Source organism: Phascolarctos cinereus, unplaced genomic scaffold (genome assembly GCF_003287225.1).
Source record: "Phascolarctos cinereus isolate Bilbo 61053 unplaced genomic scaffold, phaCin_HiC Scaffold_4;HRSCAF=312, whole genome shotgun sequence".
Classification (NCBI taxonomy): domain Eukaryota; kingdom Metazoa; phylum Chordata; class Mammalia; order Diprotodontia; family Phascolarctidae; genus Phascolarctos; species Phascolarctos cinereus.
Genome location: NW_027555847.1, coordinates 361,846,883 through 361,918,971, shown reverse-complemented (window position 1 = coordinate 361,918,971; position 72,089 = coordinate 361,846,883). Strand labels below are relative to the sequence as shown.

General features: G+C 40.3%; 1 protein-coding gene across 1 annotated transcript; it reads left to right on the top strand.

Annotated features, from left to right (window-relative positions):
- Positions 1–32,131: 32,131 nt before the first annotated feature.
- Positions 32,132–51,134, top strand: GRP (gastrin releasing peptide). Its single transcript, XM_020993742.2, has 3 exons — positions 32,132–32,452; positions 44,337–44,581; positions 50,751–51,134. Exons 1-3 carry the CDS (start codon positions 32,311–32,313, stop codon positions 50,802–50,804), a joined length of 441 nt encoding a protein of 146 aa, XP_020849401.1. The 5' UTR covers positions 32,132–32,310; the 3' UTR covers positions 50,805–51,134.
- Positions 51,135–72,089: the final 20,955 nt, after the last annotated feature.

The window sequence follows — 72,089 nt, the reverse complement described above, 5'->3', positions numbered from 1 at the left end:
TATATAGGTGAATTATTCTATTCTATTTATTCATGCTTTTGTCTTCTATTTAGTAAATGCGATATCATTATTATTGCTTTAGGTTCTTGTTTAGTAAGTGTTTTGTGTTGAAGAGGTTTTTGTTTGTTGTTTTGGAGGGCACTAAGCATAGAGCTGGGGCTCAAGCTTTAATTCCCGGTTGTGATGCTCATTACTCCATGACTTTGGGGCTGTCCCATCCTAGTCCTGGGCTGTTCTTTCTTTCTCCATTCTATCAAGGGGTTGGACTACAGGATTGTCAAGGACTAAAAAAATCTATGATTTTCTTTTCCAATGTCTATGATTTTTTTTTGCAATGGGGAAAGTTATTTATTTTACATCTAGACATGGGAAAAAAGTTTTAAAAAGCAAATGTCTAGTAGATATAGCACTTTGGTGTAAAAGAATTTCAGGCAAAAGGCAATCAACCAATTAGATCCTTCCCTGTTTTGGGAGAGGATTTATGTGTTGGGGTGGGGGTGGAGGAGGTGGAGAAGCTGAGCTGGAACAGCAACGAACCCATCTGGGGAAGAAGGAAAGAGGGGAAAGATGCCAACAGAGAAAGCTGGACACTAGAAACAAAGCAAGAAGGCTGTACAACAATGTCTCGGCTCTTTCTGTGTGTATAGCAAACAGGAATTCTACCCCTGCCCTCTAGTTCCATTCCTAGTAATGGAGGGTATTTGTTTCTAGCTTTGTCCCTCTTCCTTTCCCTCACCCTCCAATGTCACTAAGTGCTACCCTGAGGCTTTCTGAAGCTTCTAGCCAATTGGTGCCTTGGCAGGGCACCATTATAACATAAGGAAGGAGAATAGTGGCAGAGAGCATGATGGGAGTTCAAAAGGCAAAGGAAAGGAAGGATCTGTGTTTATTCCTGGCCTCTGAAAGATGCATTGGCAAATATGGAATTTTTATCATAACCTAGCTAGGATTGAGGATTGGAGATGTTTTGCTGAGGGTGAGAGTAAGTAGGGAAGGCCTTGACAATCTTTTGCCAGCTACTTTTTTGTATATATTGAGTTAAAGTTGCATATGGGACATCTAGAGGCAGCTAGGTGGTGTAGTGTAGGATGCTGGGCCTGGAATCAGTAAGATCTGAGTTCAAATGTGGTCTCAGACATTTATTAACTGTGTGACCCTGGGCAAGTCACTTAGCCTTGTTTGCCTCAGTTTCCTCATTTGTAAAATGAGCAGGAGAAGGAAATGGCAAACCACTCCAGTACCTTTGCTAAGAAAACCCCAAATGGGGTCATGAAGAGTTGGAATGACTTAAGTGACTGAATCCCTACAATGGGACATCTAGGATAAGATCTACGGCAGGTACTGGATGATATGGGATGGAGTTCAGGAAAGAGAATAGCATTGGATGCAGATTTTGTAGTATCTTTCATAGAAATGATACTTAAGCCCCTTGGAGCTGATGTGATCATCAAGAGAAAGCGTATGGAGAGAGAAGACTGGGACACTTTTATAACACATCCGGGCTAAAGAGGCAGGAGAGGGATGATAATCTGGCAAAGGAACCTGAGAAGGGACATTCAAGGTGGTAGGGAGAAAACCAGGAGAGGACAGTGTAACAGAAGCCAAGGGAAGAGAAAATAGCCCGGAGGAGATGGTGGTTAACTGTGTCAAAAACTGCAATGAGGGGGCAGCTAGGTGGCTCAGTGGATAGAGCACCAGGCCTGGAGTGAGGAGGCCCCAAGTTCAAATCCAGCCTCAGACCAGGCACTTGATACTTACTTAGCTGTGTGGCTCTGGGCAAGTCACTTAACCCCATTTGCCTCACCTCCCCCCAAAATAATTGGAAACTAAATAATCTAATCCTAAAAAATAAGTGACTAAAAGAACAAATCATAGAAACAATCAATAATTTCATTAAAAAGAATAACAACAATGAAACAACATACCAGAATTTATGGGATGCAGCCAAAAAGCAGTACTTAGGGGAAAACTTATATTTCTAATTGTTTACGTAAATAAAATAGAGAAAGAGTAGATCAATGAAGTGTCATGCAACTAAAAAAACAACACCCCAAAAAAGAACTAATTAAAAATCCCCAATCAAATACCAGATTAGAAATCCTGAAAATCAAAGAGAGATTAATAAAATTGAAAGCAAGAAAACCATTGAACTCTTTCTAATCTGTCTTCCAGGTGACAGCCGTCATTGTTGTGACCTCTCCTCTAAGTCTTTTCTTCTCCAAATCAAACCTCTCAAGTTCTTCTATTAGATTCTTCTAGGCCATGTTCTTGAAGCCCTTCTCCAGCTCTCTTCTGGCTACTCTCTAGTTTCTAAATATCCTTATTGAAATGCATTACCCAGAACCGAACGCAGTAGTCCGGATGTGGGCTAGCCAAGGTAAAATTCAATAGAACTATACCACCTAGTCATCAACATCATACTTCTTTTAGTGTAGCTGAAGATTGGACCCAGCTAGCATGGTTGCACAACTTCCTCCCACATCAATCAGCAGCACAGGAGCAGGAGCAAAGAAGGTCTTTGGTAGGGGTGGATCTAGGGCCAAAGATAGGTAAGGCATAAACCAGGGGTGGGGAGCCTGTGGCCTCAAGGCCACATGTGGCCCTCCAGGTCCACAAGTACAGCCTTTTGACTGAATAGGATTTGTTCTATGAAGTTTGGATTCAGTCAAAGGGCTGCACTTCAGGACTTAGAGGACCACATGTGGCCTCGAAGTTGCAAGTTCCCCACTCCTGGTATAAACCATGAGACAAAGGGAGTGAGGTAGTTAAGGGGTGGAGAACAATGCACACTATAGACAGAGGTATGTTCATAAATATTTAACAACAAGCTTTCCCCAAAATGTATGCATACACTTTTAAGTTTAATCTGCACTATTAGCAATATTTCCATCACTTTCTTAAGTCTAGACCATCAACAAAATAATAGATTAAGCCTTAATTTGCAGCATTTGCTGATTTATAAGGTGAACATTTAACAATCAGCTTCAGCATACCCCTGAATAGGGTCAAGATTATGAAGGATGGAAAGTGAGGCCAGAGCATAGATGATAGTCTGGAAGCACAGGGAGGGATGGAAGGACTGGGAGTTTCATTGAGGATGAAGAAAAGGTTTAGGAGGAATGAGGAAAATAGAGGGATGGAAGCATAGGAGCTTGTTATGATCAAACATGGGAATTTCAGGGTTTGAGGTCATGGAGGTGGGTGACATAGTTGTAACTAATGGTGCAATCTTGGGTTATGAGCACAACTATGCACAGAGTGTAGACTGGGTGCGCCCTTACACTTTAGAAGGAGTATTCCCACTGATTCTCCTTCTTCTGCTAAGAGCTAGGGCTAAGGCTAATGGGAATGTTCCTTCAAGTTGGTTTGGAATGCAGCACGTGCTATATGCATGACTATGGGTGTGACCAATTATAAGCTATTTTCCTTCATTCTCTATTGCACTTGGCATGTGTAGACATGGCCAGAATGTCATTTTGTAATTTCTAACATATTCAAACCTTATCAACCCTGTGTTTTTGAAACAGATATAGCTACCATGTCAAGATCCAGTCATAAGCTGAATGATGACAGACACAGAACATTTTAAATCTTTTGTTCTTGTCATTTTCATATATACTACTTTAATGACAAAACAATAAGATTACAGAAATTAAAACCTTTAATGTCTTCCTGCTCCTAGACTCATTCTTGATTCATTTTGCCTGAGGCTGGAGATAAAGAGTAAGAAGTATTATATCTCAAATGAATCAAAATATGTTTGAAAAAAAAAGATTTGTTTTACCTGAACTTTTCAAGACAAAGAAGATTTCTAAAGTAATGATATTTCAGCAATGTTCCTTTGGATAAGTTGAATGAATAATATAACATGATTGGTGTTGGGTTTGTTTGTTTCTTTTTAAGTCACTGACTTCAAATCAGAGCTGGAGTGACCCGGAGTTTGCCTCAGGATACCAAAATTTAGAGGGCACTGACAACACTTGGAGTTTTTCAGCAGCCTAGAAATAATTGACCTAAAAATAATTAGTTAAAATAGGAAATTTCCAAATTACAACTTATTCTTCTACTGTCTTTAGCCCCAAAGAACTCTTCCTCAGTTAACCTTGTCTAGTATTGGCCTCATAGAATCTGTTCCCTTTTCCATCTCACTGTCCTGCTCAGTTGAATTTAATGTTAACATTTGATTGGAGGACATGTTTACACCAGGCACAAAAATTGTTAATCGTGGCTCTGCTACCAACTACCAAACCTTAGAAAATGAATAAATATCTATGCCCAAGGGTGGTTTATGGGGTTAAAATCAAGTTTATAATTGTGCCTCAGCTTTTAAAATATGGAACTTTCCTTAATGGGAATGAGTCTATATTCAAACTCAGTTCAGTCAGATTAGGATCACAGATTTGAAAAAGACCTTAGAGGTCATCCAGTCTAACCTCTTCATTTTACGGAGGCTTATAAAGGTTAAGCAACTTGCCCAAGGTCATACAGGTAGCAAGCTGGATTTTGAACCTAAGTTCTCCGTCTAAAAATCCAACACTCTTCACTGACTAATGCTGTAGTATTACCTTAATGCCAAGATAATGTGAAACAGAGACAATCTGGACTAATCTATGCACAATACTGTTTTTATCCATTGGACTCAATTGATCAGTTGCTAACCAATTCTTTTCTTTATATGACAAGTTGTTGACTGGTGAATGATTAGTTAGTTTGGTCAAAAATCAGACGGTTTAGATTTCCATTTCCAGAGACCCATTATAAAGTGTGTCTTTTGAACCAAAGCCATCCGCTAATTTCTTTTTTTGTTTGGACCTATTATTTCATGAGTACAAGTAATGCTCAGGCTGGAAATTCCTTCCACCATACAGATCAGCAGCTCCTCGGTCACCTACAATCTAAGAGGCTTGCCTTGGGACACAGAAAGGTTAATAGACTTGACCAGGGCCTTGAGGTCACATGTGGCCCTCTAGGTCCTCAAGTGCGGCCCTTTGGCAAATCCAAACTTCATAGAACAAGGGGATTTGTTTTGTGAAGTTTGGATTCAACCAAAAGGCCACACTCAAGGACCTAGAAGGCCACATGTGGCCTTGAGGCTGAAGGTTCCCCATCTCATAGACACAGAATGTTAAAGCTGGAATGGATTGTAGATCCCATTAGATTTACGACTGGAAGAGACCTTAAACATATTTTTAGTCTCATTCTTTAATTGTAAAATTAAAGCATCTGTAAAGATGCTGAAATCGAGGCCCAGAGAGGTTTAAGTGACTTATTCAAGATGACTTGGCTGGTTAGTGGCAGGGTCCATGGTTTTTTTACCTCCTTGACTGGTGTTCTATTACATCAATTGGCCTTTACTATTTTCTTTGAGGGTCTGGAGGTGGGAATAGTTGTAGGAAGTAATACCCTTGCAAATGATAAATGATAAATGGAGTCCAGCAAGATGAAGTCAAATGCAGTATGCTGGCTTTGGAATCTGAGCACCTGGGTTGGAATCTTAGCTTTGCTCCCTTACCACCTGTATCACCCTGGATAAGTCATATACCTCTCTTTAATTTCCTTATCTGTAAAAAGAGGGGCATGTATTAGATGATCTCTAAGGTTCCTTCAAGTTCTGAATCTTTGATCCTATTGGATGACATTTAAAAAACAGTATTTCAAGCCCAATCCTTAAGCCAAAGTGGAACACATTTGGGGCTTTTCTGCGAAATCAGAAGGATGAAATGGATAAATCTTTGGAATCTTGGAAGTTGGCAGACTCCCAAATTTCAGAAGCGGAGGAATATTCATCAAGCTGATGATTCAGGAAATGAATGTTCTGTTGGTCTGACTGTCATTCCAGGTAAGAGTCTAAGAATTTTAATAAGAAAATTGATCTCTGTGCCCATGGTGTAGGAGAATCTAATGAACACCAAGCAGCCTAGGTTTACAAAGCACAAATTATGCTTCCTAATCCCAGATGAAACATTTTTGAGCACAATTATGGACTAGAGGTCCACAGGAGAATTTAAGGAAAAGAATGTATATATTGATGTGATGTGAAATCTCTGACCTAAGTAATTCATGGGACAATTAGGAAAGTATGGTCTGTGTGATATGATGGGGGAATGTATTTGGACTTTGCTGACAAATGGCCAAGACAGGTAATAATTAATGTTATTTTAAATTAAATCTGGATGAAGAGGAGATTCAAATGGAATCCCATAGGGCTCAATACAGGAAACTGAATTATTCAATATACAGAATTCATTAATGACCTGGAGGATAAAGTAAATTTGACACAGATTCAATTTATGGATGATACAAAATGAGTAGGAAATGGCAAATGTCGAAGATAGATTAAAATGAAAATTACCAAAGGATCTGGACATTTGAGAATCCTGGTCAGAACCAAATAAGTCGAAAAGGGAAATGTTAACATAGTTAGAGACAAAGACAGACACAAATGAAGAAAGACACTGCTCTTCAGCTAGCTCAGACAAAGAAGAGTTGACAAAGTGAAATTGAGCTTCCTTTACAGCACTGTGGGACAAAAGATGTCTTTGGCTGCAGGGTCCACACAAGGCTACCCTGGCAGGTTGGCCTGTCAACCTGTCAGCTATATGAGAGTATAGGATGCTTTGCATCAGGGGGCAGAGGTTGGGCTGTGTATGGCTGCTCTGCTCACATACAGACAGAAGAGGGGGTATCACATTTTCTCCCAAGACACCAGCATTCAGAAGGAAGTGCAGAACTCAGTGCAAAGGTGTTGTGTTGGCAAGAGCTGTGCTGATGGTCACACCTTAGCATCTTATGAAAAAAAATACACAAAGTAAACTCAGTCTGGGAGTAGGGAAGCTTTCAAAGAATCCAGGAGAATCCTAGAAAAGCTGAAGAGGTTGGTGGGCGAGTCTTTTTGTAGACCATACAACAACACCAATAGCAACAATAGCTGATATTTATCTAGTGCTTTAAGATTTACAAAGTTAACCACAGCTTCTCTTACAAAATTCAATTTTTTTTCAACTCTCCTTTCTATGGCCAGAATCCCCACCAACTTCATTATGTTTCAATCTTCTGTATGGCCTTACTCTTAGCATCCATGATTCTGAGGAACCAGCAATTAAGAGCTCAAGGTATTAGCCCTCTCGGTCCCTTGATTTTTCATGGCTAACTCATGAAGAGCCTAAACCCTTCATAATCCACAGAATCAATTGCTAATGGCAGAACTTCAGGCATCATTGCACAGCATCATTGGGCTAAGGGAACTCTGTTCCAGCATCCTTCAGCTGTTGCCATCCTTCACTTAGATGCTATGATGTTCCTTGACACTGAGCTGATTAGATATTATTCTGAACCTAGTTTAAGAAGTTATTTTCATCAAGCTGAGAGAAAAAAGACAATTGGTTAGACAATGAATTTAATGAAGACCTCTGAGAACACGTATCAGATAGCTCCGTCTGGCTTCTGGCCGTTTCCTCAAACTCAACACATCTAAAACCAGATTGAGGAAGCCAGGTGGAGCAGGGGGCCCTGAGACACAAATGCTGGAAGCCAAATCTAGCTGCAGGAAATCTACTCACTAGCTGGGTGACCCTGAGCAAATCACTTAACCTCTATTTTCCTCAGTTTCCTCAACTGCAAAATGTGAATGATAATAGTACCTACCTCCCAGGGTTGTTGTGAGGATCAAATGAGACAATATTTGTAAAATACTTAGCATAGTGGCTGGCACATGAATGCTAGTTACTACTATTACTATTACTGCTGCTGCTTCAGCCACCACCACCACCACCACTACTACTGGTACTACTACTACTACTGCTGCTGCTGCTACGACGACAACTACTAATCTGGCCTCCAAAGTCCTTCTTCCTAAATACCCAATTTTGTTAATAGCACCACCATTCTTCCTATATAGCAGCCTTATAACCTCACAATCATCTCTGATTCTTCCTTTTCCCTCTCTTCCAGCCACCCTCCTCTCCCTCCATGGTAGGAGGAACTTCTACTTATCTGGTTGTTGTCCATGGCAGTAAGACTGGAAGGTTCTTGCCTCATAGTCTAGTTTTTCCCTGAAAAGGCAAAGAATTGACCTCAAGACTTAAGTGGTCCAGGGAACTAAGACTTGAACCAATGAACTTTCCAGCAGCCTAAGGCATGAAAGCCCAGGGCCTGAGTAGTCTTTGCTCCTCCAGCTTTGTGGAGGTCCCTCTGGGCAGTGAGTCAGCACACTCTTCTGACCAAGCAGATGAAGTGAGTGAAGCTACTCCCAACTGAACAGATATTGAATCTTTGATACTGATCCTTTCATTCTATTGTTAAAACTTTTTTGTTAAATATTAGATGACCCATGAATGTTTCATTTCATTCTAATCCTGAGCCAAGAGTCTAACCTGCCTGAGTCAGGCCTGATGCAGGACACACTCCATCCCTTGGATGTGCTAAATATCGTTGTTGCCCCTGCAGGATCTCTCACATCTGGCCCTATTTATCCTCTCAATCCCACCATTCCAACTGCAGCCAAAATAATCTTTCTAATACACCTCTATGGCATATAGAATAGGAGAGAAGGAACATATAACTCCTCTCCTCAAAAATCTTCTGTGGCTCCCAATCACCTGGGGTGGAACTGGACTTAGATATTCATTGATATATGGAACTCCCAGATTGGGAACCTTCCTTTACCCAATGCAGATCAGCACCTGCTAACAATAACAACAACAACCTCAGCACCTGCTATGTGACATAACAATCTTAGAGAGTTACTTAGAGTGCTGAGAAGGTAAGTGACTTGCCCAGACTCACACAGCCAGTATGCCAAAGGTAGGACTTGAATCCAGGTCTTCCTGACTTGAGGCTGATCATCTATCCACTACATCACACTCCCCCATCACCTCCTGATTAATAGACTAGCTCCTGCTCCCTGCATTCATGGCATTCTACTACAATCTGGCTCCACCCAGTCTACTTGTCCACCCTTAGTGCATACTACATGCCTTTCCGAATCCTATATTTTAGTCAAAGTGAACTATTATTCATTAACTCTTCTTGTCCTATCCTCTACCAGCTTCATCTATATCTAACTGTTAAGGTCCCTTCTTTGAAGGCCCAATTTAGGTGCCACCTTTTCCAACAAATTTTCCTTAACCCCTTCCTTACACCACAAGTAATAGTGTATATGCTTTTAATTTATTCATCCATCCATCCATCCATCCATCCATCCATCCATCCATTCATTCACTTTGCCTAGACTTCCTTGGTAATCTTCATACTCTTCTTTGTATCATGGTCATTTCTGTATATATCTTTTCCCCCCTTTTTAGAAGATAAATTCCTTGAGGTCAAGGTTGACTCTTTCTTTGTATCCTCAGAACCTAATACAATGCCTTGTAGGTAGCAGGCTATTAATAAGATTTTAATGAATTTTTTTCTTTTTATTAAAATGAAAATGGCATTAGCAATCTGGATGTTTTTCCCCAATGGGCAATTTAAATTTTAATCTTTCTTTAACAAATACAATATTATTTCTTCAAAGATTTTATGCAGCTTGTCTAAATAGTTTGCCACTTTCTACTAATTAATGGGAGGGTTAGAAGACAACCTAGCGGCAACTTGACAGTACAAACAGAAGATCCAGGCTACAGTCCAAGTTCTGACAATAAATAGCTGTGTGACCTTGATCAAGTCATTTAACTTCTCTCGGCCAGTTTTTTCATCTGCAAAATTATGGTATTAGATTGTATCATCATTTCCGAAAATGTCTGTGGAATTCTGGCGTTCTGTGCCTTGCCAATAGGGAAATCTATAGAAAATTTCAACATCGGTGGTATTTTCTTCTCTAAAATACTAAATATGAAGTTATAAATGTATCAAAATCACCTATTACATATAGCAATATTTTGGTATGAAAATAGACTTTATTTCTTTCATTTCCTCTAAAATTTTCTTAACTCCAGGGCTATCCCATATCTGTAGACCATGGAACCAGCAATATATTTCAAGCCCAGTTATGTTATTTGGCCTAGCTAGTATGAGGCACAGTGTCCTGAATAATCTTTGCTCAATCAAACAATAAACCAACCAACAAGTTATTTATTAAGCATCTACTACATCCAGGTGCTGTCTGAGGTACCTAGGAAGGTGAGCTCCTCGGGACTAGTGACTGAGTATTTGCCTTTTTTCTTTTGTACCTTCAGCACTTAGCACAATGCTTAGCACATTTGTTGTTCAGTCTTTTTCAGTGTGTCTGATTCTTTGTGATCCCTTTTGGACTTTTCTTGGCAAAGATACTGGAGTGGTTTGCCATTTCCTTCTCCAGCTCATTTTGCAGATGAAGAAACTGAGGCAAACAGAGTTAAGTGACTTGTCTAGGATCACACAGCTAGTAAGTATCTGAGGTCAGATTTGAACTCAGGTCTTTCTGACTGCAGGCCAAGCAGGCACTTAAGAGATACAAGGACAAAACCAAAACAGTTCCTGTCCTCCAGGGCCTTTCATTTTAAAATTCATTTTTTAAATTCATTTTTTTAATGAGCAAGTTAATTCATTAACAAGTTCATCCTTGAGCTCCTTGCTTGTACACTCTACATATCCAATCAGCTGACAAATCTCGTAACTATCTCCACATCTCTCCATTAAAGGGCTCTCTGCTTCAGGCCCTCTTCACCTGTCACCTAGACTGCTGAAATAGCCTTCTAACTGGTCTCTCTGGGTCAAATCTCTCCCCATTCTAATCCATCCCATACTTAGCTGCCAAAGTGATTTTTCTACAGCATAGGTCTGACCATCTCCTCCCTCCCTTGCTCAGTGATCTCCAGTGACTCCCTATTACTTTAAAGATTTTTTAAAATTTATTTTATTTTCAATTGATGGAATAAAACAAGCATTTCCATATCATGGTATAATTTTTAAAAAATGATTGCATAGGAAACTGCGAATCTATTATATGCAACTTGCTATTCCTTTTAAATATATAATAAAATTATTGTGTAAATTTCTTTTTTTTTTTCCTCCTTACCCCCCAACCCTAGACATGGCTACTTTTTAAATTTTTTTTTTTTTAGTGAGGCAATTGGGGTTAAGTGACTTGCCCAGAGTCACACAGCTAGGAAGTATTATGTGTCTGAGGTCACATTTGAACTCAGGTCCTCCTGACTCCAGGGCTGATGCTCTGTCCACTGCACCACCTAGCTGCCCCAACATGGCTACTTTGGAACACAAATATATATGTATATACATTATATTAAATACATATGTATATGTAAAACCATTCTATACTTTCATTTATCAGTTCTTTCTCTGGATGCAGATAGCATTTTCCTTCATATGTCCTTTGTGGTTTATTTGGGAACTTATAATAGTCAAAATGTCTTATTTGCTCAGAGCTGTCCTTAAAACAATATTGCTGTTACTGTATACGACATTCTCTTGATTCTGGTCATTTTGCTCTTATTTTCGAGATCAAATATACACTCTTCTGTGGAACAATGAAAGCTCTTTATAACTTTGCCTCTTCCTAATTTCCTCTTCGTACACCTTGCTGCCCTCCACACACTCTGTGGTCCAGTAGCAGTGGCCTGATTGCAGTTCCTCAAACATGACATTCCATCTCTGAATACCTTGGCACTGGTTCTCCTCCATGACTGGAACGCTCTTCCCCTTCACCTCTGCCTCCTGGCTTCCCTGACTTTCTTTAAGACTCTATTAGTCCCACCTTTTACAGAAGACATTACCTGGTCCCCAGTTGCTAATGCCTTTCCTTTTGTGATTACTTCCGATGATGTATTTATATACGTGTTGTATATAAATAAGTCCATAGAATTAAGCCTCATTTGAATGTAACCTCCTTGAGGACAGGCACTGTTTTTGGCTCTTTGTGTGTGCCTGACACACATAGCAAGACCTTAGTAAATGCCTTTTGATTGATTTATTGGAAATGCCATATACGATATAGTTATTGTTATTGTTATCATTATTATGATTTTCCTTTTCCCCTGTTGCCACTACCATTGTTAGATCCCTACTAATTGGACTGGGAATTAAGTACTATTAAGTAGTTGGCACTAAAGAGACTTCTCAACAGGGTAAATGGACTTTATTGCACTTGTCAGTGTGGGGTCAATAGACAATGATAAACTCTTAGTGAAGAGACAAATAGCCTTACCTTGCCATTGCCCCCACAGACAGAATACAACTGTATCTCTCTGTCTGTCTCTGTCTAGATCTCTGTTTCTCTCTCCCTTCTTATCTCTCTCTCCTCTCTGTTTTTGTCTCTGTCTCTCCTTCCTTTCTCTCTCTCCCTCCTTCCTTCTGTCTCTCCCCTTTTCTGTCTCTCTTCCCCCTGCCTCTTTCTCTGTCTCTTCCATATCTTCCTGGGGTCTTAGAGGAAGACTCCACCTCTACCTGACCTTCCCAGATACCTCTCTTTTCCCCTCTAATTGAATATACTGGTCTGAATGCTGAGGTGCTACAGTGATAGGCGCCATTAAAATGAGTAGAGAGAGATGGAGAGATGTATCTTTATTTGATAAGTCAAATCAGATTAAGCTAATGACATTCAGAGATTTTCTGAATATATATTTTTTTTCTCTCGAGGACTTTTATAATAAGATTGATTGCCACTTGCCGGGCTAGAATAAGGAGACTCTGGCCAACAGAGCCTACTGTGTGGAAAAAATCCAGGGGGTGATATTACTGTTGTTGTTATCATTAGTACTAATAATAATTATGATATTTTTACTTTAATAAATTTATATAATATATAATATAAAAAGCAGTGGTTCTGGAAGCAGAGAATCTGGGTTCAAATTCTGACTCTGACACATAGTACATACATGACCTTGAGGAATGTCAGTCAGACAATCAACAAGCATTTATTAAGCGTATTACTTAACCTTCCCGGGTGCTGGTTTCTTTATCTGTAAAATGATGGGCTTGGACTAGAGGATTTCTGAGAGCCCTTTCAAATCAAGAGCTATGATCTCAGGAAAAAAGAACAAAGGAAGGAAAGAAGCCAGCAAGGAAGAAAGGAAGGTAAGGAAGAAGGGAGGAAGGAGGGAAGAACAGAAAGCTGGATGAAAGGAAGGATGGATGCAAGGAAGGGAGCAAGGAAGGAAAGAAGGAAGAGAAGAAAGGAGGAAATAAGGAAGGAAATGAGCTTTTATTAAGCACCTACTATGTGTCAGACACTGTGTTAAGCACTTCACAAATATTATCTCACTTTTTCCTCACACCAACCCTGGGAAGTAGGTGACTTTATTATTCCCATTTTATATATGAGGAAATTGAGTCAGAAAGAAGAGACTTATCCAGAATCACACAATTAGTAAGTGTCTGAGACTAGACTTGAGCTCAGGTCTTCTTGACTCAAGGCCCAAGGCTCTATTTATGTCAGATGTTAACAGGGTTTTTGTTTTGTTTTGTTTAGCACGTGTGACATAACCACACTGAAGCATTTGGAGGCATGGCCCCAGTAGGAAGATAATAATATTTTTATATGTACCACAACCATTTCTGGGCTCTTCCCATCACTAGTCCTGAATTCGGTCCTGGTTTTCACATCCATTCTCTCATCTGATCCTTACAACAATATTCTGTGTACCCTCAGTAAGGTGGAATGGAATCCGTTCTCTGGGACCCTTGTTAACCTGGGGATAGGGTAGGAAGGGCCCAGGCTATGAAGGGCTTAAAATGACAATCAAGCCTTTATATTTGCTCTTGGAGGTCATAGGAAGCCACTGGAGTTCACTGGGAAGTGAGGGAAGAAGGGGATTCCGTTACACCACTTCTATTGAGTAGAGAGGCAATATGGTCAGACGTGTGCTTTAGCAAAATCACTCTGGCAGATAAGTGAAAGATGGATGGAACTGGGAAGAGACAAAACAGGAAGAACAAATAACAAACTGCAAATTACTGCTGAAGGTTTACACATAGTATGATAGGAGACGGAGTTGGCTCCAATTCATTCTAGGAGACTTCTTGTGGCAAAAACAAAACAACCTAAAAAACCCTAACCAAAAGAAATCCTTTTCAAATATTACTGTGGTTTAATAGGAGAACCTAGGGTAGCAGAGGCAAAACATAAATGTGTTTTTCTTTTTAAGGAAGTTTATGTTAGAAAGGAACATAGCAGGGAAAGATGTGAATTAGAAAAAAAAGGTTTTCAGAAATTGGAGGAATGAAAGGGAAGAAGAAGTGATTGAGAAAAAAGGGAGAAAATGGAATCATAAATGAGCCTGGTAATCTTTTTTTGCTTATTTGTTCATTTATTTCTTTCTCCCTTGTTAAATGCTAAAGGTTTTATGTGGGATTTTATTTCCTATTTTTTGTTTTTTTTTTTAATTTGTTATTAAGCATATATATATATATACATACATACATACATATATATATATATACATACATACACACACATATATATATACACACACACACACACATATACACATTCTATATGTGTATGTGTGTATGGAACTCTGACCTTTAAAAGAAGACAATGTAGAATGAGAGAGACCTTAGCATAGGTGATTGACATTGGAGGAATACTTCAGGGTTGCTATGTGCCCAGAGCAGATGGAGGCTAATTCAGGGAATTTTTGTAGGCTGAGTACCAGAAGACTCCACTGAATTGTGGTTAAAGTGCCTGGCAGAAGAACAGTTTTGAAATAAAATTGAAAGTTGAACAAGAAATACATAAAAAGGACATTACTTCCTGAAAGACCAATGAAGCTGAAAAAAAAATAACTGTGGTCTTGGGTTAGAGAGAGGAAGCAGGGTGAGCTTGCTCCCAGAACAGTGACCTGCCTGCTGTGGGTTAGGGCTGGAGTAGAAGCCATCTAATTGGAAAGAGAGTGAGACAGAGAGACTGGAAGTGATAAATCAATGCTTTAAACCTGTGCTGAGCTATGTGAGTAATGGGCGACTATCTTATCTATCTATCTATCTATCTATCTATCTATCTATCTATCTATCTATCTGTCTGTCTAATAAGATATTATATACAATATATATAGTCATCCATTATTCATATATATATATATATATGTATGTATTTATTAACATTCTAATCTGAGTACAGCTTGTTTACCCAAATTCTCTTGAACTAGGCACTTTAAAAGAACTTACAGCATGGGCTGTGCCACATTGGACATTGTCAGGCGAAAGATATGAGAGGGAAGAGGGAAAAGCCAAGAATCCCAAATCTTTGGAGGAGAAATTCCATTCCTTTTGGTAATGATAACCCAAAGAGAACACAAGACAAGCAATGACAGCTATCCATTCCCAACTGGAAATATCTTTGTCTAGGATAAGAGGTCACCTTTAACAATACCTGTTCACTAATGCCGTTCTTATCAATTCACTTCTCAGTTTTGGACTCTGGAAATGCCCTCCTCCTCTGTGATTTTCCTAGACCTGGTCTCTTGACTGCTCAGACCTATAAGACCTGCAAGACGTGATCTGGATGGCCTTGTTTTGACGCTCATCAGCTACATGACACCAAAGCAAAGACTAAATTCTTTAAACAGCTGTCTAAATATCATCAGGTATTTTGGCATTATGTAGCTAATGGTCAGATAGCTAGGTGTCATAGTGGATAGAGCACTGGGCTTGGAATTAGGAAGACTCATCTTCCTGAGTTCAAATCCAGCCTCAGACACTTAACTAGCTGTATGACCCTGGGCAAGTCACTTAAGCCTATTTGCCTTAGTTGTTTCATCTGTAAAATGAGCTGGAGAAGGAAATGACAAACCAATCCGTCTTTGCCAAGAAAACCCCAAATGAGGTCACAAAGGGTTGGACACGACCGAATGATGACCACAACAATAACAACAACAAAGGTAATGGTCTTCATGCAATCAGTCAACTACTTTTAAATACAAACATATGAGTGTGTGCACACGCTTATACATACCACTTCAAGTATCTTAGAATCTTTCTCTGAAGATTCTGTTTAACAGTTACCTATATGTAGGTTATCTATATGTACATAGTTATCTATACATCTGGTGAAATGTATAACATAGGACTAGATGGTCCGAGTAAAACAGAGATTATATTATAGATAGATCTGAAATGCCCCACTCCATCTTACAGGGAGACTTTTGTGGGGACTGTGACTGAGTGATCCTTTCTTCCTTCTTCTTCCTTTTAGGTGGTAGCTGTGTAATTGGGGGTAGAATTATACTGATATATCAGATATTAAATTTTCAAGGTCTAAGTATGTGATTCTTTTGGGGATTCCAGAGGAAAAAAACCCAGGAGAGTAATTCCCCTCAGATCTGGAAAGTAACGTATTAATCTCAGGCAATTTAATCTTCCCTCTCCTTATAATACAAAATATAATCACAGACAAGAAATAAAATATTTATCAAACAAAATAGTAAAAGAGTAATTAGAGAAACCACACAGATAAGCTCAGGCAATAGAATATACTAGAGTAAAGGTAGCTCTGTGACCCAGGAATGAGATGAAATCTCAACTCAACTGGGGAAAGAATGATTTTACCTGGCTAGTCCATTATTAGCTATCTCTGGAGGTGTAGGTGCTGGGAATCAGTGGGAAATGTTGGGGTCCTGACTTTCTCTTCCATCCTTGTGGCTCTGAGAAAAGTCAAATTCGAGTCCATTCGAAGTCCATACCTTCCTTCTTCTTCTTGTCCATTATCTCTTAGCCAATCTCTTCACACACATGCACAGCATCCCAGGGCTGCCAGGGAACTGCCAAGTCTGCCTTGAGTGTGGAGAAAACCACAGTGGTGGTTTTCTGAATATTAGGGTCCATGTCACTCTTTAGAAGTGTCTCCCTTGACCCAATGAGTGTCATGAGTGGCAGGCTCAGGTTGAGTTTGTGGGCCAAGGTGAAACTTTGAACTGCAGCATTGGGTAATATGTTATGAATATGAATGGAATGGGAGGTTATGGTCACAGTAAGAAGTAATGAATATGAAGTTTAAAGAAGTGTAGATAGATTGGTATGAACTGATGTAGAGCAAAATAAGCAGAACCAAGAGAACTATATGAACAGTAACTACAATGACATAAAAGAAAAGAGTGTCAAAATGAAGTTGGATTCTGAGCAATAGAAAAATCAGTGAAAAGTCCTGGAGAAGAGAAATGAGCAAATCATATCTCCTACCTCAGGACAGACAGGGTAGAGTGGAGTGGGAAGTACGAGGGTGATGCCAGGACAGAATATCACCAATGTTGGCAAGGTTTCTGTACCAGATATTTTTGCTTACTTGACTTTCTTTGTCATAAAGGAAGGTTCTGTTTAGCAGGAAAGGATTGGGAGTGGGAAATTACTATGTTAAAACAAAAAACTGATAAAAGGAGAATTTTACAAAATACATTTGAACATGCACAAAGCAGAGTAGACAAGTCCTCATGGCCACAAGCTGACAGGCAACTCCCAAAGACTCAGTCCTCAATTCCTCCTCCCCCATACCTTGAAAAATCCAAAAAGTACAGGTTAGCTCATAGGTCACTTAGACAAATGGCCTGCTGTCCCCTGGGGGGTAACCCAGCCAAGTGTGGTCCCTTCTGTACAATCACTGACCTTTTGTCTGGTCTGCCTCAAATCTGTTTCTATGAAGAATGTTGCTCTGCATGAGAAAAAAATGCTCTGAATGTCTTACTCTAACAGGACCTATATGTGACCATGGGCCTTGTTATGAGACTGTGGTCATCCCTGCTGCAGACCAAACTATGAATCATTTATTCTCTAGAGAGGCAAATTTAGATGTTCCCACCACTTCCACCCACTTGCATGCACTGGCTGAGGCTACATGTATGAATTTGGAGTGGGAGTTTGGTGGGGGCTGAGAGGATGGAGGCCAGATATGCTGAAAACAAGCAAACATGCCCAGACTACAGTATACACAGGAAGGGAGCTTTGTTCCATCTCTGATACTAGACGCTTCCTTCTATTGGTTCTCTAGGTTGGTTGGCTTATTTAAGAGTCAGAAAAGACTTGAATCTCTATAGCTATAAAAAAAATCAAATCATTTTCACCAGATTTCTGTCTCAGGTCTATATTACCACTATCTTCATTACTGTTATACATTTAAGATCATAGCATGTTACCATGATGCCATGAGCCATCTAGGTGTCACAGTGGACAGAGATCTGGGCGTGAAGTTAAGAAGGCTTAAAATAATATCCCACCTCAGATCCTTATCAGATGTGTGACCTTGGGCAAGTCATTTAACCTCCCATCATATATAGCTATGTAGGTGCTACAGCACCTATCTCCCAGGGTTGTTGGAAGGATCAAATGAGATATTTGTAAAGCACTTAACACAGTGCCTAGCACAGAGTAGGTACTGAATAAATGCTTGTTCTTTATCCCTTCCCATTCACAGACAACCCAATGGAGGAGTGGTGTGGGACCTAAATGTTGGAACCTGAGTTTGAATCCTACCTCAGGCTTGCTGGGTCACCCTAGGTAAGTCACATAACTGCTCTGATCCACAGATTCTTAGTCTGTAAAATGAGAAGGTTGGATTTAATGGACTGAGAGGTCCTTTCCGGGTCTAAATTAATGATTCTGTGCATTTTTCTTACTGAGAGTTGCCAGGTGCAGCAGGGAAGGGCAGAACTTTCTTCTCTGAGCCTCCTTCCTCCTTGGTCTGATCCCCAGAGCGGCTCTGAACTCTTGTCCTTCACTCCTCACCCCAACCTGCCCCAACTTGGCCCCAGGCACCAATGATGCCTCTGAAGACCAGGACCAGTTCAAGGATGGCAGTGGTGGAGTGCCAAATCTAGGCCCCAGGAATATATGGAATCAGAGCATCTATGGTTAAGGCCAAATGTATGAATCTAAGCAAGTTATTTCTCCTTTCTGGGCCTCAGTTTCTACCTCTTTAAAATGGAGAGATTGGATTAGAAGATTTCTGAGGTCTCTTGTAACTTTAACATTCTACAATATGTAACCCCCTGTCCCAAAGTCCCCGGGTTTCTTCAGTGGTGGAGATGAAGGCCTTGACCTGTGTGAGAAGCAGGGCAGAGTTGATGGAAAGCTTCAGTTCTCAGCCAGTCCCTCTTTGGGACTCTCCAATCAGAGTCCCCTTCAAGTCCTTTTCAGGACTCCTCAAGCTCAGCTTCCAGCATCAAGAGAAAACATGGAAGAAACCCTAGAGACTTTGTGGAGTTTCCCCTTGGGTGAGACCCAGGACACTTTATCTTGACTGAGTTATCTCTTTCCCAGTGGGAAAGCTTCTTCATTCTGTATTATCTGGTATATATTCTCCTATATATCTCTCATTTATATGCTATGTTTTGGATAAATGAGCTTCTTTGCTATTCACTAGGTATGTTCATTATGCAACAGGTATTAGGTGGGAGAGAGTTCAAGTCTTGGATACACAGCCTGGTGTCCCTCTTCCCCTAAGAAATGACAAAGTGGTTCAAAGTTAGATGGGACTCCTAGACTAACGACATTTAAAGGAGCAGATAGATATACTTCTATCCCAGTAACTCCTCTTTCTAAGGAGTTACTCTAAGAGTGGTGGCTTCAGGTCCCAACTTCCTGTTTCCCCTCCTGCCACAAATGAAATCTTTCCCTGAAGAAGGGTGGGGGACAAAGAGACTAGGGGTGTCTATTCTGCCTCCCCTTGTGCCACAAACTACAACAGCCCTAGCCACACCTGAGACCCCTTCCCTTATACATGTGGGACACACACTTTCTTTACCACTACAGATGCTAAGGTAAATTGTGAAATAAGCAAAACTGGTGCCCTATTACTTTGTTCCTGAAGTCTTTTCTTGCTCCCAATGGGTACCCTAAGCAAGCTTTTTCTCCTTCTACCCATAAAAGCCTACTCAAAGACAATCTCATAGACACGGAGGTATAAAGGACTGATAACAGCTTGCCCAGGAAATTTCATCTTAGCAGGAAACGAGACTGAAGCTACAGTTAAAGGGAGGCTCTAGGGTAAAATGACAAAGTGCCAGTCAAAAGAGAGCAAAAGAGGTTAGAGAGATGGAAACCACGATGTGGAGTTTACCAGGACTGATTGTACCTGCTCTGTTACTGTTTGTGTGGTCTCAGGCAGATCACTTCATCCTCTAGATGGCACTGTGCTCTTCGCAACAGCTAAAGAGGCATAACAGATGAGCCAACTCAAGGTTTTTTCTGCCCTCCTATGATAGTAATATTCCCTACCAAGGCCAACGTTGAGAAGAAGAAATTAGAGAAAAAATAAATCTTACTGACTTACACTATACAAAACTGTACAGTATAGTATTTCATAACGCATTTTCTTTGCCTCCAACCCTTAATTTCATCAGGGTAAGGAACTCTCAACCAGTGCCTGGCATATAGTGGATGCTTATTTCCTTCCTCTCTTCCTCCCTTCCTTCTCTCTTTTCTCTGCTTTCCTTCTCTTCCTTCTTTCCTTTTCTCTCCTTTCTTCCTTTCCCCCCTCTATTCCTTCTTTCTTTTCTCCCTTCCTCCTTTTCTTTCTTTCTTCTCTTTTTTCTTTCATTTTCCTTCCTCCTTTTTCTTTTCTTCCTTCCTCCTTCCCTTCTTTCTTTCCTTCCTTTCTTCCCTCTTCTTTTCTTCCCTTCCTTCCTCCCTCCTTTCCCTTTCTTCCCTCTCTTCTTTCCTCCTTCCCTACTTCCTTCCTTGCTCCCTCCCTCTACCAGTATAAATTGCAAATATCCTGGAGCTTATAATTTTAGAGAATTGATATGCTTGCAGTAATTTGTCCCAGGTCACATAATCACTAGGTGTAAGGGGTAGGACTTGAATTCATCCTGTCAATTCTATCTCCATAAGAATAATAAGCGTTTATTTAGCACCTTAAGGCTTACAAAGCACTTTACAAATATTATCTCATTTTATTTTTACAGCTCTGAGGAAAAGGTTCTATTATTATCTCCATTTTATAGTTGGGGAAACTGAGGCAGACAGAGTTTTTTTTTTTTAAGTGACTTGCCTAAAGTCATATAGCTAAGAAATGTCTAAGGCCAGATCTGAGCTCAGATCTTCCTCCCTTTGGCCCAACATTCTATCCCCTCTGTCTTCTAGCTCCACAATATATTTATTGCTTCCAGGGCCAACACCCTACTGAACATTTCAAAGTGGACGTCCCCTAGTCATCTCAAACTCACCGGGTGCACATGTAATATAGTGCCTGGCACATATTAAGTGCTAATTAAGTAATCTGTCTGTCTCTCTGTCTGTCTATCTGTCTGTCTGTCTGTCTATCTATCTATCTATCTATCTATCTACAAAACAAAGCTCATCATCTTTTCCCCAAAATCCTCCTTTCTTCCCAACTTTCCTGTTACTGTTGAGGGCACAATCATATTTCTAGTCACTGAGATTAACAATTTAGGCTGTGCTTTTCACTCTCCTTTCCCCTCTATCTCCCTCTATATCCATTTAGCTGGCAAATATTATTGTTTCAATACCCACATCTCTTGCTTAAGCACCCTTCTCTCTGCTCACATGAACATCACCCTGGTTGAGACTCTTACCCTCTTTCACCTGGACTATTGTGATAACCTTCTAAATTGGTTTCCCTGACTCAAATCTCACCCATTCCACCCTCCACATAGGTGTTAAAGTAATTTTCCTAAAGCACAGATCTGACCACATCATCTTCCTATTCAATAAACACCAGTGGCTCCCTATTACCTCTAGGGTCCATTATAAACTCCTATGTTTGCTATTAATAAGTCTGCTAATCCCAGCCGCTTCCTATCTTTCTAGTGTTTTGTGGTTGTTGTTTGTTTTTTTTTTACATTACTGACCTCTAAGATTCAGCCATGCTGGTCTACTTGCTATTCTCTACACATGATGCTCCCATTTCCCATCTCTGTGTCTTTGTACTGCCTGGTTCCTCCTCACCTGTACCTCTTAGAATCCTGAGCTTCCTTCAAGACTCATCTCAGTTGCCACTTTCTGTAGGTGGCCTTTTCCTGGTTCCTCTATTAGTGCCTTCGCCTCTAAGGTTACCTTGTATCTATACTTTATGTATCATGCATATATTTGTACATATACATGTTGTCTCCCCACTGGAATATAAGCTTCTATTGAGCAGGGACTGCTTTGTTTTTGTCTTTGTATCTCGGTGCTTAGAGCAGTGCCTGACACATTGTAAGTACTTAATAAATGCCTTAATTAGGGTCTATCCTAGATATGACTATTAATAATATATTAATATATAATAATATATGACTAATAATGACTGTTGACTATTATATTATAGTATATGACTATTAACAATATGGTGACTATTACATATAATATTATCATAATGACTATTAATAATATTGTGATTATTATATAATATATACTATGTGGCTATTAATAGTATATTGACTATTATAATAATATATAATAATATGTTAATATAACACATGGACCATTATATAATATATGTTGGCTATTACATAATATATAAACACGATATGTCATAAATTTTATATAAACATTGTATATAATATATACAATAACATATAATATTGTTGTATGTTCTATAATAAATATAATATATAATGTATGATTATTAAGAATATATTGACTATTATGTGCTATGCATGTTATATAATATATTCAGTAATATATAATATGTTACATATTATATAATATTATGATGTATTATATAATAATATATAATATATGGCTAACTGACTAGTTTTATATATAATAATATATGGCTGTTAATAATATATTAGTATGTTATATGATTATTAATACTATACTGCCTATTATATATAATATATAACTATTAATAATATGCTGGCTATTATATAATATGTATGACTGTTGTTCAGTTGTTTCAGTTGTGTCCAACTCTTCATGACCCCATTTGGGGTTTTCTTGGCAAAGGTATTAGACTGGTTTGCCATTTCCTTCTCTAGGCTCATTTTGCAGATGAGGAAACTGAGTCAGCCAGGGCTAAGTGACTTGCCGAGGGTCACATAGCCAGTAAGTGTTTGAGGCCAGATTTGAACTTAGAAAGATTGAGTCTTCCTGATTCCAAGTCCAGTGCTCTATTCACTGTGCCACCTAGCTGCCATATGTGACTATTAACAATAAAATAATAATGACTAATAATAATAAATAACTATTCTAACACCTTTCTCATTAGTCTCCCTTCATCCAGGCTCTTCTTTCTCCCATCCTTCTTCCACACAGCTACTAAACTGATACCAATTACATCCAGGATAAAATATAAACTCTTCTGTTTAAAGCCCTTGCAGTCAGGCTCCAGCCTCTCTTCCCAGGCTGATCACACACCTTATGTTCTGGCCAAATCAGCCGGCTTGCTGTTAATCATATGCTCCATTTCCCCACCGCCTTGCCTTTGCGTAGGTTGCTCCCCCTGCCTGAAATGCTCTCCTTCCTCATTTCCTCTGGGAACGCCCAGTTCCCTTCCAGGCTAAGTTCTCATGCTGTCTCCTACAAGAGGCCTTTCCCCAATTGTTAGTACTTCCTCTCTCCCTCAATCAGATTAATTTGTATCGATCCTATATATAGTGTGTATTTACTTAATTATGAACATGCTCTCTCCTTATTAGAATGTAAGCTCCTTGAGGGAAGCGACTTCAATTTTTGTCTTTTAATCCCCAGTGCCTTGGCAGAGTGCCTGGCACGTAGGGGGCACTCAGTAACTGCTTCCTGTAAGTGGAATAATAGTCTTCTGTGTGGTATGATTTGACCGACCCGAGGAAAAGCCTCTTACAACCAATCTCCTTCATCCACATACTATGGTGTCTGAAATTCCACTATTTAACTAGCCATTTCCTTAGCCCTTTTTTCCCACTCCTCATGATTAGAAAGCAAATTCCCCTGGAAGCAGTTAACATATTGTGTCCTCCCTGTGAATTATTTTGTTAGATGACTTTTGGCAGTGACTGCATTGGGAAAAGCATGAGCACAAGAGGTGTGTGTGTGTGTGTGTGTGTGTGTGTGTGTGTGTGTGTGTGTGTTATAATAGAAGCTACCAGAGGGGTGGGGAGGGGGTATAACTGTAAGGAAGGGGAGCATGAACAACAAACCAGGCCTTCTTCATAATTTTGCTTAGATTTTTCCTGAATGTATACATAGATAAGGAACATTTTGATCAAATTCATAATTTAGTTTAGCATTTTCCCATTCAATTCAACAAACACTGATTAAACAGTCTACTAATGCCATGACTCATCTAGGTTTTCAAAACCTTTCCTATGAGCAAGCCTATTTGTGAATACCATTTGGACTTTAAATGACAGACAGTGGAGTTTGTGTGTGTGTGTGTGTGTGTGTGTGTGTGTGTGTGCTTGTTTCTTCTCCAGTGTCACTTGGCTAGCTATATTTGAGTTTTAGGAGAATCCTTGGGTCCTCAGGAGCACCTGGCTATGATTACTACTCATTTTTCTCTCTTTTCATTGCAGGCCTTCCAATGAGATCTAAATGATCCCCCAACACTGCCTGCATCTGTGCTGAGCACACAGCCAGGCTGGAGACTGGGAAGTGCAAGATGCACTGGAGCGGATGCCTGAGCAATGCTTCCTTCCTCTCTCCTCCTGGTCCTCCCACTCCAGATTCAGGAGCGCCTTGGGACCTCTAAATTAGATAGCAAAAAGTAAAAATGATGATGATGGAGGATGGAGGGGGAAGGAAGAATAATCAGCGGAGCAAGGTCCTGATTAAGGTTAGCATTAAAAGTAGAGGGTATTTACCTTATGTCTAAGACTGAGATTACCCACCCCCAACCTTGCACTGATCCTAAAGGGAAGGAAGAGAGTGTCAGTAAAGATAGAGAGAAATCCTGAGGTTTTGAGGAAGGGAAGTTGAAGGTAGGGATGTCCTTCTTACCTGTCAAATGCAGATCACAGGTCTGGAGCTTGAATGTGCCTCAGAAGCCCGTCTAGTCTAACCCCTTCATTTTATAGGGAGATTTCATGATGTTTCCAAGGTCACAGAGTAGCAAGCAGGATTTGAACACAGGTCCTTGGATTCTACCGTACCATGATGGCCATGATGCTATTACCCAACTTTACAGGATTGTTATAAAGACAAGAAAAGAGAAATCCCTTCAAGAAGCTGTAAGTCTTCTTTAAAATATTGAGAAAGCAATGAGACAAACTGCCATTATGAACATCATTCTGACCCATAAAGAGAATTAGGTTGCTGAAGTGGAAATGATGGAGAGGAAGTGACCATGCCATCACAGAGTTCATTTTAGTCAAAGCAGGAAAAGCTGAATATGGTCTGACATGAAGCCTAGATTTGAGGAAAGCAGATTTCATAAAATGTAGAGAAAGGAGAGACAGGATGCCATGTCCAAAATTCTACTGGAGATAGGTAGCTCTTGAGAATGAAATTCTGATGCACAAAAGTCAAGTCAACAAGTATTTATTAAGTATTTACTATGTGTCCGATACTGTGCTAAGCTCTGACAATGTAAAGGAAAAAAAACCCCAAGGTCCCTGGCCTCAAGGAGCTCACATTCTAATAAGGAAAATGATATATAAATAATTAAGTTCATATGGACACAGTAGATTGAAGGTAACAGAAGGGAAAGGTATTAGTAGCCGGAGGAATGAGGAAAAAATTAGTAGCCTGTAGAATGTGGGAAGGAATGGAACATGCATTTTTTTTGGTACAATGTTTATTTTTATTTTTCTTAGTTACATGCAAATAATTTTTAATTTCCATTTTAAAAAATTTTGAGTTCTAAATTCTCTCCCTCCTCCCAATTCTCCCCCTCCTTGAGAAGGCAAGCAATCTGATATAGATTATACGTGTGCAGTCTTGCAAAACATTTCCACATTAGCCTTGTTGCAAAAGAGAACACAAACAAACAAAAAAAAACCTCCAAGGAAAATAAAGTGAAAAATAGTATGCTTTGATCTGCATTCAGATTTCATCAGTTTTTCTTTTTTTCTGGAGGTAGATAGTACTTTTCATTATAAGTCCTTCAGAATTGTCTTGGACCACTGTATTGCTGAGAATAGTCAATAGACACTAGCATTATGGAAGAACAGAAAAGGTTTCTTGTAAAAAGTTAGATTTTAGCTGGAACTTGAAGGAATTTGGGAAATGGAGGAAGGGAATAAGCATTTGCATAGCGCCTATTTTGTTCCAGGCTCTGTGCTAGGTGATTTATAAGTATTATCTCATTTAATCCTCACCACAACCCTGGAGGGTAGGTGCTGTTATTATTCATAGCTAATCATCATACGGTATTACTGTTACTGTATATATGGTTCACCTGATTCTGCTTATTTCACTTTGTTCACGTAGGTCTTTCCAGGTTTTTCTGAAACTATTCTGTTCCTTATTTTTTATAGCACAATAGTATTCCATCATGTACCACAACTTGGAAACAACATTTATTCAGCATTTACTATGTGCCAGGCATTGTGCTAAGTACTTTACAAATATTATCTCATTTGATCTTCATACGTGAGGTAGGTACTATTATTATCTCCATTAAGCTGAGAAAACTGAGGCAAAGTTTAAGTGACTTGTCCAGGATCACACAGTTAAGATCTGAGGTCAGATTTGAACTCAAGTCTTTCTGACACCAGGCACAGCGCTCTATCTATGGCACTACCTAGCTGAGATGTGAGCCAAATCTTGAAACAAGCTAGGGAAACTAAGAATTAGAGATGCAGAGGGGAGAATATTCCAGGGAAAGTGAGAGAATATGCAAAGGCATGAATATGGAAAATGGAATGTCATGAACAAGGAGGCCACTATGACTGGATAGCAATTTGTGGAAGGATCTAAAGTACAAGAAGACTGGAAAGATAGCACAGGGTCAGGTTTTAAAGAGCTATAAATGCCAAATAGAGTTGAAATCCAAGAAAAGTAGGATATTTTAAGAGAGCACCTAATCGTCTTCTCAATAAGCTTAAGACACCAAGACGAGTCTGTACAGAGAATACAGATCACTGGTATCCCAGAGCACTAAAAGAACTAGAGGTTATGATTGTTGAACCATTGTTGGTGATGTCTAAAAAATCGTGGTGAATGAGAAAAACATTGTAGGATTAAGTGAATGTTGTCACATTGGAGGAAAAAAGGAAAGTTTTAGAGTCTTCTAATGATAGGTAAAGAGCAGCTAAGGGTCACAGTGGATGGAGTGCCAGGCCTGGAGTCAAGAATAATCATCTTCCTGAGTTCAAATGTGGTCTCAGACACTTGACACTAGCTGTGTGACCCTGGGCAAGTCACTTCACTCCATTGCCGTGCCAAAAAAAAAAAAAAGGCAAACACTCCAGTATCTTTGCCAAGAAAATCTCTAATGGGGTCAGGAAGAGTCAAACATGACTGAAACAACTAAACAGTCTCAGGGAGCTCAAAGTCTAACAGGGGAAACAACATACAAACAACTACATCCAAACAATTTATCTTGTATGCAAGATAAATTGGAAATAATCAGAGAGAAGACACTAGCATTATGGAAGAACAGAAAAGGTTTCTTGTAAAAGATTAGATTTTAGCTGGAACTTGAAGGAATTTGGGAAATGGAGGAAGGGAATAAGCATTTGCATAGCGCCTATTTTGTTCCAGGCTCTGTGCTAGGTGATTTATAAGTATTATCTCATTTAATCCTCACCACAATCCTGGAGGGTAGGTGCTGTTATTATCCCCATCTTACAGTTAAGGAAACTGAGGCAAACAGAGGGTAGGTGACTTGTCCAGGATCACACAGCTATTAAGCATCTGAGGCCTGATCTGAATTCAGATCTTCCTGACTTCAGGGGCAGTGCTTTATCCATTGTACCACCAGCTGCCGGTAGGAAGCCAGGAGAAGGAAATTGAGGAGGAAAACTGAGGGAGTTCCAGGTATGGGGGACAGACGGTGCAAATGCCTGGAGATGGGACATGGAGTGTTGTGTGTGAGGAACAAGGAGGCTAGTGTTACTGAACAGGAGAGTACATGGAGTGAGTAAAGTGTGAGTAAGTTGGAAAACTAGGAAGGGACCAGGTTATGAAGGGCTTTAAAAACAAACAAAAAAAAAGAGCAGTATACAATGTAAGGAAAGTGCTGTAGGTAAGACCAAGAGTGGTGAGGGGCTGTCCTTGTGTGGCTGGAAGGAAAGCAGAGTAGACTTTGACTCTTCTTCCCCCACCCTTCTCCAAGTGGAAGCAGGAGGTTGGGGCCAGAGGCCACTACTCTGTTCTCCTCAGAGAAAGGGGCTAGTGGGCTAGAGGTATATCGAAGTGTTCCTTTAAATATTGTTCTTCTAGGGGGTATGATTGGCTTCCATCTAACTTCTGATTGTTTTGTTATTTTGGGGTGAAGGAGGACCCCAGGCTTGATCACTTCCTCACCTAATAACAGTTCCACAGTAAATACACATACAGAATAGCAAAAATAATAATAATAATAATCCAAATCATAGCAAAACAGAGATCAGAGAAGGTACACATAAGATAATATATGTGAGGCAATGCAGAGGGAAGGAGCTGTCCCATGGGGAACAAGATAATTCAACTCAACCAAGACAGTGATCTGGATCTCACCCAAGGGGAAACTCCCCAAAGTCTCCAGGGAAGCAGACTGGGAACAAGAGACCACCCACTCCTTTCATGTCTTCCCAGGGACTTTTCCTTCAACAACATGGAGTCAGTCTCTTCCATCTTCTCTTTTGAAGCAAGAAACTGACAACATTCAAAGAAAACCTGAAGCTTGATCACCCCCAAAGGGGGGGACTGTTGAGAACTGAAGCTCTCTATCTCTCTCCCACACTACCCTGCCCTTCATATAAGGCAGGGCCTTCATCTCCACCAAAAGAGAGAGTCACCTATCAATGGGCTTTGGGTCAGGGTTACTATAATAACTGCTGTCAGAGGTTCCTATGATAACTGTTAACTCATGGAAATCAGAACTTGAAGCAATGTGTTCTAACTGTAGAGATGCAAATTTTAGCTTGATTTAACAAAAATTTCTTAGTAATTAAATATGTCCAAATGTGGCATAGATTTGCTTCAGGAAGTAATGATTTTCCCATCATGGAGGTCTTCAAGAGGATGCTGGGTAAATGCTTATTACAGACATAGGAGGGGATTGCGTGGGTTGGACTAGATGTCCACCAGGTCACATGTGAGATTTTGTGCTTCTATTTGAATGTTGTTCTGTGTGGGTAATAGTCCTTCTCCTCTCTTTCATAAAAGGAATAACGCTCCCAGTTAAGCGTTTAGGGACCCAAAAGATCTGGCCAGGGGGTGTTGCTTTCACATGGCCAAGTATGTTGTGGATTTTTATTTTTCCTCTGGTGCTTAACAGACTATTGTCTTATTGTGTTAGGGGCTATTGCCAAGGGTTTCCATTCAAACCTTTCCAGGGAAGGAAGGGAGACCACAAGGAAAACTTGGGAGGAATAAATACCTAAGATCTAAAATTAAAACTTTGGGCCAGGGTTCCCTAAGAAAGACTGAATCAAAAAAAAGAAATGGGAGGCCAAGTGCTCCCTAAGCCATGTCAGTCTATCTAAACTGTATAATTTAGAATTGGCTCAGGATCCTGGGCTCTCTTTGTATTTTTCAAAATATTTGTTTCTTAATAAAGTATATTTAAAAAACACACACACACAATTCTCCCACTCTTCTCTCAGGTAAACTTAGAAGAAAAGACATATCCTACATTTCTGCTAGGGTTAGGTAAGGGAACACATGTTCCTCAGGCCTGGGCCAAGGGATAATGGGTAGGGAGGTGTTAGCTAGATTTGCCCTAGAACCTGAGGAGGGCCTTTACAAATTTAAAACAACAATAACAACAAAAGTTAGAAAACAGGAAAAGAAAATCAGACCCCCCCTCCCTTTGGTTTGAAAAGGAGTGTGACATATGTAAAAAAGATTTGAAGGAGCCAGGTTCAAATACCAGTTCTGCCATTTACAAGATGTATGACCTTGGGCAAGTCACTTCATTTCTCTTGGGCCTCAATTTCCTCATCTGTAAAATGAGGTAGTTGGATTTAGGGGAAACCTGAGGTTTTTTTTTCAGCATTTCAGTTTTTTCAGCATAAGGTCACCTATGACCTTATGACATTAGCTGTTTCTTTTCTAGAACAGTTTCTTGGGAGGATGAGGATGATCAGAGAATCGTAGATGTAGAACTGGAAGGAAGCCTAAATACTACACAGTTCAAGTCCTTCATTTTACAGATGAGAAGACTGAGGTTCATAGAGATGACATGACTTCCCCAAGGTCACAATCTAGTAAATGGTAGAGAAAAAGAGCAGGCCTTTGAAATCAGGTCCTCTCATCACAAAATTAGGGCTCTTTCCACTTTCTCCAAATGTTGATGATGAGGCTAAGTGATTGTTTTTCCCTTTCGTACCAATTCCCATATGCTAAAATATGCTGTCAAATAGGTGGTGCAGTGGATAGGATGGTGGGCCTATAGTCAGGAAGATCTGAGTTCAAATTCTGCCTCAGATACTAGCTGGGCAAGTCACTTAACCCCTATATGCAGTTTCCTCAACTGCAAAATGAGGATAACAGCTCCTGGGGTTGTGGTGAGGATCAAATGAAATATTTATAAAATGCCTGGCACATAGTAGGCACTTAACAGATATTTGTTCCCTCCCTTCTCTGCCGAAGAATACTCAGACATTCAGAAGATTTACCTGTCCCAGAATGGAATGCCCATCCTCAAAATGCTAGATAAATACAAAGAAACATATCAGATAGCAACTTATTCTGAAGAATCACAACACAACATCTCTTTAATTTATCAAGAGATCCAACACAGGTAACTTCCAGAGAAAACAGATCCACCGTGAGCAACATGCCCCTCTAACTATTCAACCACAATTACCCGTTCTTTCAGCCAACACGTAGACAATAGCAGCCTACCCATGTCTATTTACTGATGCATTTCTATGGTGCCTGTCACCATAGTGCCTATGGCACTTAGACCCTCAGGACTTAGGCAGGTGACCAGTCTGATTACCCATGGTTTACAGATTTAAAAAAGTATGAGAATGAGGCTAAGTGGCAACCTAGATAACACGTGAGTAGCAGGGCTGGGATCCTGCCCTCATGCTCTCAGCTTTTTTGTCTGTGTGCTTTCTGTTTGATCACAGCTCTATTAGATAAAGTTTAGGATAATAGAGAGATGTAAACTCATACCCTCTAACTAAATGCCTTTTCATAAAAACAGCCTGTTCGTGTATTGTCTAGAAGCTATACGTGTATGAAGAGGACAGCATGTACAATGACACTCTTATTAGCAGCTGTATTATCAGAGCACAGTGCTCCCTTCCTATTCAGTATTGCATTATTTATCCATACAGACATACAGGGCCACACCTGAGAATCAGAAAGGGGTGTGTGTGTGTGTGTGTGTGTGTGTGTGTGTGTGTGTGTGTGTGTGTGTGTGTTTTCAGTATCTAGGAGCTGAGAATAGAGCAGCAGGATGATTCTAAAACTGTGGTTGGGATTTACCAAGCAAATGGACTATATTTAATTCAATGCAACAAGCACTTATTAGGCACCTACTATATGCCCAAGTCTTACTGAGTTAGGAACAAAGGATGCAACAATCAAAATGAATGCAGTCCTTACTTATCTGTGAATTGTGACCATGGGAAGCGCTGGCTGGATTTGCTGCTGGGTCATATCCCTCTTTGGCTTAAGGGGATGGGGGCCAGTCCAACGGAAATTGGGAAGAAAGGTGGGACAGTGTAGGGAAAGGTTTTGGAGAGTTAGGAACAGTTGCTCAGAGCTAGACAGGTCCAGTTGCCAAACCCCACTAACAAAGCCTCTAGATTTCGCCTCCCAGGAGGTGTCGTGCTGGGTAATCTTGGGGGTGGGGGTGGAAATGGAGAGACAGAGAGGGTTCTTTTGGGAGCTGCCCTGTGAGTTGCTGGGGAGTGAGGAATTTGTTTTGTGAAGGGCCAAGAAGAGGGGTGGGGAGAACAGAAATGAAGATGGAGGGTCTGAGTACCCAGTCAAACCCAACCTGGAGGAGAGTGGGATGGGGAGAAGAGGATGTGGGGGGGGGTGCGACGTGGGTAATGACACGCATACACAGTCTCATCATCGAAAGACTGGGAAGATGGATAGTTTTCCGAGATGATAGCGGTAGCCCCCGCCTACTCTTTCGAGAGACGTCAGTCTGCTGAAGTTGGTAGTTTAACAGCACCCCCCCTTCCCATTCCCCCCCCCCCGGATTTCCATATAAATTAGAGTTACTAGCAGAGGCAGCAACTAGCGGCAGAGGCAGTGGCAGCAGCTTCTCCTCCTCTAGTCACCCTCCTCTTCCCCTACCCCCAGCCTCTGGAGGTAACCGAGCGCAGGACTCGAACTTGCCACCCGGACTCACCTCAGAGAACAGGAGATTACAGCTCTCTATCCCCGGGACCAGGCAGCGGCGCTACCATGCGGGGCTGCGAGATCTCCCTGATCCTCTTGACCCTAGTCCTCTGCGAAGCGCCCTGGGGGACCGCGGCTCCCTTGCCGCCAGTTGGCGTGGAGAACCTGATGGCCAAGATATACCCGAGGGGGAGCCACTGGGCGGTAGGTAAGTGTCCCAGGGCTGCACCCGCTTTTTTTTTTTTTTAATCCGCGGGGCCGTTGTATTTAGCCTGCCTGGTGAGTCCTCTCCCGCTTACTCCTCGTTTACTGTTGGACCAAGGCTGGGATCTGGACTCAGTCCACGCACCTCTCCAGCTCTACACGTGCTAGCCCTCCCCTCATTATAGACACTTGCCCCTATTCATCCCAAGCCTCTGTAGCATCCCTACCTGACTGTCCCTCCAAGCTTCTCTGGGATACCAGTCGGTTCCTAGCCGGCCACACACGTGCCTACTCCAAGGTACCGTTCTCCGAGACCACTTACCCGCCCCCGCTCACCACATGCCAGTCACTCAGTGCTACCAACCTCTGAGCCTCGATCTGCACCTACGCCACGGGAGCGGATAAACCAAGTAAAGCCCCCTCGGGGTCTTCCCCCGAAATGGCTCTCCGCTTATCGATCCACTTTTAGACTTTTGTATACATGCTCCACTCCCCATCCCGCAGTACAACTTTAAGAGCTGGGCTCCGTCTGTCGGGGGCTCGGGATGCCAGCCCCCAGCCCCACTGTCGCCGGCGACTCGGGCTTCGCTCTGGGCTCCTAGAGAGAGGCGGCTCTTTAGCCGTGAGCCAAACCATTGGTAGGAAGCAAGAACGAACGTACAGAGGGCTCTGGAGCCAGGGCTGAGGTGTTTGCTATCCGTGGTTCGGTTTCTGAGTTTGGCTCTTTGCTAGTTGCTGTTCCGCGACATTACCCATTTTCCCTCCTTCTCCCCCCAGTTTACAAAGAGTTCCTTTCTCAGGAAGATGTGGTCCAGCTTTTCCGTGTCCAACGGGAGCTGGGAATGGGGAGGGGGGCGCTGCTTCTTCTGCTTTCAGAGGACTCCTGACTAGTCTTCACCTTCTTCTCTCCCCTCCTAGCCTTTCCTCTCTTCTCATTCGAGGCTTCCTTTCTCTTCCTCCTTTCCTGCCTCGCAAACAGGTACGGGGAGCTGGGATTCTTGTCTCTCTTGGCGTTGGGGTACCCGAGGGAAGAGGGGGGGCTTGAGGAATCCTCGAGAGGGGGGCCGCAGGCTTTGGGGGCTTTGTCTGCTAAGTTCGCTCACTTTCCGCCCCAGCCGGAGGCCAGGCAACGCCCTTCCCCCCAGTGTTACCCCCACTCGGTCTCCTGGGTCCCCTGGAAGGATGCAGTTTCTTCAGACGTAGCATGCCCATTGTGCTCAGCTACCGAGTCTCCTCTGCCTGTGGACCTGACCTCTACAAACTTAGCAGGCAAACGAGAAAGAAGTGGTAAAGCAGACCCTTCTGCTTAAATGCTACAGAGCTGAAGGCATCTGTGTTTCTTCCTGCTTCGAAACAGTTACTGAGAAGATAGGAAATGCTGTTGTTTTATTCGACTGCTCCCGGTGAGTTCTAGCTGAACCAAAGCAACCAAATTCCCCAGCTGCAGGTGGTTCAAGAACATCATCCCCCTGCTCCTGGCCAGCCCTATCGCTATCGCCTAATTGGATCATAAGATCTTACATTTAGACCGGCAAGGGACCTTAGAGATGATAGGTCCGAGAACAGTCAGTCAACAAACGTTAAGTATCTATTATGTGCCCCGCACTGTGCTAAGCGCTGGGGATACAAGGAAAGATAAAAGTCCCTGCTTTCGAGAAATTCACCATCTAACGGGGAAGACAATATGCAATAACTGTACAAACGAGCTATAAATAAAGTGGAAAGAATCAACAGAGGGAAGACACTAGTATTAAAGGGGATCAAGAAAGGCTTCCAGTAGAAGGTGGGGTTTTAATTGACATTTGAAGGAAGCCAAGAGGCAGAGATGAGGAGGAAGAGAATTTCATGCATGGGGGACAGCCAGTGAAAGTGACCAGCTGGGAGACAGAGTGTCTTGTTTGAGGGGCAGCAAGAAGAGTAAGGGTGTAAGAGTAAGAGTAAGGGTAATGTAAGGTATAAGAAGCCTGGAAAGGAGGTAAGAGTTGGGCAGGTTATATATGGCTTTGAACTAGAGTCTTGAGGATTTTATATTTGATCCCTGGAGGTGACGGGGAACTGATGGAGTTCATGGAGTAGTACCAAGGCATTTTAGGATGATCCCTCTGGCAGCTCAGCTTAGGATGGACTGGAGTGGGGAGAGACTTATGGTGGGGAGACCCAACAGCAGGCTATTGCAATAGATCAGGTGTGAGGTCATGAGGACCTGTGCTAGGGTGGTGGCAGTGTCAGAGGAGAATGGGAATCTATAAGAGGGAGACATTGGGGTAGTAGAGAAAGAAGGGAGTTCTTGAGAAAGTTTTGTCAACAGCAGGTAGCTGTGTAAGGCTTTTTGGAGTAGTTTGGAGAATACATTCATTTGCATTTGTCTGGGTAGATGTTGACCTTTTGCTGTAAAATTCCTTCTCCGCAACAAGGCTATAGTGATTTTGGGACTCAGCAGGAAAAACATTTTTGGTAAACCTGTGATTTTATCAGTTCAGAGAACTCCTGGGAAAAGCTTAAAAGTTTTCAAGTTGCTTGGGAACATTGAATGGTTAAGTGTCGTGGCCACACAGGTTTGTGTGTCAGAGGTAGGACTGCACCCATGTCTTCCTAGGGTTGACGCTTTCCATCACATTGCCTCTGGACAATAGTAATGGGTCACATTTAGGCAGCACTTTACAGTTGTACAAAGCATTTTCCTCACAAGGTCCTTGTGAAGTAGGTAGGCTATGAATTCAGGTTCTGACTCTAAAACCAGTGAGGTTTCTGTTCCCCTGGAGTGGGAAACCTGCCACCTGGAGACCACATGTGGCCTTGAGACTCCTAACTACACTATATAACTAATTCTTGTAGCTGCTACTTCAGTGGATTGTAGTGAAGATCAAATGAGGATAATGCATCAAAAGTGATTTGTAAACCTTAAAATACTATGTAAATATCAACTACTGCTATTATAATATATGTCTCTATTCTATGGAAAAGAAGAATATGAGCCTCAGTCTCCTTTGGGATGGTGTTTCCAGCTATTCCTCTCCATTCAGAAACCAGGGAATGTTTGCTTAGAAGGAAAAATCGACATAGAGGGAAGGAATAGAGGTTAGAGGTTTCTTCAAATGATTTTTGACTCCTCAGGTAGAGGAAAGCACAAGAGTCAACATGATATGGTGGAACGAGGCAGCTGGGTCTGTGATGGCTAGAGACCGGAATTCAAATCCTGCCTCAGACACTGAGTGACTCAGAGCCTCTTATTTTACAGAAGAGGAAATTGAAGCCCCAAAAGGCAAAGTGACAGCTCAAGATCACACAACTAGTAAGTAGCACAGGTGACTTTATCCCAGGTCTTCTAGTTCCAAATGCAATGCAGTTTTCAACAACAATAATAATAGTAATAATTGTGTGGTTCTGGACAAACCACTTAACTTCTCAGCCTTAGTTTCTCAACATGAAAAACGGGAACAATAATAGAAATAAAAAACAAAAATAATAATAGGAACTACCTCACAGGGTTGTTGTGAGGACCATATGAAATAACATATGTCATTCAGTCAACTACCTTTTATTAAGCACCTACTATGTTCCAGGCACTGTGCTAAATGCTGGGGATACACAGAAAAGCAAAAAACAAAAACAGAAACAAACCAGTCCCTGCTCCTGATGAGCTCACAGTCTAATGGGGGACACAACACGCAAACTATGTACAGATATGTACAGGATGGGAAGGTATGGAGGAGAGCCTTCAGGAGTTAGAAGTGATAGATTTGAGGAACCTCAAGGCCATTGTTACCTATCCCAGCGAATGGATGGAAACACCCCCCAAAGAGAGGGATGCTTATAATGCCTCTTTTCCAAAGAATAGAGACATGCATTATAATGACAGGGGTTGGTATTTCCATAGAATTTTAACGTTTGCAAAGTACTTTACATACATTTTCTTGGAGTACTTGGAAGGCAGTAAAGTATTAGAAGACTGGAAAGGTAGGAATGCCCCATGTTATGGAGGGCTTTAAAAGCCAAACAGTAAAGTTTCTATTTGATCCTGGAGGCAATAGGGAATTTAAGCACTTTTCAAGCCTTAAAGTGCTATATGTATAAATGCCTGGTATTATTATTGTTGTTGTTATTGTTATTATTATTATAATTGAAAAATGCGTTGGGCTTGGAATTAGAAGGCCTGGGACGAGTCCCTTGTGCTGCTACATATCAGCTTTGTAACTTTGGGCAGTCACTTCCCCTCTTTGGGCCTTGGTTTCCCCATCTGTAAAATAGGAGGCTCTGACTAGATAAGCCAGCTCTAAAATTCTACACATTAAATTTGTTCTGTGTGGCCCTCAGAGGGCCAAAGTAAGACTAATCGGTAGAAAGTATAAGAGTCAGATTTGTCTCAATAGAAGGAAAATCTTTTTATAATTTAAAGCTACCAAACAAAATGGAATGGTCTGCCTCCAAGGGTGGTGTGTCCTCTGTCACTAGAGGTGTTAAATAGAAGTCAACTTGATTACCCAAGGTTAATGTTCTAAGGCAGGGGAGAGGAACTTCTGGCCTTGAGGCCACATGTGGCCTTTTAGGTCCTTGGGTGTGGCCCTTTGACTGAGTCCAAGTTTTACAGAACAAATCTTTTTATTAAGGGGATTTGTTCTGTGAAATTTAGATTCAGTCAAAGGGCCACACTAGAGGACCTAGAGGGCCACATGTGGCCTAGAGGCCACAGGTTCCCCTCCCTTGTCTAAGGTTTCACGTGATTCTATGGCCAGCTGCTGAGAATGGAGTTAATTCACAGCTACAGGGAATGCCAACCTCCTAATTAATTTGCTTGTGTCAGACCTACAGTTCAAAGTTTATTTGGGCTTGAAAAGATTCATTCCTAGGGTCTCTCAAGACTTAGATTCCTTCAAATCCATACCTAGAATCTCTAAAATAATACCAAAAAGGCTTTCGTGGGCTTGCCCATGGAGGAACTCTTTAAAATGTAGATCTCAAGGGCATTGCTGAAGGCTGTTATAATATTTGGTGCTTCTCTGTTTTTCCTTTCCTGGTACATACAGACAAAGGAGGTTGAGCATAAAACTAGGAGAGGAGAAACACTTTTCTAACCCAACGGTAGGGTTGGAAAAAGCATGGTTTGTGTAGACCAGGCCTATGCTGAATTATCTGAGGACACCGATGAGGAAAGAGAATGGCGGCAGGATTTTAAATTTAGGCCACCAGATACAACAAGCAAATGCCACATCCTCCTTTATAATTTAGTTTTAATTACATAAAACTGTAGCTATATATTGGTGTCCAGGAGGAAGTTGTCAGCACATATTTGCAGATTTGTAAGTGAATTACTCCTTCAATCTGAAAGAAGCATGATAGAGCAATCTAAACTGTTAATGGAGAACAAGTTTCCAGATTGAAAACTTAATATGGCCTCATTTGGCTTGATATTTATAGAAGTGTTTTGCTTCAGAATTGAAAAATGTACATCTGAGCCTGCAATTGGAGAAATACACCAGAGATTCCTTTTGATGCTCCTTGTCGATAGAATCTAGCATGGGACAAAAAAGCCTTGGAGCCAGTCCAGAAAGACTTGTTTCCAAAGAACCCAAAGGATTTTGTTTTGGTAGTGTTTTTATCAGTAATATAGACCTTGCAGGCCAGGCTTGAGCCTAGTCCTGGGACTGGTGATGGCCTTTATCAAGTTGTTAATTGAAGGAATGCTCATCCTCCAGCAGTTCCTCCATTCCACATAATGAATAAAAAAAAAATCTATTAAGTGCTTACTACCTACAAAGAACTAGAAATCCAAAGAGAGGCAAAGATAAGCCCCTGCTTTTGAGGAGCTAAAGTTCTAATAGAGAGAGACAACATCTTCGGAAGGTTTCGGCTGCAAGTGCAATGGAAAAAGCCCCATGATCCTTGGGGTACAGCACATGGTAATGTATCATCTTAATGCTATTTCTACTAACACATATTCCATATAACACATTCATTTCTGATATTGAACTATTTAATGATGCCAAGGACTTCTGTGAATGATTCCTTCCCCACCCCAGTAGTTGTGGCTACAGAAGGGGCAGGATCTGCAGCCCCTGAAGGGATGGCTACCACATTACATCACACCAAGGGTTGCTTTCGTGGACGATGGCTGTGGGACAGGGCTGGTGGCCTCGGGAGAGGAAAGTCACTGCTATTCACAGACTCCTGAGATCAGGATTCTGAGCTGCCTCAACCTTAGTTGGAAGGGAAGTGATGGTTAAGATGGTGGCAGTAATTGGATTAGCTTGGCACATGCCACTTCTTGTCTCTTCTTCAAGGGGAGTTGCTGCTTGATCTAGCTAAGCTACATGCCCTGTGAGTGGCAGGCAGTTGGTGAATATAGTGGGTCCCTTCTCCAGTGGGATTGCCCCCCTTGATGATGGCAATGATGGTTGATCCAGAAGCAGAGCCAGTGATCTATGTAGCACTGCTATTCCTAGGGCTCTTGGTCATACCAACTCTCTTGTCTGACATCTTTCTGTGATACAAAGTGAAGATGGCAAACTAAAGCTTTGTTGGAAATAAGGTTTCTTTTCTAATGCTGAGTTCTTTATACAGATAAGGTGGAATCATCTAACAAACGGCTTTTGGTGGAGAAACAAAGCAGATGTTATTGATACTATGGAGACAATTGGATTTCTTGACAGTAATGAAACCCAAAGGCACAAAAATAAGAAACCACAGTGAATTGTATTCAAGAAGGGTTTATTATATACTCTACAATGTAAACAAAGCTGGGAAAAATCCAGAAGGGATACAAGTGTTTGTGCATACCTATCAGGAACTAAGATGATAGGATTTTTCATCTAGAGTGCTTTGTAAACTATCAGATTTATGGATAGAAGAATTTATGAATAAATGAGACAGAGAGCATTGCGAGATATAAAATGGATCATTTTATTACATTAAATTAAAAAAAAAATTTCCAAATAAAACCAATGTAGCAAGATTAGAAGGAAAGCAGAAAACTGGGGGGAAATTTTTATAGACAGTTTCCCAAATAAAGGTTGTGTATCTCAAATATATAGAGAACATTGTCAAGTTTATAAGGATATGAATCATTCTCCAATTGATAGTCAAAGAATATGAACAGGCAGTTTTTTGGATAAATAAATCAAAGCTATATATAGATATAAGGCAAAATGCTCTAAATCATTATTGATAAAGAAATTTAAATTAAAACAACTTTGAGATATCTTACACCTATCAGATTGACTAAAATGGTAGAAGGGGGAAATGGCAAATGTTGGAGGGCACATGGAAAAATTGGGACACTCATACACTGTTGGTGGTACCTTTACCTGATCCAACCATTTTGGAGAGCAATCTGAAATTATGCCCAAAGAATTATTAAACTGCTTATACCCTTTGACCCAGCAATATCACTAATATGTCTGTTTCCCAAGATGATCAGGGGAAAAAAAGAACCTATATGTTCTAAAATATTTATAGCAACCGTCTTTGTAGTGGCAAAGAACTGGAAATTGAGAGGATGTTGGGGAATGGCTGAGCAAGTTGTGGTATATGATTGTGATGGAATAATGCTGTGCTGTAAGAAATGATGAACTGGTTGATTTTAGGAAAACATGGAAAGATTTGCATGAAATAATGAAGTGTGAAATGAGCAGAACCGAGAGAATGTTGTATACAATAGCAGCAATATTGTTCAAAGAATAGTTGTGAATGACTAAGCTAGTATTATGAAGTTATTAAGCTAAGCTAAGTATTATGAACATTCAGATCAACTACAAAGGACCTGTGAAGAAAGATGCTATAATTCTCCAAAGAAAGAACTGATAAATAGAAGTATGCATAGTATGATTTTACATATCTATCTATCTATCTATCTATCTATCTATCTATCTATCTATCATCTATCTATCCTATCTATCATGTCAAATGGTGCTTTCTCAAATGGTGGGGAGGGAAGGAGGGAGGGAAATAGTTCTGAATTTAAAATGTAACAAAAATAAACAAATAAAAATAATTTTTAAAAAGGGTGCTTTGTAAATCTGAAGGCACTATATAAATACGAGCTGTTATTTACTTTTAGACTGGTTTTGCAGATTTGTAAGTGAATTATTGCTTCAAACTGGAAAAAAAAACACAATAGAGCAATCTATACTGTTATTTTCCTGTTATATTTCTTTCATTGGCATAGAGAACTGACCAGCAAGGAGGCTTCCTTTAGTAATGCAGATTTACAACTTTTCTGCAATTTATTGTCCTAGAGATTTGCTTGGGGCATTGAGAAGAAGGAAAATAACTTGCCCAGGCTCAGAGAACCTGACCATGTCAGAAGCAAGTCATGAACCCAGGCCTTCCCAGTTCTGGTGCTTACTCTTTATCCCCTATGTGACACCACTGCTGATATTTGTTGCTGATAGCAATTGTTATTATCATTATTAAAACCACCTAATCAGCACCAGCCCTGGATTTAGGAGAACCTGAGCTCAAATCCGATCTCGGACACTTAACAGTTACTAGCTGTGTGACCCTGGGCAAGTCACTTAATCCCATTGCCTAGCCCTTCCCCCCAAAAAAAACCATCTAATTTATTATACTTCTGGAAATGATCCAACTTTAATATATTTCAGGCTCCTTTAGCTTTCACTGTTATGAGGTCTTTCTAGTAAATACTACACTTATGTTGACCAAGCTTGTTTCTGAAGAAGAGATGACAAAATAAACCTCCCTTCTTTCTGATGTCAGGTAGGCAAAGATTCAGGAAAAGATTTGGGCCTGCTACCTGCATCCTGCCTGGATAGCATTGGATTCTAGAAAGTAAGAATACTCAAAAAATTTATTGGAATCCACCTTCCCTACCCGCCTCAACCCAGAGCTGGAAGCTCTAGTATAGCTTTGGTGGCCCCATCTCCTCAGCTCCTCATAAAGTAGCATTTAGCTACTCTGCCTTCTGCAAAGTCATGTGGATTAATCCCCATTATGGATGCCTTAACAATATCAGAAGGAAGGCAACTTAAGAGCTTTCCTAGTCCAGAACTTTCATTTTATGGATGAGGAAACTTGAGGCTGCACTAAGTGGAGCCCCAGTTCATCCAGTTCCTCACACCATTATCTATGCCCGTTGCCCAGAATTCTGATTCAGGCCAATGTTCTTTTCCTTAAAACATGTTGTTGATACAAATTATGGAAAGAGCTTTGGATTTAGAATTGGTGTGTCCAAGTTTGTGCCCTGGTTCTTTGTTGTTGTTGTTCAGTCCTGTCCAACTTTTTGTGACCCCATTTGGGGTTTTCTTGGCAAAGATACTGGAGTGGTTTGCCATTTCCTTCTCCAGCTCATTTTACAGATGAAGAAACTGAGGCAAATAGGGTTAAGTGACTGGCCCAAGGTTATATAGCTAGTAAGTGTCTGAGGCTAGATTTGAACTCAGAAAGAGGAGTCTACCTAAATCCAGGCCTGACACTCTATCCATTGTGCCACCTAATTATCCTGAATCTTGGTTTTGCCATTTACTACCTATGTGACCCTGAATAATTCAATTCACTTCTGGACCTCAGTTTTCTCATCTATAAATTAAGGACTTGGACTAGAAGACTGCTAATATCCCTTTCAGAACTAGAGTTATGATCCTACAAACTTATTTCTAGGCACTAGATTTAACTTACAGTTTGTTTAGTTATGCTAGAAATCTATATATCAGAAACTATTTAATGAAGGACTAAACTTTGCCTTAATGGTCCTTGATATTTCACAGACTCAATCATCATATGACAAATTGTGTCTAATATACAGATGCAGTGGGCAGATGTCATCTTCCCCATAGTACTGCAGAAAGTTGGTAACAGTCATTATCCTTTCTCAGACACTGCAATTTCTGCCATTTCTTCTTTAGGGACTTACTGGAATGTTATTTAATGATCATGTGGAAGTGGTGGAAATTTCCCTGTAAAAGAAGTCACTGCTCTTTAGACAGGAGTGGGTGAATCAGTAGGATAGAAGCCTTTTTCTACTTGCAGTGAAGAAAGGCTCAGCAAACACTCGCTCCTGGTAGTGGTTGTCTCCTTAAGTGAGACTGACCCTGAAGCAATTCAAAGCTGACATCACAAAGAGCTCTTCACTTGTGAGTCCTAAATCAAAAGTGTATTACATTTCTAAATGTTACCAGCCTGGCTGTGCAACAGAGCCCATTCCTGTATATCAACAGCTTTAGCAAGTCCATTTAAGAAAGGAAATGACTTAATGCAAATACACGTAGCAGCTCAATTTATCAACGGTCTGAACCTTGAGAATGAGACTGAACATGGTATAATTATATTGACCCAGGCTTGTTCTTGAAGAAGAGATGACAAAATGCTCTCTCTTCCTTTTCTGCAGAGGTGGGGATGGGGGTGGTGGTGACTATAGGTTTAGAACATAGCACATACTGTTAGGCTCAGGTGATGTGTTGGGTTTTATGATGGTTAGTTTTTATAAATTGCTTTTTTCATTTTTTTCGAGCATTTGTTAGGCACTGTGCTAAACTCTACAAAAATTCCCTCATTTGATCCTTATACTATTCCTGGGAGGTAGGTGCCATTTTACCCCGTGCATCATTTATCAGCATTTTACAGTTGATGAAGCTGAGGCAGACAGGGATTAAGTGACTTGCCCAAGGTCACACAGCTACTAAGTGTCTGAGGCTGGATTTGAATTTGGGTCTTCCTGAATCTAGGCCCAGTGCTCTATACAACTGTCACCTAGCTGACTTTTTTTTTTTAACAAGGGAATGGCATGCTGGGTAAGGGAGGAGGCATGGATTTACATCGAAATGAAGGTATTAGAGGAACAAAAGATACCAATAAGAATGTTAAAAATTGAACAATCTGAACCTGGAAGTCAATAACCCCGTCTGAGACTGTTTGAGCTGCAACAGATCTCACTTCTCATGCCTGGTAAATTTCCACCCGTTCAGTGGATTTACCCACTTCTTAGAAACCTATCTCTCAATCAGATGTATTCCCTTGAGTTGCATCCGGGCCTTAAATAGATTGTATCAGGAGTAATCACTGCTGCTTTGTGGGAGGAAAGCTTTGGCCAAAGTTGGGGGGGGGGGGGAAGTTTCCGTCTCATTATTACTTTCTTTAAAATTGTCATTTCTGGGTAAAGTTTTCCAAATTCAGGCTCAGCTAAAGTTTCAGCACAAGTTAAATGAAAAAAATTCCTGTGACAATTTAGAAACACATTAGAAAATAGAAACACAACTTTTCTTTCTCATCTCAAAGAAAAGCTTTGAGACTTAATATCACCAATAATTCAGAAAAACAGCTAGGGAAAACATTCAGACAATGGCATTCTCAGTTGGGAATCGAACTTGTTATAGCATCAGAGGATGCTATAGTCAGAAGGGGTCTTGGGTATTGTGTAATCTAAATACTTCATTTTTACCAAGAAGGAAACTGGAGCCTAGAGAGAAAGAATGACTTACCCAAAGTCTCACAGATAAACACATGAAGGACCTCAGAGGCAGTGTAGTATAATGGAAAGAAGATTGAGTTTGGAGGTAGAGGACCTGATTCTACTGTCTATGTGACCATGGACAAGTCATTTAAACAGGCTTCAGTTTCCTCTGTTGTAAGATGAGAGAGTTACAAATGATTAACTCTCAGGTCCCCTTCAGCTTTAAAGCTATGATCAAGTTTTAAGACCATGATCAGAACCCAGGTGTCTTAACACTCAGTCTGATATTTTTCCCATAATTCCTCCCATATTTTGGCAGGGAGCCTTGGGAGGGATCAGTCAATAAAGATGCAGCTCAGCATGTTTAAACATTAGTTTTATTTTCCAGTTGACAGAGAATGGCCCCAAATAATCCAGTTTCTTTTCTTTCTCATCTCCCCATTACCCTTTGGCTAAGTAGGTGGTTTTCTAATTTTTTCCCTCCTAGGGCACTTAATGGGAAAAAAGAGCACTGGAGATTTTCCATATGCTTATGAAGGAGGAGACAAGATACCTGTGGTACCTGATAGTTCCAAGCCGCTAAGTGAATACCTGCAATGGGAAGAAGCAGAGAAGAATTCACTGCCTCTGTTAGAAGGGAAAGGTAGTAGAAGCAGTCAGCTACTTCGGCACAGTCTCCTGGGCTACCGTCAGCCCACCAGAGACTTAGACAGTGATGACCACACTAAAGATGTAAGTAGAAAATGTGAAAGTAAAGGAATGGAGTAGGCTTGTGTGTGACTGGTAGGGAGGGGGAGGTTGGGCAGGAAGGAAGTAGAAGAGGGGTTGAGACTTTTTGTTTCCATTTAGTGCTATATAGTCTTAAGATTGAAGAACCACTGCTGGTTCACAGGATTTGGGATATCATGCCCATTCCCCGTGCTGCTCTGTACTGCACTGCACTGGGTTCAATCCTGGGAAAGATTAGATGCTCTTTTCTTACTCTTCAGCTCCTTATACCCTCAACCAGAGCACTATGGGGATAAATTTGCTTAAGGTTTCTCCAGAAAGAGGAGTAAAAAGGTATTCAATATGAATCAATTATGGGACAGTTATTCTCATACTGTAGTTATTCCTATACACAAAGTAAATGCTAAACATAAGACTGACTGAATGCATTAACAAAATGATTTAAAACAGTTATTTAACTCATAACTACTCATAATCTGGGAATTTAATGCTTAAACCTCATCAAATATATAAAGCAATTAGAACTACTAAGAAGATAGTTGATCTTTCACCTTGGCCCTGCACTGTTTAAAAAACTCCTGGCATATGTCTTCTGGTTAAATAGCCAGGCTTGGGCCAGTCCTCTAGGGGTCACTCTTTCTAAGAACACTGAAATAAGTTCCTTTCAGCTCTGAATCAATGGGATCCAGAACTTCTGGACTTAGCAAACTCAAGTTCTCCAAGCCTAAGTAGGCTCATCTTGGGATAAATACTCATTTCCTAAGGTCAAGAAAGAGCAAATGAAGTGAAAAAAAAAAAGGTAGCCCAGGGACCCAAGTACAAGCTCTATTAGTTGAATCTCCATGCATTAGACGCCACTGTTGCCATGATCTTGGGCCTTAGTTTCCTCATCTGTAAAATGAGTGGGTTGGACTAGATCATGGCTTTAATTTTGTGATCTGAGGGATTCACCAAAAATAATATTTTTAAAACATGCCACCACCAGTTTAGGAATAAGTGAATTAACACAAATGAGATTTTTTTCACTGTCATCTGGAATAATCCACAGTGTTTTGATGTAATCATAGTCTCTAATGAGGACAAAAAAACATTAAGCTCATAATAGAAACCTCAATCCAGACATTATCTTCTATTTTTCTGATTGTGAATGGTTGTGAGCTAACAATGGACATAAGCATTCCTGTGGGTTTATCCATTAAAGTGAAAAAGAGACTTCTACAGGATTTAGAACTGACCACCAGGTATCTTTATAAAGTAATGAGATTCATAAGCTTATCAGTCCATCTACTTTCGAGTGATTATTATCTCCTACATATGTCACCCTTGAGAGGTTATACTCCTATTCAATTCAAATATTCAAATTCAACAAATGTCACTATGTGCTGTGCTAAGTACTAGGAAGACAAAGATGAACATGAAACAGGGCCTGCCCTCAGGGAGCTTCTATTCTACCAGTCATCATTTCTGGGCTGCTGCTAAGGCTCAAAGTACTGTGGGAATGCCTGCTCTCGGAATTCCCTTGAGACTCTAGTAGAGAAAATAAGAAATATACACAGAGAAGCATGATGCAAATTAGAATATGTAGCAAATGTTACAAATTAGACTAGAGGAGCACATAGGAAGCGAGAAAAGTACTGACATTATAATTGCAAATTGTTTTTTGTTTTTTTCATACAAAAAACCAATATTCCCCAGCTTGATCACAGACCTTATTCACCAGACTTAGATCTAAATAGTTTTTTGACCATTCCCTGAAGTCAAAACTGTCCTCAAAGGGCCAGCACCAAAACTATTCTGGAGAATATGTTACTGGTTCTGAAGCCGGTTCTAAAAGAGAAATCCCAGAAGTGTTTTCAGTAATGGCAGCAGTAGCAGATTAGTCATGTGACCTCCTCAGGTGATGATTTTGAAGGAAACAACACTCATTTGGATATCGAATTTTCATGAAGCACATTCAAGGACTAGTCTATGGGACTTATAGTCAAACCTCATCATTTCTATTTCCTACTAAAGCAAGAAGAAGAAAGCATTTTTAAAGATTTGGGAAGCTCATTCCCTTTATTCTACCATATGCCAAATACTTGTTTCTGGTCATTTAAGTACCAAATCTTTTAAATTTTTTCTTATTTTATTTTATATTTTAACTATATTTTATATATTTTTATTTTATTTTTATATATTTAATTATATTTTAACTCTTAGCCAAGGCAGTTTGGCATTTCCTTTGTGTTAATCATTTTCTGCCTATTATGACAACACACTTGTCAAACACTGGCTACATATCAAGCTTCCCTATTCACGTAGGGAGCATACCCTGAGCATAGTGCTCTTAGGAGCCCACAGACCTTCCAGTAAGAGTCAGCGGTGTCATGGTGAATAGTGCTGGGGTCAAGAAGACTCGGGATAAAATCTTCTTGTCCCTGAAACATATTAGTTGTATGATCCTGGGCAAGTCACTGATCCAGGCAGCTCTGTATTCTACAAGGTTATTATAGACCAGCTGTCCATCTCACTGGTTGAGAGAATGTCCATTATAATAGTTCTTTACAACAATGGAATCACAGATCTGGTCTGTCCCCCAAAAATGTCTCTTGATGACCCCTGATGATGGTATAAAGAAGCTACAAAGTCACTGAGCACTTCTAATGTTAGGTGTAGTTTTCAGATAGATCTACATAGACATATTCAAGAAATGAAGGACTTCAAATTACAAATTATCCTTTTTTTTTTAATCAAAGGAAAATGTTCTCTTTTCCATCACAGGCATAAAGCAACATGCCCTGGTACTGCTGTCCCTGAGCTGCGGTTCATAATCTGGAGCCTCTCTCCTCACTTTTGATTATATACGTAGTTGCTCACATCGTTCCCCCAGACTATAAAACAATGAATGTGTCATTGAGAACAAGGCTCAGGGACCTTCATAGGTCTCTGCCAAGTCAATATCTCAGTCATCTTTACCTTCTTGCGGGCTCTCCACTTGTCATAGTTGATCAGTTTAAAGCTGGAAGGAATCTCGGAGGCCATTTGCCCCAATCCTCTCATTTTACAGATGAAGAAACTGAGGCCCCAGGAAGGTGAAGTGATTTGCCCTGGGCCACAAAGATATGAAGTGGCAGAGCTGGGATTTGAACCCGGGTGCTCAGACTTAAATTATACACTCCATCCAGGGTTTTTGGAAATGCTTTCCAGCAGTCTCAGGAATGTGTAGCTGAGTCCAACTTTATTCTAGGGCTTCATTTGTAATCTGAGATAATCTGAGCTTCCCTCTGTGTCTAAGTGGATCCTCAGAGGAATACCTCGAGTTTTTGCCTCTGGTGGCCATGGGTAGAAGAGGCTGGGCAGCACTCTTTGGGAAAGGATGGAGAGGAAGAGAGCTGAGCTTTGTAGATTCACATTCGCTGCATGTCCTTGTACTTTGACTTACTGAGTGACTTCTATTTATTTCTGTTTGAGGACTTTGAAACCAGAAAAGTTCTAATGACTAGAAAACTCACAAGCAGGCAAGAATCATTCACATGCATATTGAGTGACCTGGTCATCCCCTTGTAAAAAGCAGAATCAGTTCTCCCAATTGAAAGCATACTCACTTTTTAAATTCTTTACAGAAATCCAATTTTTAAAAAATTGTAATATTTTATTTCCTCCTCCCAGTACATGTAAAGATAATTTTTAGCATTCATTTTTAAAAATTTTGAGTTCCAAATTTTCTCCCTCCCTTCCAAAGCATACTCACTTTTAATAATCATGCACCTATGAGAACCTGTGGATTCCTCCCATTCGGGGTCAGAGATCCAGAGCCAGAAGAAACCTTGGAGATTATCTCATTGAACCTACTCGCTCTCTGTATGAGAAGGAGGAAAGATTTGAGAGATTCAAGGTCACACAGGTAGAAAGTAACCAAGCTGGGATTTAAATTCAAATCCTCTGAAGTCAAAGCCAGCCCTCTTTTTTTCACAGCATCTCACACTCAGTAAGAACTTTTTTCCCAAAAAAGAGATCTGGCTCAGAGGCCTTTGGCTTTGACAATCCTCTCTATGTGGCATCCATGAACCATAGTATGGTTCTCTTTTTCTTCTTTATTTAATCCACCTACGTCAGACATGGAATCAACAGAAGGACATTCACTTGGAGACAGTGAGGGATTTCTATTGATCTATCCACTCCCCCTCAAATTGTCCCTCTTCATAACCAATGGCACACATTTGCAAGATGGATGTTACTGATATTTGCAATATGGCCGGCAGGGGTTAGTAGTACAAGTTGTGATGGAAGAGGGGGGAAGTTAGTTGGTCAATATGGGAATTGAACTCAGGACTTTGTCACCCTAGGCAAAACAGTCAAACTATGGACTGTATAATAACATTACCTGGGATACCCGTACTTTCTTTATTTGCTAGTAAGATAGTAATTGGAAGTCAGGAAACCTGAATTGCTTGAGTATCTTAGGAAGATTAATGAGAGCATGCCTGGAAGGTGCTTTTTCATCTAAATGGATGAAGTATTCTTTTGGAGCAAGGTAGTATTTTCCCATCGTAACTAGCCATCCTTTCTTCAGTATAGTTAATCTTAGCCAGCTACAACCAAAACATAAAAACCTGAGTGAATACTTGCTCCCAATTGTCTTGGCCACTGTGGTCTACAGCCCTCTCACAGCTGGAAATATGGTACTGTGCAGAGATTTTATTGGCCTCAGCTTTCTCATATATAAATTGGACTTGGACTAGACCAGGCAGGTAGATGGTGCAGTGGATCAAGCCCAGGACTTGGAGTCAGAAAAACCTGAGTTTGAATCCTGCCTCAGACATTTTCTAACTGTGACCTAGGGCAAGACATTTAATATCCCTAAACTTCACGTTTCTCGTTTGTAAAATGGGGATAATAACAGCACTCACAGGGTTGTTGTGAGTTTTAAATTAGATTACTCAAGTGAAGCTCTTTGTCAGCCTTCAAGTGTTCTATAAATGATAGCTGCTTATGATTATTGTTATCGTCATCAACATTAATGGATGATCTCCAAGAACCATAGAGTTATTACTGGAAGAGAATCTACAAATGATTTGTTCTAACCCCCATCATTTTACAGATAAGGAAACTGAGGCCCATGGAGGTCTTCTTTTAAGAGCATACAAGAAGTAAGCTGCAGGCAAGTTTAGATCCTGGGTCCTTTGATTTCAGAGCCAGTGGTCTGTCTACCACACTGTATAACTTTGTCCCTTAGTGAAATTAAATCAGGTGGAGAGAGATAGCTTCTGGGATACAGTTTCCCTTGTAGTCTCCCTATCCTTTTAGTTAGGTGGTATGGTGTGGTGAAAATGACACTAGATCTGAAGTCAGAAGACCTGAGTTCGAATTCCAGCTCCACTGTGTGCTGAAAGCTCACATACTCTACTTGTGTGACTTTGGGTGAGTCATTTATCCACTGTGGGCCTGGGATTCCTCATATGTAAAATAGGGATGGGAGACTTGAACCAGATGACCTCTGGGGTCTCTTTGATTAGAGGCCATCCAGTTGAACCCTCTCATTTTACATATGAGGAATCTGAGGCCTTGGGAGATGAAGCACTTGCCCAAGGTCACAAAGGTAGAAAGTAGAAGAGCCAGGATTTGAATCCAGGACCTCTGGTCTCAAGTCCAGAGCTCTTTCCATTGTATTACAATACCGTTTACCTATGATTCTATCAAGAAAAATAATTTTGTCCTTTAGTTGAGGTGACAGATAGATACCTGGTGGAAGATACTGATGACCACTTTGTTCCATTTATGAGTAGTTAGAAGTCCTCATTTGTAGCTGCAGAGATGCCAGGGTTTAGGCACCATCTGCCTTAGTTTTTTTTTTTTAACGCTTTCTGTCAACCACGGAGATTGTATGTATGTATATAGTTTGTTTTGTGGGAGGCAATTGGGGTAGAGTGACTTGCCCAGGGTCACACAGTTAATAAGTGTCTGAGGTGACATTTGAACTTAGGTCTTCCTAACTCTTGAGCCAGTACTGTATCCACTTCACCACCCAGCTGCCCCAAGATGGTATTTAGAATAAATGGACTGGGAAGTTACGGTGTTTCTTGTTAGTGGATTCCCAGAATTTGACTTTGTGATTGACAATAATGTTCATTAAACACTGCTTTCTTCCTGTCTTCCCTTTCTTTCCTTCTTTTCTTTTCTCTCCTTCAAGATGCTGGAATCCTTACTTCAGGTTCTTGACATGAAGGAAAGCATCCTGAGCTGAACTGGAGATGGCCCCTTTCAAAGGAACAATATCTTTAAATGACTGTGGTCTACGAGCACTGATTATGTCAGATGACGATGCTGTTTGCTTTGTGTAAAAAAGATTTCTTTTGAGCAAATCCTGTTGCTGTTCTTGTATCATTCCACCTTGCCTAAATCCATATTTTTCAAGCAGTATTTTGTTTGAACTGCTTTGCTGCCAATAACTATTGAGGAAGGATCTTTAGATCTTTATATTTTCCCAACCTATGTTGTCTATTTGTCCTTTAGTTTTGAGATTCCTGATATGTCAACATTCACAAAAAAAATTAAAATTCTTTTGAAAAGGCAAGTTAATGCTGTTGCTTCAGTCCAGACATGGAGAAGGCCCATGCAACAGAGATTACATTTGTCAAGTTGTTTGATGATTGGTTATCAGTTTGGTCAATTTCATGTTAATCCTCAATATTTTCCACTTATATAACCTAGAGAAAGGCCACTCACCTAGCACTTAAAAGACCAAACAGTCTGTCCTGTGGTTACTTCTCAACCTCATTTCCTCTTCTGCTTAAGACCATCCCAATCTACTTAATGGGAACACACTGAAGTTGGATAGGCTGACTATTATTAACTCACAATTTACCTCCTAAGCTATATGTGATAGGTGTCATTAAGTGTCTGAGGAGCTATCATATGGAGAAGGATCAGATTTGTTCTCTTGGGCACCAGACAATAAAATCTTAAGTAATGGGTATAACTTGAACAGGGGTGAACTTTATCTTCACATCAGGAAAAATTTCCTAACGCGTGGAAGAGTGGAAAGGAATGCCTACTTGTTGAGCATGTTTTAATAGGAATTCCCTTTCAGGGAGAGGTTACGACTGGGATACTCTATGATAGGCAGACTCGCTAAGGAGTAGCTGCTTTGGGGGAAGTCATCAGAGGTGGAGGATAGCTCAGCCAAGTGTCACCCACACCAGCCAGCAATGCAACTGAATAACACGCCTGGACAGGATTGCTCCCTCTTTGTTTGGGGGTGGGGAGGGCCTGCCTGTGCTCTTCTGCAATTTTTAAGGAGGGTATCTTTTGCAGGAGCCTAGTTTAATGTTGACCTTCATCATTTGTTATAGGTTACCCAGGCCACACTCAGGTAGGAGCTCAGATCTTCTACCTTCCTTATAGGATCTCTTTTGGAGGACAGGAAAACAAGGCCTCCTCTGTCCTAGTGTATTTTGCTCCATGATCTGACTATCACATGGTTTGTCATGGACTCACCTAATTGGTAATAATTCCTCTGATTGCTAGTAGCCCTGGGCAGATTTCTAAGGCTGATCCAAGTTTGTCTTGATAACCTCTTGCCTCCCCTTTTTTGAGATTCCCTCTTCTTTCTTGCCTGTCAACAGACATTTATTGAGTCCTCACAATGTGCCAGGCACTATGCAGAGAGCTGGGACTCTTCTGTGTCTCATTTTTGTAGAACTTCAAATTTATCTAGCTGTCAACTTATTCCCTTGGACAGCAAGGAGATCAATTCAGTCAATACTTAAAGAAATTCATGAAGATTAGTCTCCATGACCACCATGAAGGTCAAATACTGAATGAAGTTGAAGCTTAAATACTTTGGCCACATAAGGAGTAGACAGGACTCATTAGAAAAGACCCTGATGTTGGGAAAGATTGAAGGCAAAAGGAAAAGGAGATGTCAGAGGATGAGATGGATGGATAGTGTCATGGAAGCAATGAACATGAGCTTGGCCGGACTTTGGGAGACAGTGGAGGATAGGGGGGCCATGTGTGCTATAGTCCACGGGGTCATGATTGAATGGCTGAACAACAACTCATCTCCAGTAATTTATTAGCTAACAACTTAAATAGTTAGGCCTTTCCAAGGTATATGCATACCAGGAGAATTTGAAGATGGAAAAGCCAAAGACATACATCATTAATGGTGGAATTTCAGGCACCATGACAAGTAGGAGAGAGATTAGGGGTCATGGAAAACCGTATCATCATCTATCACACCCTACACTCTGACAACATCCAAGATTATCCTTTAATCTCACGTTGTAGAAGCTATCACTCACTTTAAATTTGTTGTTGTTCAGTCGCATCCAACTCTTCATGAGTCCATTTGGTGTTTTCTTGGCAAAGGTTCTGGAGTGCTCTGCCATTTCCTTCTCTGTCATTTTTAATAGCTGCACCCCAAAATATGAATTGTTTGTGCAGACCTTCTAACCAGCACACTAGTGACCAGCAGTTATTTACTTAGTTCAAGCGCCAACTTGAGGTCTCTTTCTATGGAAGAGAAGTTTACAATCCCCCTACCCAAAGAAGCCATCCCAGAACCTCAGTTGCAAGTAGAACCAGAATTGCATTTGCCTTGTTCTGGGACCTAGGTTGTCTCTTTGTATTACTTCATATTGACTCCAGAGAACCATCTGGGGTTGCATTATAATCTAGCCCCAAATTCTGTGAAAAGCCAAGCCCATTGGGCAGATTCACGATAGCCGTGGGTCACAGGAGGATATGAAGTGAGAAAAGGAGGGTGTATGAAAAAGAAAGGGTGAGGCAGGTTAGAAATCCTGTTAGCCGAGCAGGGTAATAAAGAAGAAAAACACTATAGGGAGGCAATAAGTGTTTTTCAAATATCTTTTCTGAGCAAAGCCTTGTATTGTGTGGGACAGGGCTGGCCACTGTGGGTAATTCAGCCTGTGGTTATGATCAGAGGTGCTGCAGTAGACTCTTCAGGGGGCCCATTACAATTTTCTAGCCCCACAAAGCCCACCTTGGAGTTTCCTTTGGGGGTAGTTGCTCATTAGGAAACACTTTAACCCAGCCCAGACACATGTAGTATAATTACAAGTGAAATGTAGGAAATATGCTATTCCTTTTATTAACCATAGATGGCCTTAACCAGGAACCAGGAGCGCTTTGTGGCATAACTCTTCAAGGATAACAATAAAATCACTCATTCTGAAGGCATTTTTTCCATTAACTAATTACATCAGATGAGAGGAGTAACCATGCTTACCAAATGCAATGGATGCCTGGGGCTGTGTGTGTTCCTTTAGCTCCTAATTCCTTTCTGCCTTTTCTCAAGTTAGCCCTAAACAAAAGCCTAGAAATAGAACATCCCCTTAATTTTTCTCATTCTCACTCAGCCTTAGTAATTTTTTTTTAAAAAGAAACTGTTCCCTGCAGATTTGAAAATGGTCCTTTAACTTAGAGTCAAGTCAATCAATAAAAAAAGCATTTATTAGGCAATGGGATACAAAAAATAAGCAGTCCTTACCCTTAGGGAGCTTACATTCTTTTGAGGGAAGCAACATGTACATATAAAGACAAAACAACATATAAATAAATACAAAATATATATATGGGGGGCACCTATCAGTCTTCCCTAAATATGTTAAGTGAATACAAAGTGAATTTTTTTTAGGAGTGTGAAGTAGGCCTTGGTAGCTAGGGGTGGGGAAGAGGGAAGGGAGAAGGGTTTGGTGGAAGAAAAGGTTTCCTGTAGGAAGAGGTGGTGATTGCTCCAAATCTTAGATCTGAGACTTCAAAGTTATGTGACCTTGAGTAAGTTGCTTAATGTCTCCATTAGTCTCTTTGTCCATAAAATAAGGGGGCCAACCTACATATTTCTAAGATCCTTTACAGTGGTTGTTACATGTTCTGATCCTGTGGATTCTGAGGTAAGGTATTTGGCAGACAGAATTAAATCATGGTGCTGGCTTTGTGGGGCTAAAAGAATCCCTTCAATGGCATACATGGAAACACCACATTATAGCGGTTTCTGTAAAGCATCTTGCAAATCTAGTGGAAAGCCTGCTGGTCTCCAAGGAAAGAAATGAGGGGGTAATTACTAGAAATGAGGGGCTGGCTACTAACTCTTCACCTCTGGCTGAAAGACTTCATACAAGGCATTTCTCCTTTTATGCATTGATGAAACTCAAAGCAAATGATTCCTTTCCCTGAAAGTGCCTGGCAAAGCAGCATTCTGTGCAACACAGACACTGGATAAATGTTATATGCCAGTCATGCTGCCATCAAACTAACCACATTCCCCAGCTAATTAGGATTGCCTTGGTTCTGAAGCTCTAGATGACAGAGTTTGGGAGATGTTAGCTCAATTTTTTGTTTCTGTTTTTTCAACATTTTCCTGACATAAATTCCTTCTAGTCCCTGTGTCCCAGGGCTTACAGCAGAGTTGGTATGGATGAATTGACACATGACGGTTCATAATATCTAAATTAGTAGACAGATCAAAGTAGATGAGAATGGCAATCATTCCATTCTTCAAAAGGTGGGGATTATGCAGGGACCTGTTGTCCTGGATCTGACTGACCAATAAGAAAGAATTTGTTACGGAAGTACAACACACATAAGCCCCCAGAAAAGCTATCCCAGGTTCAAGGTACCCTTTGGGGCTGTATCCACTCAAAACCATAGCTCAGGAGCCCTTACCAATGGGTTGACTTTAATTGGCCAGACAGAGGACATAATTTAAAGGAAATTAATGTAATAACACAGTAAGAAAAGCAGTGAAAACACATTCTCCCACATAAACTCAGTTCCATAAACACACACCACCTACCATTCAGTATAGGAATCATGGGGGAGGAGTGTGTGTGGTACATAGAACGTTTGTGATTGAGTCATACCTAAGATTGCAATAAATAGGGAACACGTGTGGCTAGCACACATGAAAGGGAAAATGATTTTTAATCCTTCTTCAAACACTAGGGTTTTCTCATCTGTAAAATGGGATGGATAATAGCATCTACCTCCCAGGGCTGTGACGATGAAATAAGTTAAGTGTAAAGTGCTATACACATGTGTATTATAATGTCTCCCACACTGAAAGGTCACTGGTATCCTCTGGTGATGGCCTTCTTCCCCTCCTCCTTCTTTGCCCACACCTTGACCCTCTCCTCCTCTCCCTCCCCCTCATTGTGCAGGCTCTTCTGACCTACTGGGCCTCAGCTATAGCTTCCCTCTCTGTCTCTCTATCTCTTTCTGTCTGTCTGAGTTTCTTTCTCAGCCCTAGAGGCAAAGCTCTTTAGAAACAGACTCCATCAAGTCAGTTAATTAGATTAAGCTTTAATCTAACAATAATAAAAATAAGATATTTATATTATGTATAATTATATATATATATTATATGCTATACATAATAAATGAATATTAAAAATAATAATAATAAAAATGATAAAAAGATTTGTTCTGTGAAGTTTGGATTCAGTCTAAGGGCCATATTTTGAGGACCTAGAGGGCCACATGTAGCTGTGAGGCCCAAGATTTAATGCCCGGATTAAGGCATTTAATATGTCTTTTGAAGTTTTTCTTCCTGCTAGCAGGAACAATGCCCCTGTCCTGAGACTCTCTCTTACTAATGTTAAAAGTCTCTTACCCTCAGGCATTTTCTAATTATCAGCTTATATTGCCATATTTGGGGAGGGAAGGCATTGCAGTTCAACAAATTGTAAAGAACTTTATAGGTTTTGAGGCCTTACAACTTCTCTTCAATACCAAGATACTCTCTGAGTCAGTTATGCAAATGAATGAATGCAGGAAGGTACCTCCACCCAACGTCACTTCAAATTAGTATCAAATGAGTTAAATTTTATTACAATAATTAAATTTAGCCTCTGTGGAAAATCAGTGAGTTCTTTGGTGCTACTTTGAGAAAAGAGACAAAATTGGAATCCAAGTGAGTGAAAATATCTTAAGCCACTGAGATAAGAAATGTTTTATTTGGGCATTATTATAGAGCACAGCAAACTCAGCACCAGGGAAATGTCTGTTTGCATTTGTTGAAAGAGGCGGTGCGGCTGTAGCTTAGATAGCCGCCTTCTGGCCCTCAAAGATATAGCTAGCTACAAGCTGCTTTAAGCTACCTCCCTCTAGGTCAGAAACACCATCAACAGCTGTTAAATTGGGAATTTTAAAGTTTACAAGCATGATCTTGTTTGAGTCTCCCAACAACTCAGTAAAGCATATACTATAAATATTGGGATTGATTCTATCTTTGAAATTTCCTTTACATAACACTTTACAGTTTATAGAACATTTTCCTTACAACTTTGTATGCTAGATAGTAAAAAGTATTGTTCCTTTCATTTTACTGACATGAAAACTAGAGCTGAGAGTAGTTGTGTTACCCATCATCACACAGGTAGTTAGTAGCAGAGAAGGAATTTGAACTTGGATCTTCCTGACTCCAAGTGCAGCAAGCTATCCATGCTTGACCTTCACACCTGCCTCTATTTTTCCTCTTTATTCATACCAGTACACAGTAGTAGATAGTGTGTTGGAGTTGAAGTCAGGAAGACCTGGGTTCAAATCCTGTGACACTTCCCAGCCATGCCAATGTATCATTTAACATCTCTGAGCCTTAGTTTTCTCATCTGCAAAATGGGGATAATATTACCTGTCATACCTAGCCCCACTGGCTTGTTGTAAGGTTCCAATGAGATAATATGTAGAAAGCACTTTATACAATTTTTAGAATGCTACAAAAATGTTAGTTATTATTATTACCGTTCACATAGCTTAATATAATAGCCTCCTAGCATTGCCCTGTCTTCTCTCTCTTTTTCCTGTCATCAATCCTCCATACTACTGGCAGAATAACCTCCCTTATGCACAGTTGTGGCCAGGGAAGTCCTCTGCCGGAAAATCTTCATTGGCTCCTGTTGTCTACCAAGTAAAGTTCTAATTTCTTTCTGGGAATCCAAGACCTTCTGTAATCTAGTCCCAGGTTACTTTTGCAGCCTTATTTCCTTTCCTTATCACTTTCCTCCACACACAATTCTATGTGCAAGTCAAGCTGAAGCCACTGGCCCATGAAAATGTCCTATTCTCTCCCATCTCCACATCCTTGCTCATTCCATTCCAAATATCTGGAATATCTTGCTTCTCTCCCATTCTTTGTCTGTACGATACCTACCCATGCTTTTAAAATGATTGGAAATGGGCTGATGCATTCCGGGAAGATGATGGAATAGGTTAGAAATTTCCAGGCTCTCTTGATTTACCACCTCCTCCAAGAAGGCTCCCTGATGATCCTCTTAGGTGCTGAAGAACTGGGATTGATACCAAAGGCCTATTTTCAAATCCTGGTTCTCCTCCTTGTGCCTTGTATGACCTTAGATAAATCCCACAGCTGTCTCATCTGCAAAATAATTGGGATTGGATTAGGTGATCTGTAAGGTCTTTTTAAACTCAATATGCTAGGGACTAACCAGTATATTGCTTTGTTTTTCTCCTAATCCTCTTAAAATAATGATAGCTAGCATTTACTTACTACTTTAAGGTATGCAAAGAACTTTACATATACCATTTCAGTTGATCCTCACAACAGCCCTATGAGGTAGGTGCTGTTATTACCCTTATTTTACAGATAAGGAAACAGAGGCTGATAGAGCTTAAGTAACTTGATCACACAGCTAGCAAATGTCTGAGGCAGGATTTGAATTTAGGCCTCTCTGAGTCCAGGCCCATGGCACTATGCAACTGCCTCCGATACCGGTGCTCTATCCACTACAACACCTGGTTGTCTTGATAAGCTCCATTAGGACAGGGTGCACGTCTTTTCTGAACTTCTGAACTCCCCCAGAACCTAGCATACTACTCTACATATAGTAAGCCTTCAATAAATGTTGTTGAATGAAGTAATAAATGAATCAAGAATAGGTCACGAATGCTGCAATAAGTTCATTCATTTCCTTTTTTTTTTTTTGGACAAGAGTAACAGATTGGTAGATTGTATGCCTAGATTTATCAAAGAATAGACAAAGTCTCTTAAGTTTTCCTTACAGATGAGATGGAGAAATGTGGGTAAGATGATGTAGAGTTAAGTGACTTCAGAACTGATTGAATGAAGGATTTGTTCTGTGAAGTTTGGATTCAGTCAAAGGGTTGCACTTGAGGACCTAGAGGGCCACATATGGTGTGGAGGACTCAGGTCCCCCACCCCTGGCCTAGATCCACAGAGTAGAGTAATTAAAGACTCAATGAAAACTTGAAAGGAGGCTTTAATTTATTGCCACAGGGAACCAATTGCCCTTAACTCTGAACTACTCAATCGGCATTTTTTATCAGTGACTTGGATTGAAAGCATCACATTTTCAGATACTTTACTGCTAGGAGAGATAACTTATAGATTGGATGAGATTTAGGATCCAAGGAAATCTCAACTGGATGAAAGAAAATGGACTGAATATCACAAGATGAAATGTAATAGAGATAAAATACTACTCGGCTTCCAAAGATTAAAGGTACAAGTATCTAAATCAGGAATAATAAGTAACAAATAACATGAATAAGTAAATAAATAAAGCTAAGCTAGTCAAGCCAATCTGTCTAGAAGATTTTAGTTATCTTAGCATGATGATGTGGTTCCAGAAAAAAGTCAGAAAGAAGGCCAGATGAGGAGAATAGCTTTGAAAGTTACAGGTTGAGTTTACTAAATATTTCATAAGAAAATCAAGTTGTACATAATAAAGAACTGAAATTTTATGTGAAATATTTTTCTATTCTCCTATGTATATGCAAATGTCCGTTCTATTGTTAAGTTCAAAATAAAAATAAAAAATTAATTTAAAAAAAATTATTGTGAAAGGAGATATGGAGGTTTTAGAAGACTGAAAAGGGAACCAGGAGTTGACAGTAGTGCAGAACAACCTATAGAGTGATTGTGATTTTAGATTGTTTTAATGAAGGGATAGAGTCCAAAATGAAGGAGGTGAACATCCTATTGCATTCTGACCGAGTTGGCCCATATCTGGGGCATTATGTTAAGATCTGGGTACCACATTCAGAGGAGAGAATGATGTGGGGACTGGATCCAGTGCTGAATGAGAATAGGCTGAACCACATGAAGATGCTTAGCTTGGACAAGACTGTGAGAACTGTTTTCAAGTATTTGCAGTATTGACACGCACTATATGGATCGACCTTATTGTGATTGGTCCCAGAAGCCAGAAGTAGGAGCAATGGGTAGAGTTATAGGTAGGCAGATCTCCTTTTCATATAAGGAAAAAATTTTCCAACAATCCAGCTGTCCCAAAGTGAATTGGCTGCTGTGAGAAATAATGAATTCAAGTAGAATCTAGATAACCAATCACCAGTGGTGTGGAGAGGTCACTTTTATTTGGTCACGAGTGGATTAGGTGACCTCTAAAGTGCTTTCCAGCTTTGGATGGCTGTGATTTTGTGAAGACTTTGACGTTTAGTAAACTGCAAAAATAACTGAAAACCATGTGAGATAGCAGCCTTCAAAGCTACCCAGAACGGGGAAGGTCATAGGGCAAGGTGGAGACCCTGTGGCCTTGAGGCCACATGTGGCTTTCTAGGTCCTTGGGTGCGGCCTCTTGACTGAGTCCAAGTTTTACAGAACAAATCCTTTTATTAAGGGGATTTGTCATGTGAAGTTTGGATTCAGTTAAAGAGCTGCACTTGAGGACCTAGAGGGCCACATGTGGCCTTGAGGCTGCGGGTTCCCCACCACTATATAGGGTTAAGTTTCGTAGAACTTAGAGCTGCAAGGGACACCTCAAGATCAGCCAGTCCAACCTGATCACTGAACAAACAGGGACACTGAGGCCCACAAAAGCTAAGAGACTTGCCTAAGGTCACACAGCAATTAGAAGAGATGATATTCAGACTAAGGTCCTTTGATGGCAAATTAGGTGCTCTTTAAAGCACACTATTATATTCTTCAGACTCTTAGATCCAAAGAACTCTGTGCATTGATGTCCAGTTCTGGGGGCCGTGCTTTAGGGAATACTTTGACAAGTCTAAATATGCCAAGAGGAGGGTAAGCAGCATTGTAGAGGGATTGAAAACCATACCACAGCAGATTAGCTGAAAGAAGTAAGGATGGTAAGCTTGACAAAGGTGAATGGAATGTGGTGAAAACCCCTCATAAAATCTAAACTCAAAATATAAGCCTTTTGCCCAACTGTGTGAACAAATGGTTGTATCGGGTCTGCAGGGGACCCTGGGTGGGGTGGGAACAAGAATTTTGCAGGGATTTGCAGAATTTGAACATTTCAAGATAACCACATCTGTTTGTTTGTCACTATCTCCGGGAAGATTTACGTTCAAGGCTTGGGGCGGGGGGAGATGAACTGTTGGGGAGGGCCTTATAAAAACCTGCTGTATCTATGTTCAGCGTGCTCTGACACTGAGAGGTTTTTCAGTGCAGGTGGCCCTTTCTCGCGAGATAGTAATAAAAATTCCTTTCTGCCTTCTACCTGGAGAAGCCACTGAATTTATTGGAAATAAGGATAACTGTCCCACACAAAGGGAAGGGGTGTGTGTGTGTGTGTGTGTGTGTGTGTGTGTGTGTGTGTGTGTAGTAGGGTGGCGAGGTATGTACAGGGGCTATCTTTAAATACTCCCCAGATGTGGGAGGGGGAAATTGCAGAGAGGCAGATTTTGACTCCACATAAGGAACAACTTAATAATAATAACTCTAGCTAGCATTTATACAAGGAGTCCAAAAAGTCTCAGAGCAGTTTCAACTATTAAAACTTTTGGGACACCCAGTACGGCACTTCAAGGTTTGCAAAGCTCTTTGTATATTTTGTCTCATTAGATCCTCAAAACCACCCTATGGAGCTACTCCTATTTAGCAGTTGGGGAAATAGAGGCTGAGAGATAAGTAACTGGACTGAGGATCACACAGCTAGTGTTTTTAGTTAGAATTCGAACTCAGGTCTTCCTGACTTCAAGTTCAGAGCTTTGTCCACTACACCATCTAATTTTCTTACCAATTAGAGTTACTTAAAAATGGAATAGACTACTTTTGTAGGTGATGATGACTTTGACTAGACCTCTCATTTTAATGGGATGCAGCACTTCTTAAATTGTGGGTCATGATCCCATAGGGTTGCCAATAATTTGGTAATAATGAAAGGTTTCTGAGTGCTCAACGACCAAAAATTAATTAAAAATCAAACACACTGTGAATCCAGTAGCACTTGGTAGCACTTGCCTGTATTGCATCTTGAGACTTCATTGCAGCTTAGTTCTGAACACACAGAATGCACGCATTGCATTGAACCAACCCTTAGGTCACACAACACCATCTCCAGACTTGAGTAGAAAGAGTTTAAGAAGCACTGGTAGAATATCAAGGGAACTAATGAAAAGAAATGCAAGGGAAGATGGCTTAGTCATCCCAGAACTTAAATTGTATTATAAAGCAGCGATCATTAAAACCTCCTGGTATTGGCTAAGAAATAGAGTGGTGGATCAGTGGAATAGGTTAGATATGCAAGACACAACAGTCAATGACTATACTAATTTACCATTTGATAAATCCAAAGATTCCAGCTTCTGGGATAAGAACTCACTGTTTAACAAAAACTGCTGGGAAAACTGGAAAAATGTATGGCAGAAACTAAGCATAGACCAACATCTTACACCCCATAACAAGATAAAGTCAAAATGGGTACAGGATTTAGATATAAAGACTGCTACTATAAGCAAACTAGAAGAGCAAGGAATAGTTTGCCTTTCAGACCTATGGAGAAGGGAAGAATTTATGACCAAACAAGAGATAGAGAACATCATGAAAGGCAAAATGGGTAATTTTTATTACATTAATAAATTGAAAAGTTTTTTGCACAAAGCCAATACATCCACAATTAGGAGGGAAGCAGAAAACTGGGAAAGAAATTTTACAAGCAGTGTCTCTGATAAAGGCCTCATTCCTAAAACATATAGAGAACTGAGTCAAATTTATAAGAATACAAATCATTCCCCAATTGATAAATGGTTGAAGGATATGAACAAGAAGTTTTCAGATGAAGAAACTAAAGCTATCTATTGTCATATGAAAAAATGTTTTAAATCACTATTGATTAGAAAAATGCAAATCAAAATGGCTCAGAGGTACCACGTCACACCTATCAGATTGGCTAAAGTGACAAAACAGAACAATGATAAATGTTGGAGATGTAGGAAAATTGGAACACTGATGCATTGTTGGTGAAGTTGTGAAATGATCCAACCATTTTAGAGAGTAATTTGGAACTATGCCCAAAGCACTATAAAAATGTGCATACCCTTTGACCCAGCAATATCACTTCTAGGTATGTCTCCTAAAGAGATGATAAAAACGGAAAAAGGACCCACATGTACAAAAATATTTATAGCAGCTCTTTTTGTGGTGGTAAAGAATTGGAAATTGAGGGGATGCTCATCAATTGGTGAATGGCTGAACAAGTTGTTGTACAGTATAATGGAATACTATTGTGCTATAAGAAATGATGAGCAGGAAGACTTCAAAAAACCCTGGAAATACTTACATGAACTGATGCAGCGTAAAGTGAGCACAACTAGGAGAACATTGTACACAGTAACAGCCACATTATGGGATGACTGACTATGATAGACTTGGCTCTTCTCAGCAATGCAAGGATCTAAGACAACTCCAAAAGACTCATAACGGAAAATGCTGTCCACATCCAGAGAAAGAACTATGAAGTCTGAATGCAGATGGAAGCATACTATTTGTTCTTTTTTTCATGTGCTGTTTTCTTTCATTGCTTCATTCTCATGGCTCCTTCCATTAGTTCTAATTGTTCTTTACATCATGACCAATGGGAAAATATGCTTAATATGAACGTATAAGTAGAGCCTATATCGGATTGCATGTCATCTTGGGGGAGGGGAAGTGGAAGGGTGAGAAAATTTAAAACGCAAAAGTTTATGGAAGTGAATTTTGAAAACTAAAAATAAATAAATTAATTATAAAGAGATTTAAACCATGTCTTCTGCCTCCAAGTGTAGAAGTTTCTCCACAGCACCATGATACCTCTCTGGTTAGAAACTGGGGCCCAAATTATGCCTCTCAACAAAAACATTAGCCTGTATTAAGATTAACTTCTAGTGGATAAATTACAGACATAAAAGGTGATAGCTTAAGCAAATTATGGGAGCAAAGAAGAAATTACTCTTCAGATCTATGGGTAAGGGAAAAATTTGTGACCAAACAAGGGATAGAGAAAATGAACAATTTTGATTGCATAAAATTGAAAAGTTTTGCACAAACAAAACCAATACAGCTAAAAGTAGAAGGAAGACAAGTAATTGGGGAAAAATCTTTGCATCAAGTTTCTCTGGTAGAGTTCTCATATCCAAGATATAAAAAGAACTGCTTCAAATTTATAAGAACAAGAGCCATTTCCCAATATATAAATAAATGGTCAAAGTATATGAACAGTTGTCAAAGGAAACTCCAAATTATCAACATGAAAAACTCCAAATCATTAATAATTTGAGAAATGCAAGTTAAATTAAGGTAACTCTGAGTTTCTGCTTGATTTCTATCAGATTAATAAAAGATGACAAAAAAAGGAAAATGTTAATTGTTAGAGGCACTGGGAGAGGACAGGAACAGTAATGCACTGTTGGTGGAGCTGTGAGTTGGTTCAGTCTTTCTGGAAGCAGCTTGGGACTATGCCCCACTCACTCAATTGTGCAAACCCTTTGACTCGCTAGTAAGTCACTACTAAGCCTAGATACTGCAGTGATCAAGAAAAAGAAAAAGGACTCATCTGTACAAAAATATTTATAGCAACTCCTTGGATGTGACAAAGAACTGGAAAGTAAGGAGATGGCCATTAACTGGGGAAGGGCTAAACAAACTATGGTATATGAATACAATAAAATTTTATTTTACCATAAGAAATGATGGAAGCAATGGTTTCAGAGAAACCTGGGAAAACGTATGAACTGATGCAGAATGAAGTGAGCAGAACAAGGAAAACAATTTATACAATAACAACTTTATAAAGAAAAACAATTTTGAAAGACTTAAGGTCTCAATGACCAGCCACAGTTCCAGAGGACTGATGACATAATACCATCCATATCCTGACAAAGAAGTAATTGATCCAAGGTGGAGAATGAAACCATATGGGAATTTGTTTTGCTTGACTACATATATTTGTTACAAAGGCTTTGTTTCTTCTCTCTCTCTCTCTCTCTCTCTCTCTCTCTCTCTCTCTCTCTCTCTCTCTTTCTCCCTCCCTCCCTCCCTTTCTCTCTCTCTTTCTCCCCATTTTGGGGTGGTGATTGGGGAAGGAGGATGGAGGTGCAAAAAAAAAAAGGAAGAAAAGAGTGTCATTGAAGTGACCCTGGACAGAAGTCCAGAAAGGGTTAGTGACAAACAGAACAACTTTGAAAGTTACATATTGAATTTATTATATATATAAAAGAAAAGCCAGCTGTACATAACAGAGATCTCTAATTTCAAGTATAATCCTCTTCTTTTATACCATAGGTATGGAAATGTTCATTTTATTAGGTGTTCATTAAGTTCACCATGAAATAACAATAGCTCACTTTTGTATGGTGTTCTAAGTTTTTCAAAGCATTTTACATGTCAATCAATCAATAAGCATTTATTAATATTTGCTATGTTCTAGACGGTGTAGTAGGTACTGAAGATGCAAGACAAAAATGTAATATGCTCTGCCCTCAGGGGTTAGAAATATTTTTACAAGGTTTATGAATATGATCAAATGAGATAATATTTGTAAAAAGCTCTTATCACAGTGCCTGGCACATGGTAGATGCTATATAAATATTTGTTCCCTTCCTCTTCACCTCGAGGAGCTTATAGTCGCTGCATGAGAGAAATGTGTATGTATGTATATGTGTGCATGTGTGCAGAACATAGTTAAGTGTGGAAGCATTTGTGTGCTACAGTTACCCAAAAATAGCACTCGGAGATTTTCTAGGTATAAAGTGAAAGATTTATTACGTTCTTGCGAGAAGCGGGCGTCTGCTTCGTCTGGCAGTCCTGAGCGAAGTGAGGCAAGGCACAAAGGTCAGAACAAAGGTTATATAGCCCTAATGCAGAGACACCCACCCACCACTGGCTGTAAATTCCCATTGGACAGGAATTTCAGGCTTACAATCTAAAACGTGAAAATCTACCCCAGAAACAAGGAATCTCATTATAATACTACCAATCCTAGCTATTTTATCCTTATTTAGCATTAACCATTACCTAATACTAATGTAACAGTACAGATCATGTGTTTTTTAGGGACTTGAAACTTGGGCCTATTCAGGCTAGCGTAACCAACCTTGAGTTTGTAACAGTCTACAAAACTGTTACACTCAGTACATCTGAGAGATCTCACACTGTTTACATTGTCTCACTCACATTTAAGACCCCAACTCTCTCTTTTAGAAACATTAAGAAATATCTTCCATGGGAAATCCTTGTGAGACGTACTTGAATTAAGAAAAACTTAGCACTTAATTAAACTTCTGGGAAAATTGTCCTTTTTACATGATTTTTATCAGAGACCTAACTGTTTTGTAAAAGGAGAGCCCAGGAAGGATTCTTTCCAGGAGGTATTGATCAGTCTGTAAGAAAAGAAAGAAGTCTTACTGATTTAGTTAATAGAAGAATCTCTTGGGTTCACATTTGGCCTGACTGAGAGAAGAAACTGTACAGGGCATGGTGAATGAGGAAATTAAATGGTTTAAAAAGATGATTCTCTAGGATTTACTGACATTTTAATTAACTATTGTTCTGTTTGAGAAATGAATACTATTAATGTTTATCCAGGCTCTGTAACTAAGTTTTATCTTATTGTGGAAATCTTCTTTGGTAATATTATAAATTGTAACTCCAATTGTAACTCCAAAAGGGCATATGTCAGAGATTTTCAAAGGCAAGTTAGATTCCCATCTATTTGGATTCTTTCTAAAAGCAGAGATGTTTCATTTGGAATAATTTAATTAATAAACTGTTCCTGGCAGGCTTATGCCTATAACACAAAGTACAATATTTTTCTTTGATAACAATTTTATCTAGTTTGATCCTCACAAACAACTCCATGAAGTAGGTCCTATTGTTATTCCCATTTTCCAGATTAGGAATTTTTGGTTGAGAAAGGTTCATGCCTTGCCCAGGATGACAAAGCTAATATGTGTGTGAGAGAGAATTTTTAAAAATTTATTTATTTTTAGTTTTCAACATTTGCTTCTGTAAGATTTTGAATTTTAAATTTTCTCCCCCCCTCCCCTTGCCCCTCCCCAAGACAGTGTGCAATCTATATAGGCTTTACATATATATTTATATTAAACATATTTTCAAATTAGTCATGTTGTAAAGAAGAATTAGAACCCATGGAAGGAACCATGAGAAAGAAGACACGCACACACACACACACACACACACACATACAGAGAGAGAGAGAGAGAGAGAGAGAGAGAGAGAGAGAGAGAGAGAGAGAGAGTTAGCAAACAGTATGTTTTGGTCTGTATTCAGACTCCATGGTTTCTTTTGTAGATGTGGATCTTCCATCATGAGTCTTTTGGAGTTGTCTTAGATTCTTGCATTGCTGAGAAGAGCTAAGTCTATTAAAGTTAGTCATCGACCAACATAGCTGTTACTATGTACAACGTTCTCCCGGCTCTGCTCATTTCACTCAGCATCAGTCCATAAAAGTCTTTCCAGGTTTTTCTGAAGTCTGGGTGCTCATCATTTCTTATGGGACAATAATATTCCATTACATTCATATACCACAGCTTGTTCAGCCATTCCCCAATTGATGAGGATCTCCTCAATTTCTAATTCTTGGCTACCACGGAAAAGTGCGATAGGATTAAAATCCAGATCTGGTTTCATCCAACTCCAGCGCTTTCTCATTACCATTGGAAATCATCTTGTAGTAGAGGCTGGGTGGCACTTTTCAAGAATTTTGTAGATGGGATTCCTGGTCAGTTATGGGTAGAATTTGGTGACTCTTTGAGGTCTCTGCCAATTTGGAGGCTCTCTGATTTGTAATTTTTGACTCTTCCCCCCTTCCATCTGTTAGACCCATGGCTTGGATTCCTTAAAATAATCTCTTTAAGACAGAAACAGAGAATTCAGATTCCCCTTTCATATAACTCTTTGATAAAATACAATAATAATACTATACAATATAATAAATGTAATATAATCTAGTCTGCCTTCTCATATCTCTCTCAAAGGTATTGTCAGATTTTATATCTGGTATGTTATTTCAACATGAAAAGTCCTCTAGAGTGATTGTTTTTAGACCTTAGAGTTTAAAATTTTTTTACTCTTAATGAAGTAAAAAAAATCATACTTTAATGTATTTTCAACTTTTAAATTATTTAAAAATCAATTCAGACATTAAGTAGCATTATTCCATTTCCAAATAAATGGTGGTTTTTATTAAGTTTTATATCTTTAAGAAACACACTTGCATTTGAAATTGGCTCTAATTTCAGCTATGCTATTTATTATCTCTGTCGCCTTGGATAAGTCACTTGATCTCTGTGGGCCTTTGTTTACTCATTTTTAAAGTGAAGGAGCTGGACCAAATAATCTCTAAGGTCCCTAGCAGTTCTAAATCTTTGATCCTATGATATCATTGTGATATAGGAAAATGTGACATTTTTGGCAGCTTCAACCATTGGCAGACAGTCCTGAGGAAAGAAAAGTCTTTGGTTTGTTTAATATGACTCAAAGACAATCTTCAGCATCTAAGATGTTGCTATTGAATATGAAATCATCCCCGCAGGATCTTTTCTGAAAATGATGAATTTTTTGAAAGCATCACTCCAATCAGTATACTTTCTCTATGTCCTCTATTCTGCTTCAGCTAAAAGGATTCATTTAAAAGATGAGTAACAAGAATTCATCCTGGTCCTAAGAGAGAATCTAGCTTTGCTCTCCTTTGGGAAGTTTATTCAATATTAATAAATTAAAATCATAGGATTCTATCTCATTTGGATCAACTCCCCAGCCAGGAAAGAGCCTGGTGCTTGGGACCAGAGTTGGAACCCCTGTCCTGCTTTGTCTTTGTACACCACAAGCCACTCATGGTTCTGTCTTTGGTAGCCCCTCTGTTTCCCACAAAAAGAAGCACACACTTAAAAAGCAGTTATGATCAGTCATAACTGTTTACCTAAAGTGAGTTGTTTTTAAAGTACTAATTAAATAAGTAATTGGGCAGCTGGTTAGCTCAGTGGATAAAGCGCTGGGCCTGGAGTCAGGAAGAACTGAGTTCAAATCTGGTCTCAGACACTTACTAACTGTATGACCCTGGGTAAGTCACTTAACCCTGTTTGCCTCAGTTTCCTCAACTATAAAATGAATTGGAGAAGGAAATGGCAAGCCACTCTAGTATCTTTGCCAAGAAAACTCCAAATAGGGTCACAAAGAGTCAGTCAGATATGACTGAAATGAAAAAACACAACAAGTAAGAAATTATGAACATATTTAAAGAACAGAGAACTTTGAAGCAAATCTCTACAGCTTCAGGGCAGAGGAAACAAAGGCTAGGAGAATGAAAGCATGTCACCAGCCTTCTCAGTCCTCCTGAAGAGAAACAGTTCAGCAAGCCTGGGTGCCTTCCAGCCCCATCTCTCCTGAGGGTCAGTAGGGGTAGAAGTAGAGGAACCGGGGGCAGCTAGGTGGCACAGTGGATAAAGCACCAGCCCCAGACTCAGGAGGACCTGAGTTCAAATCTGACCTCAGACACTTACTAGCTGTGTGACCCTGGGCAAGTCACTTAACCCCAATTGCCTTTAAAAACCAAAAAAAAACCCTAAACAAAAGAAGTGGAGGAAGTGGCAAGTGGAGCCAATTCACCTCCATGCCCAGTCTGTGCTTCTGATCCAGCTTCCTTTACCTCTCCTTGATCCTACTGTCAATCGATCAATCGATAAACAGATGTTAAGCACCTACTATGTGCCAAGCACCATGCTAAGCACTGGGGATACAAAAAGAAGTAAAAGGCAAAGAGGTTTAAAAAGACTCTGCCCTGACTGTCCCAGCTAGGTATCAGAGATCATTCTGGCTTCAGGTTCTCTGGAATATATTTCACCCTCCCCCAGGCTTTCCAGGTTGTAGTTACTTTCCCTTTCCTTGGGTCATCCCCGATCAGGAGCTGCTTCTGATAACATATGAAAGCCAGCCTGGCTTCAGGCCTCTTGGAGGGCCCCAATCTGTGCATGCACTGTCCTTTCCTTGTACAATATTTACCAGAAGCTGACTGTGTTCCTTTCTGAGTCTCTGGCAGGCCAAGTTCAGGATCCCTCTGCTTTCAGGCTCCATTTACCTTAAATTGGACTGTCTTCAAACTCTCTCCCTATGTCCCCACTCTGGGTGCCTGCAGACTTCTGGCTGGCTTCCTGGGCAGTCTCATACTAGATGGAGGAGCTTACTAGTGTTTTTCTTTAGTTTTACTGATCATTGCTTCATCTTGCGCCCTTTAAAATGTCTGCTGACATGTAAAACCCATATTAGATTGCTTGCCATCTTGGGAAGGGGAGAGGGAAGGGAGGGAGGGAGAAAATTTTGGAATTTAAAATGTTATAAAAATAAATGTTGAAAATTATTTTTACATGTAATTGGAAAAAATAAACACAACTTTTAAAAAAAGTATCTGCTGGGTTGTTTTTTCAGGGGAGCTAGGCTGGACCAAGAACTTTCATTCTTTTCATCTTAACTGGAAGTCTTTTCTTCAGGTATTTGAAAAGCTATCATGTTATAGAGGCATTTGACTCATTCTGCATAACCCCCAAACAGCAGAACTGAGAGCAGTTGGCAGAAGCTGCAGAGAGGTGAAATTTGACTCCATAAGAGAAAAGCAATTTTTGAACTATTTGAGTCATCCCAAAATGGAATGGTCTGCCTGGTAAGGTGGCTTAGCCCCATTTTTCCCTGGAGGTCTTCAGGCAGCGATTAGATAACCTTAGGAAGACTGTAGAGATTTTGGTTCAGGTACCATTTGAACTAGATGGACTCTGAAGTCCCTGCCAACTCTGAAGTTTTTGTCTCTGTCATTCTGTAATTTTATTATTTTCTACATTTCTGTTCACTGGTATGTTGACCTCACAAGGCCCTGGCTGGTTCTCTCAGTAATCAGTACAGCAATTTCATAATTGCTGCAGGAATCATTATTAAGTATAATTACTCTTAGTCCAATTCTAACCTCAGATATATTCCCTTTTGATATTGTTTGAGTGCAGTACTTCAAGGACATGAATCAGCCTATTTACCTTGTCCTAAAATCATGGCTGGAGATGACAGACCCACTCCTTTTCTATTCTAGCCTGCTTTCTTCTCTTTGCCTTGAATGACAAGTGTGACTGTCAGTGTAACAACTTAGTGGCTCCCACTGAAATGAACAGATAGGAGGAAATGGAGAATTTTTAAATTGTATCCCTTCCATCTGGACTTCCCAATAGCCCCCAAACTCCTCCTCTGTTTGGGGGCTAGCTGGGAATTGGTACAATGGAATAAAATTAAGGAATGAGAGGCAATACAATAAAACAGTATTAACGCGGCTTCTTGGCTGGAGGAAGGCAGAGTACAGTGGTGATCTTGACAGCTTACACTGCATTAAAACTCTCCACTCTGATGTCTTCCCCCCTTGCCCACAAAAGCAGTAGTTCTATCTTAAAAACATAGTGAAATTTACCACCCCACGGCACGAGGTCACGAAATAGAATGAGAGTTTGTGTGTAAACCTAGACTTGTTCTCCTGGACTGTGCTTGTGGGCTTTTACAGAGGAAAGATTAGCATGGCCAGTAGATGTCCCACCTTTGGGACAAAGCTAGATGTCACATTTGGCCCTTTGAGGCTTTTCTTTCTATGTGACCAGGACAGGAGGTGTTTGTGAGAGGCTGGATGCCCGTAGGCAACGGCTGCCATGCATCTGTGGAGCCCTGCTATTGCCCAAGTGGGGCAGAGCCAAGGAAGAGCAAATACTGATCCTGGAGAGTTGTGCTAGCCCTGGGCAGGGATCCAGAGCTGGGGACAGGTCAAGGGGAGGTAGACTCTGGGAGGAGGAGCCAGACAAAATTGACAGATTTGTGACTCACCCTCCCAGCCTTGGGGAGATGAATGGAGAGATAGGTGTTAACCTTAAGCCCTTCTCCTTTACCTCTGTTTCTCAGAAGTGTTTTCCAAGTCAATTGCAGTGAGTTTTGAACTTTCAGTCCCTTCCTTGATCCATTTTCTCATCCTCTAGGCAGACAGAGAGTAGGGAGCAAGAGGATCAGAGGGGAGTCTATACTGTTTTTCAATAAATCACATGACCATCAAAGACTATATAACTCTGGGTTCAAGCCTGGACCACCTGCATATGACTCTCCTAATCGGCGGAAGAATGATGGCTCAGTGCCGTTTGCCTGTGTGAGGGGTGGAGTTGGCACAAAAATTTGCAGGGAGAAGAAAGACTTTCTTCATTTTGTCTTTGAGACAATTCTAGATCCTCTTTGGAGAAAAACCCAGACAGAAACAGA

Bases quoted from the DNA above. Each gene is read 5' to 3' on its own strand.
- GRP (XM_020993742.2), top strand. From the start codon at position 32,311: ATGCGGGGCTGCGAGATCTCCCTGATCCTCTTGACCCTAGTCCTCTGC. The intron at 32,453-44,336 runs GTAAGTGTCCCA...TTTCCCTCCTAG, and splicing joins GGGGAGCCACTGGGCGGTAG to GGCACTTAATGGGAAAAAAG. The intron at 44,582-50,750 runs GTAAGTAGAAAA...CTCTCCTTCAAG, and splicing joins GTGATGACCACACTAAAGAT to ATGCTGGAATCCTTACTTCA.